This window comes from Lytechinus variegatus, chromosome 4 (assembly GCF_018143015.1).
Source record: "Lytechinus variegatus isolate NC3 chromosome 4, Lvar_3.0, whole genome shotgun sequence".
Classification (NCBI taxonomy): Eukaryota; Metazoa; Echinodermata; class Echinoidea; order Temnopleuroida; family Toxopneustidae; genus Lytechinus; species Lytechinus variegatus.
The window spans coordinates 19,146,798-19,207,144 of record NC_054743.1 but is presented as its reverse complement, the minus strand read 5'-3'; the positions used below and the strand labels follow the sequence as shown (position 1 = coordinate 19,207,144).

General features: G+C 36.6%; 3 protein-coding genes across 3 annotated transcripts; all 3 read right to left on the bottom strand.

The window, feature by feature from the left end:
- Positions 1–20,907: 20,907 nt before the first annotated feature.
- On the bottom strand, positions 20,908–22,768 carry LOC121413567. The gene has a single exon (XM_041606428.1). The coding sequence runs from the start codon at positions 22,336–22,338 to the stop codon at positions 21,106–21,108; it is 1,233 nt and encodes a 410-aa protein (XP_041462362.1). The 5' UTR covers positions 22,339–22,768; the 3' UTR covers positions 20,908–21,105.
- Positions 22,769–43,441: 20,673 nt separating this feature from the next.
- LOC121412859 lies at positions 43,442–44,653 on the bottom strand. The gene is made up of 2 exons (XM_041605621.1): positions 44,621–44,653; positions 43,442–44,398 (listed from the first exon to the last, which is right to left on the bottom strand). The coding sequence occupies exons 1-2, from the start codon at positions 44,651–44,653 to the stop codon at positions 43,442–43,444; spliced, it is 990 nt and encodes a 329-aa protein (XP_041461555.1).
- Positions 44,654–47,020: 2,367 nt separating this feature from the next.
- Positions 47,021–50,980, bottom strand: LOC121412858 (serine/threonine-protein phosphatase 6 regulatory ankyrin repeat subunit A-like). The gene has a single exon (XM_041605620.1). The coding sequence runs from the start codon at positions 50,978–50,980 to the stop codon at positions 47,021–47,023; it is 3,960 nt and encodes a 1,319-aa protein (XP_041461554.1).
- Between the last annotated feature and the right edge of the window lie 9,367 nt (positions 50,981–60,347).

Sequence of the window (60,347 nt, the reverse complement as noted above, 5' to 3'; positions counted from 1 at the left end):
AAGAAATGTTTGATAAGATTGCATAGGCTTCATTTCAGATAAAGTTATTTCTCGGGTCTGCATCGGACTCCTTAGGAATTAGACGGAAGTATTGTCCCAATTTTTAGGCTTCTTCAAGTTCAGCCGAATGTTCAGGTCTTTAGGCGTAGTATGTTGGTATACTTATGTGAATTTGTATGGTAATTTTGTCATGGTGTATTTATTATTAATACTGCCCACCTTTGGTATAGGAAGCAGCTCACGCATCAGTCAGATTTGAGTTATGGTTTTTAAATATCTGTTGTGTGCTGCCCGTTCAGGCAGAAATTGTGAAGAAATGATCGTTTTGGGGAAAGATATTGAAGAAAATATTATTTAGTTTAATTGCATTGATGTATATGTTAATGACGAACACGCATTGGTCATTTACAACGAGTGATACTTTCGTACCTTGCTTCCCTTTGCCAGAGTATGGCCATATTAGTGAATTTCGTTTGGTGAAACAAATTTCTTTCTGAATTCAATTTCCTTTATTAAAGTTCCTTTAAGGGGCTCAATATTTTCAGTGGGATGAAAATTGGATACCTATAGTTGGCTTGAATACCAGCAGTAGTTGATCTTGGCAAAGTGTGATTAGGGGGGGGGGGGGGGTACAAGTACTTTTGCATTTATATTTTCCAGGGAAGTTGTATTTGTTGAATCTATATGATACTCTATAATGAATGGTGTATGAAGTAGTTGGAGGGTGATGGTATACTTTTCATGGTTAATTTCAGAATCTAGGCAGAGCCTAGGCTGATAGAAGAGCGTAACACGAATCCAAATTCGAGGGTGTTTGACCTGGTCGCACACCAATCCTAACAACGATCGTCGTGCATAAGTGGGCCGTAAGGGAATTTTATCCTCCTGTCCTATTTTGGCCAGTGGGCAGGCGGTTTTCGCCCTTACTCGTTTTTGGAGGAGTGTTGACGCCTTGTGTGTTGTTGAAAAACAAGCAGTTGAAGTTCTGGGGGCATGATTTCAGTAAGAGGCGCATTATTAAAGTACCTCCTTTTTTCCTTTCCATGCCAGGGCAGGCATGTGGATTTTAATCAATTATGTTATGTTATTATGTAAGTTGCAGGTCCCCACTCGTTACCTAGGTGAGGGGGACCTATTTGTACATACAAATGTTTGAGAACGCTGTTAAACTGAAATAATTGTGTCATGCTTAAAGTTTAATCTTAGCCTGACCTGATCTTAAAGGCGGGCAGGCTGGTCTATAGTCATGGGCATTCATATATCTCTATATGCTATATTTATGTCATCTGTAATCCACCGATAGCTCATAATTAATAGCTGTGCTGGGATTCCGGTCCGGCTAGCAGGGAACCAGTGGGAAAACAGCCATGAATTTTAAACATTGAAGAACTTACGAGGGGGGCCTTCTAGCCGGGGTTTAACCCCTCTCCGAGGAGCTTATTAAACAAGGGTATCGGTTGGTTACAGACATTATCGGTATATGTATATGTGATGATATTCATACACTGTACACAAAAAGCAGAATTGGTAAAGATGCACATTCATCTCTATTTTCATTAAAGCCACGACAAATCGCAATTCACTTGTTCTTGTTGTTTTGTTAGCCGTGAATAAAATGCTGATATGTAGATCATAAAATGGACATTTTACAGACCACTTAAATTTGTAAATGAAAAAAAAATAATGAAAGCTCGATGTCCGAGCTAAAATATGTTTTGTATATTGACTTCAAAATTTGCTCCATATCAGCCTATTGAGCAAGATATGAATCTCATCGAACAGGCAATTTTGGCGCGAAGCGTAAGCAAGAATTTTATATAATAACATGAAAGATTTGTTTTTAATTGCAAGTCGTCCCCTTATATTATTTCATTCACTCGTCTTCCTTCTCTTATATTTTCCTCTTCTCTTTTTTTTCTTCTTCTGTCTTTCTTCTTCTTTTCCTTTATTCTTTTCTTCTTTCTCCCTTTTCTTTTCTGTTTTTTGCTCTGCCAATTTTTTTCAGGGGGGTGGCACCTGGGGGCACACCAAATCTCAGGGGGCACGTGCTCCCCAGGTCCCCCCCCCCCCGTAGCTACGCCACTGAGTAAAACCACAAACACCTTCTTGCCAGACAGCCACAAGTTGCCAACTTTGTCTATTAGCCAAGATAATTTCAGCCTTGGTAACTCTGGTATCCGAATCTTGGTAACTCTGGTATCAGAATCTATGCAATAATGGAAAACTTGTCTCAAGTGAATAATAAAAAGAAAAATTTATGAGCTAATTGTTTTCCTTGCTGTGTAAAAAAATAAGAGTAAGATGTCACGATAAATTTATGCTGTACCAGTTTTTAAAGCTTAGATTCAAATATTTAGAAAAAAAATCATGCTTAAATGTTTGATTGATTCGTAGAATAGTATGTACAAATTATTTTTAGTCTTGGTAATCTTTTATCTTTGTCATCTTTCTAACATTCTTTTTATAAACACATCAGAATTATCAGATTCATGGAACGAAAGGAAAACATATATTTTGCATTGTAAAAATATAGAGCTGACAAAACGATTGTCATTGGTGTGATCAAATTCACATTTGCACCACTAATCACTATGTAGATTTTTTAATACATGTATATCGCGCCAAGGACGCCGGGGGGCAGGGGGCACTCGCCCCCAAATAAAATTTTTGGGGGCAAAACGAGATTTTGCCCCCCCCCCCCATGTACCCCCCTGAAAGTAGAAAAATGATAAATTATTCAAGGAAAAAAGTAAACGAAGGAACTTTTCTGCCTGAAAATTGTCATTTCCATTGTCAAAATAAAAAAAATTGGCCCCTGACGGGGCTAATACATTATCATAGTAAGCCTCGCGTCTTTTGACGAACAGTTCCTCTGTGAAACATACATTTGATAAGCCCCTTTTCCATCTTATTACAGTGTGAAAACGTTTAAATTTTAATGAATACATTTCAGACTAAAGCGAATGGCCAATTGATAGTGGTCCACCAATTATAAGGTTTATAACTCTATGATGCTGTGTCGTCTAACAAACGCGCGGTCGCCCAGAAACGCTCAGACCGGACCCGATATCACTAACGCGCGTGAACACTAGTTACTCGAGCAACATATGGAATCTATGTGATTGGTGATTGATTGATTGATTGATTGATTGGTGGTGATTTTTTACCTGATTGCTAAGAAAGCATGAATGCTTGTAAGCAAGAAACCAGAGGACCGACGGCTTAAGGTCCTCTCCGAAGGACCTGGTACTGAGGATTAATGCCTTACCAAAAGGCACTGTCTAGCGCGCCAAGTGGGAATCGAACCGGGTCACCGGAATACGAATGCCCCGCTCTACCGACTGAGCTATCGCGCCTCCATATGTCATAGCTGTCAAGCCCAGAAACCATAACATCTCGAGAAACTTGTTTCAAATATTTTTTAATACAGTGATAACAAGCCAGTGCCCTAAAGAAAATATCAAGGTCATTTCAACTCAATATAGACATGTTATCAGAAAATTACACACAAAATAATTATGTGTAGAGGATTATAATTTATAATTTGTGAAAACGGTGAATCCCACTCGAAAGCAACTTTGAGATAATGTTTAGACATGAAAAAATAAAATCATCTGTGAAAGTGTCTTCTTGACCGGACTCATATTATCCGAGATATGAATAAAAATGTAAATAACGAATATAAAAGAAAAAAAATTAGCGTTACAGTACTGCTCTACTATAAAAAAATAGCCCCGTTTTTTCCTCTATTCCTTTTCATTGGCATGATTGGAAGGCGTTTTGTCTGATACTATTTCAGCTCATATGATATAGCACTTATATGTATTTTAGATTCCAAAACTTCTTCCCATTACCTGTTACTAATCAAATCGAGATGGCAGCTATGTTCTCTGGTTCATCCCAGCTTTTGTTATTCATGGACGTTTGCAAAAATAAAAAAAGAAAAACAATCCGGGAGTGGGTGGGGCTGCAAGACCTAAATTTTCGAAGAAACTTAAGAGCGAGGGGGTTTGTGATGGGGGAGCTTTTGCATTTTCTAGAATAAAATTGAAGGATTTCGTTCACACTTTTGGTGAATTTTGTGAATTTTGCCCTCTCGATCGGCGGCCCCCGGCTGCGTACGGTCATGTTTGTCATAAGTCTTTAAAAGGCCTATATTACATTGGTTTGAAACAATTTCGTTTGCAATAAGGCTCGTTGGAAGGCTGCTGGAACTGGCACCCTGATCATGAAGAAACACCATTCTGGGTCAGAAGGGAGGAAGCAGAAGGAGCAAAAAACTCCAAGACTGTTTAATTCTCAAGAAATTTATTGCTCTTAGAAATGCAACCTTTATACTCCATTTTTACACAAAGTCCTTACCGGGGGGGGGTCCCTCAGCCTCTCCCACTCGATCGTTTCGGTATCTCACGCTGTCAAAAATTTGTGCCACCTTCGGGATTTTGCCCCCCAAAACTGAAAGTGTTCCGGCGCGCCTGTATCGCGCTATCTTATTATTCGCTATTATGCTAAAAGTACACCGTCTCGAATCATTCTTATTGCTTGCTGTAAAAGAAAATGAACAAGTTTGATATTAATTACTTGTACTTACTTTTCATTGATCAAACATAAATACAGAAATATCGTCTCTCCACAATAATCCAATGTTGTATATAGTTCTTTTTGATTGATATTCTAGTCAATCAAGACAAGGTCTCGTTCGACTGTTCGGTTGATCTGACATAAGAACAAAGATAATATCAAAATATGCAACAATTAATTTGGGTAGCAGAGACGGCAATCATGGCAGTATAACCGAGTCCTGAAAAGGTTGTTACGTCTTGGCGCCAGCAGAACAACACACTGATCACCAGAGAATCTGGGCACTATTCAAGGCAACGCCTCTTAATGTCACGTGACTTTTTTAAGATTGCATCATAATCAGGGTATTTTCATACCACAGGGATTTGATTCCACCTGACTAATCAAATAACTAATCTGGCAATACAGTTTATGATTATTTTTCCATAACTGGACCCCGTAGCACAAAGCTTAGCAATTTATCTTGGTGGCTTTTGTACGATGGATCATATATAAGAATCACCGCAATCAATGGTAGAAATCAGCTCCACAATCAATCGATAAACTTTGTGATGCTGAGCCCCGGAGTTTATATTCCATGAGCATTGTGAGTCAAAGTTCTTTGAAACAATTAGTACTTACAATGCTCTAGACCAATGGGAATCGTTCGCCTCATCTCATATTTAAGTTCTTATCGCTTATCATTACCATGAACCGTAGCGATGTAAATATTTGTTAGATCATTTTCCATTTCGTTTTATGATTATCATAACATGTGCGGTGCCTATGAACCACAATAAACTCTACCATTTTATTCATTTCATTTTTTTTCATATCAAAGGTTCCCTCCCTAAAGCCAATAAGCAATGTCCAAACGCGATGGGTTTTTATTACTCGATGAAGAAACAATGGACATTAAGGTGTGAAAGATTAAGCATTGATTGTGGGTGAGATTGAATGTGGAGATCATATCTGAACACCAACATAATCATAAAAGAACATATCCATGAAAAAAGAAAACAAAATGTACTAAATCAATCCATTATACCCTTGCATACATGCCGTGTATAAATCTTTCATTCTGTTTTGGTTACGGATTTTGAATTCTGTTGTCAGGAATATATCTATTGTCACCATGACAAAAATTTAATTGTAAAAATAACAGAGAATTTAATGGAAAAATATTGCCGAATATTTGATAATGATCCATCAAAGAATGAAGAATTTTAATGATTTTGTGTGTGTCGTCATATGCGAACAGCATTCGTACATTAGCGAATGGTAAAACATCAATGAAGTGTCCTTTTGTGAGAAAATTTACATTGTTGGTTACTGCCCTTTGTATATAAATAGACCCGATCGTGAAAGGAGAACACAAATAAGTCATCAGGAAAAGTTTGAACAATGAAATTCAAGCATTTTATGTTGCATAAAACATGGGGCAGCTGCTCGTTTATGACGTCACAAGTCCAAAATTTGAAATTCTAATAACTCTCTTAATCTTTAATGGATTTTCCTCAAACCTTCACCAATTTTTTTTCTGCAATTTTTAAAACAAACTCTTCTTCAGGGTGAACTTCCTGTTAAATGCGTGATGTTTTGCTTCATTTTTGTAGTATTTTTTTCTCCACGAAGTGCATGCATGATATATATGGATGTATTGTATCATGTTCTTTAATTTCAAGTTCTCAAACTGAAATGACTAAAATGAGAAGTGTTCCAAAATGTAAGTATCATACATTGTAATGTAAAGAATTCTTAAAGAACACTTAGTCGTGTTTAATGTGTTAAATAGATTATTCAATATTCATCACGTACAAAACTACGATATGCGTGTAAGTTATCTCTATTAACTGCTGATCGTGATAAATTTGATATCTTCTGTTTGTCATATTTCTTTAATATCTTCCGAATTATGTTTACGCTAATGCACTAAGGTTTATTTCATCGAACTTGTTTCATTTGTTTATTAAGAGGGTCTATCTTCGAGCCATAAGGGCAAATCTCACGATATCTCTGATTATGGTAGGCCTAATGCTCTCTGAAGGTATGTAATACAAATACTAAGAAGATATGAAAATGATATTTGGATCAAATTTAAGATTATGTGTTTGCGTTACCTCACATATTATACATTATGTTTACTTTGCTGTAAATGATTGACGCCTGGAACAAAGTGATATACACAAGTCTATCGACCTGTCAAAATGACCCCCTCCTCATCCTCATTTCTGTTCTCATATTCCTTACATGGATTATCTAGTCCCTATTTCAGTCCCTGATTCCATGGAGCTACTTGCCTCTTATTCACCAACTGTGCTCCTAGTATTTCCAAACATCATAATTATCCTCGTTATTACTGATGTTTTATGATTCATTATAATCTATCGATCTCCAATTGACATTGATATAGTACAAATATAAAGAAATCATCGTTTCATGAAGAATGATCAGTTGAAAAAAAGACGTCGAGCCATACATAAAATAAACCATTCAAACTGTAAGACACTGACAGTGTCCTTTTTGAGAATACAGATATACATAATTATATTCATTTCAATATGACCTAAATTTAATTATTTGGACTTCATTTATTCCAATACCACTAGCCCTCACATGAAGGTAGTCTTATCTATTTGAATTTGACTTGTTGCATATATGTAGATAATCAAATCATACAATTGATATCAAATTAATCTAAAAAATCAGATTTCACCAACAAGTCCCAAATAATTTTGTTTTCTAGTAAACATGATATGATGATGATGGTGGGTTCTTGTATAGCGCCGGTATCCGCCTCAGCTGGGCGCTCATGGCGCTTGCTCAAAAATAGGAAATATCTCACAAATTTCAATGTCTTCAAACAGTGCTTAGGATCATCATTCAGTTCAAGTACTGTCCTAGTAATGCTACAATCATGACAATGGAGTTATTCTTGCAATAATGTTGGAGTGGGGAACAATTCAATTTTTTAGAAATACCTCCGAGTTCATCATGCGTCCCGGGGGGGGGGGGCACTCGAACAGAAAAGTTCACAGTCCTATAAGAACTTTTCATCAACTTCTCTTCATTCCATCATCCAGACCTAATACTCCTACCTTATCTTTAACATCGTGCAAAATTTCATAGATCATATTATGAAATTCGATAGGTTGATAATTTTCTTTAGCAATGTATGAACCATTTCATCCCTTATTCATTCAAATCGAATTTCTCATATTCGTCTTCACATGTACATGTACATTGTTAAAATAATTTAAACAACGATATTTACTATTTGAATCGCACAGTATAGTTGTTTAAACATTTTAAAATTGTTCGAAGTCTTAAACAACACCTTAAATTTAAATATTTAATCAACAATTCAGCATGTTTGTTAAATATTTTAAACACTTGTTTAAACTATTAAAACAACTACTTTGTGATTCAAATAGTAAACAACGTTGTTTAAATTACTTTTAACAGTGTAGAACATATGATATTTTATGTGTGTAGGGGGTCTTGTATTCTTCCAAATATGGATCATCGTAATTGATATGCATTTCAGATGAAACATAAATTTAAGAGAAGGCGGGAAAGACTCAATTAGACAAAAAAATCAACCCTCCCACCCCCTCCCCCTCAAATACATACACAGTTCACTCCCCAGCTCGGTAGAGACGTTTCAGTTCATTGCAAAATATCATTCTCTCTCTCACACACACACACACACACCCACTGTAACGCTCGCATTCAGTTTCTATTCACTCTCTATTATCTCTCTCGCTATTTTTACTTCTTCCAGTACCCCCAAAGTTAACTGGAGCAACAGCATTGATCAGGTTTCTCGGGTAACTAATAAAGTCCCCATAAAGTCCGAAAAATTGACTCCCTCTTGGTCATCTCGTTCTTGATTAGAAAAAAATGTATTATTGTTCTTATTTGATTTCCATTTTCTGTTGCTTTGCACACTATCACACTCACTAGTTCTCCGCCTTTTTTAAAATCATTTTTGTTCAATCTCACTATCTCTCTCTTTTAAATCTCCCTTATGTCAAGCTGTCTAATCCGCAATCCCTGTCACTCATATAAAATCGTTTTGTTTGTTTCTCTTCCTCTTGAGACAATCGGGTTAAATAAATAGTTGCAATGTTCAGGTTTGTCTCCAAATTCTATTACATACATTAAAGATGCATGATCGTGAAGAAAAGGTGTGCGTCTTGAAGCTGTCGACTGATATTAAAAGGACAAGTCCACCCCAACAAAAGTTGATTTGAATAAAAAGAGAGAAATTCAACAAGAATAACACTGAAAATTTCATCAAAATCGGATGTAAAATAAGAAAGTTATGACATTTTAAAGTTTCGCTTCATTTCACAAAACAGTTATGTGCACATCTCGGTCGGTATGCAAATGAGGGAACTGATGACATCACTCACTCACTATTTCTTTGTATTTTATTATATTAAATATGAAATATTTTGATTTTCATTGTCATGTGAATTGAAGTTTCATTCCTCCCTGAACAACTGGAATTTCATTATCTCAACATTTTGTGCTTCAGGCATGTGGTCATAATCATCAAATTCGTAAAAATTGAAATATTGTATAATTCAAAAATAAATAAATAAATAAATAAATAAATAGTGAATGAGTGACATCATCGTCTATCTCATTTGGATGTAACTGGTCCGTTTTATAACTATTTCGTTAGAAATAATCGAAACTTTGAAATGTCGTAACTTTTGTTATTTTACATCCGATTTTGTTGAAATTTTCAGCATTGTGCTTGTATGACATTTCTCTATTCAAATCAACATTTTTCTGAGATGGACTTGACCTTTAAACGGACATTATTTTTCACTATGAAAGCCCAACAACACCACACTTGGCCATTTCAACGTACATGTAGAACTCGCCAATATGAAAACCACTTTAAATGAGAGTCATTCATAGTTATAAGCTGAGATATTTTAAGCCAAACATTATTCGTTATCCAATGATGCATTGAAGTCTTACATGTTCAACAAACAATAACACCTTGGTAAATAAAATCAAACAATACAAGAAAAGGAATTTTCCTTTACCTATTCATAAATTTAAGCGTATTAGGAATTTTCATGATACCGCGTCATCTTATAAAAAGAAATGTTAAAATGTGTTGACTTAACGTTTGGATACATATTTTAATGTTGTACGATCACAACCAATGGTTATTACGTCTATGAAAGATGGATTCCATCTTGCATAAAGATTCCTTTTCCATCTATACTAGCATACGTTTATACACAGTCTCATGAATTCCGGTTTATTTTACATTAACCATGTTAACCTTTCAAACGTTATCTGGGAATTTAAAACACATTAAATTGTGTTGTCCTAATGAAAATACGAGAAAAACAAAATAACATGCCGTGACTTTGTTTTTAATTTATTGAATAATGATCGTCAGAAGTAAATAAACTGCAAAGGCCCAAACCAATAAACTCGACTATAAATAACGTTTAAAAAATATTGTTCTTGCTTTTCATATATATACGTCATGTCCTGTTAACCCAATGCATTCTACAGACCAGGCGCGGATCTATATATGGGGGCTTGGCCTCGGCCCCCTTCGGCTAAAAAAAAGGAGAGAGGGAAAGAAAGAGGAAAAGAGGGGAAGAGGGGAAAGAAAAGAAGAAAGGAAGAAGGGAAGAAAAAAAGAGAGGAAAAGGGGGAAAGGAAAAGGAAAAGAGAGAGAGGAGAGGGGGAAAGAAGAGGGGAAAAGAGAGAGGAAGAGGGGGAAGGAAGAAGAGGGAAAAAGAGAGGAAAGGGGGGAAGAAAAGAAGAAAAAGGTAAGAGGGGGAAGGAAGGGAAGGAAAAGAGAGAGGAAAAGGGGAAAGAAAGAGAAGAAAAGAGAGGAAAGGAAAAGGAGAAAAAAGAGAGAGGGAAAGGAAGAGAAGAAAAAGAGAGAGAGGAAAAAGAGGAAAGAAAAGGAGGAAGAGAATAAAAGAAAGGGAGAGGGAGGAAAGAATGAGAAAGAGGAAGAGGGAAAAAAGAAAGAGAGAAAGGGGAAAGAGGAGAAGAAAAGTGGAGAGGAAGAGGGGAAGGATGATAAGAAAAAAAGAGGAAGAGGAGGAAAGAAAATGATGTTTGAACCAAAAGGGCGCTGAAATGATGTTCGACGGAATGTCAAAATGCTGTTCCAACTGGGGCAGAATTTATGTTTGAACGGGGGGGGGGGCGAATTGATGTTCGACTAGGGGCACCAAATTGATGTTGGAACTAGGGGGCGCCAAATTGATACTCGAGCTAGGGGGTTTGTTGCACCCACAAATGTAATAACGCTTACAAATGTAATAACACTTTCCCCACAAATGTAATAACGCCCACAAATGTAATAACACTTTCCCCACAAATGTAATGATTTCGCACACAAATGTAATAATGCACTTTACCCACAAATGTAATAATTATTGATCGCCCACAAATGTAATAATGACTTTACACACAAATGTAATAAATTTGAAGGGATTTTTGGCGAATCCCTTCTAAACTAAAATCCTATAGTAATGCGTTCATATAGCACAAAGTGCAAAGTCTTTGTTGGAGATAAGTCCAAAGTCTTTTTCCAGACCAGGTTGTTTCAAAAACTATTATATAAGTCCAAAGTCTTTTTTCCAGACCCGGTTGTTTAAAAAATTATTATCTAAGTCCAAAGTCTTTTTTCCAGACCCGGTTGTTTAAAAAATTATGATATAAGTCCAAAGTCTTTTTCCAGACCCGGTTATTTCAAAAATTATAATATAAGTCCAAACTAAGATACGATAATGATATTCCAGTGGAATAAAAATGAGAATCGAGCGTAGTCTTTTCTCCAGACCCAGTTAATTAAGACTGGTAGAATTAATGTCTTTGTTGTTGTTTCAACTTATATGGCTTATATTGTGAATATATGCGATAAGAGTAAATCGAGAATCAAGCGTAGTCTTTTCTCCAGACCTGGTTACTTAAAACTAATAACTAAAACCCTAATGTCTTTATATAGCACAAAAGTGCAGTCTTTTTTTCCAGAGCCGGTTAATTAAAAAATTACAATTTAAGTCTAAACTGAGATACGATAACCATGATAACGATATTCCAGTGGAATAAAAATGAGAATCGAGCTTAGTCTTTTCTCCAGACCCAATTAATTAAGACTGGTGGAATTACTGTCTTTGTTGTTGTTTCAACTTACACGGCTTATATTGTGGATATATGCGCTAAGAGTAAATTGAGAATCAAGCGTAGTCTTTTCTCCAGACCTGGTTACTTAAAAATAAAAACTAAACCCCATAGTAATGCGTTCATATAGCACAAAAGTGCAAAGTCTTTTTTCCAGACCCGGTTAATTCAAAAATTGAAATATAAGTCCAAAGTCTTTTTTTCCAAACCCAGTTCTTAAACAAATTATTCAATATTTCCAAAGTCTTTTTTCAGACCCGGGTATTTCAAAAATTATAATATAAGTCCAAACTAAGATACGATAATGATATTCCAGTGGAATAAAAATGAGAATCGAGCTTAGTCTTTTTTCCAGACCCAGTTAATGAAGACTGGTGGAATTAATGTCTGTAGTTGTTTCAACTTATTTGGTGTTTGCGCTTAGAGTAAATTGAGAATCAAGCGTAATCTTGACCTGGTTACTTAAAACTAAAAACTAAACCCTATAGTAAGCGTTCATGTAGCACAAAAATGCAAAGTCTTTTCTCTCGACCCGGTTACTTAAAACTAAACCCTATATTAATGCATTCATATAGCGCAAAAACATTTCTCGGGTTATTTAAAACATTCATCAAATCTTTTTAAAAAGACCACACAATATTTTGATGTTGAATAACATGAAAATAAAGTGTTGACATTCATCCAGTCCAGATTATTTCAAAATAAGAAATGATTGAAAAAAAAGTTCCTTCACTCTTGGTAATGCTGAATTCCATGAAAATATAGTCTTTCCTCCAAACCCAGTTATTCAAAATTATGAATTATATGTACATTTTCAAAACAGTATAAAGACCCCATAATCTTATTAATGCTGGATAACATGGACATATACATGTAGCGTAGTCTTTCAGCCCGACCCAGTTTTATTTTTCAAAATTACGCTAATAGTAATAATAAAAAAATCAAAATCTAAGACCAAACGACCCTTCAACCTAAGAAATGTTTTAAAAAGAAGTTTAGAGCGTTGTCTTTAGTCCAGACCTAATCATTAAAACAAATACGCAAAAAAATCTTCTAACATAAGACCCTATCATATTCTTATTTTGTGGAATAACGCGAGTTTTAAAACGTACTCTTTTCTCCAGACCCGGCTATTTAAAAAATTAATTTATAAAACTTCAAATCTAAGACCAATCTTCCAAAGTTACACCCAGTAAAGAAATATGTCTTTACCCCACACCCATTTTTTTTTTTAATAATACTAAGACCCCAACAAAATATTGCAATAATGCATGGGTAAAGCAAACATCCTTCCTCCAGACTTGGTTATTATTTGAAAAAAATGAAATAGTTTTTACAAATATTCTAAAACGAAGACCCAGTAATCTGATTACTGTAGAATAACACAAAGACTAATTGTCGAAGATCGACTTTCCTCCAGGCACAATTATTTCAAGAATAAAAAATCAATAAAACCCAACCCCCAACAACGAATCTAAAAACCAACAATCCTCCAAATTAAGACCATGCATGTAGAAAAGCACATGTTTAGAGCGTTGTCTTTATTCCAGACCCAGTCATTTAAAAATGATTTAAACAATCTTAAAAACATAAGACTTTGTCATATTCTTATTCTTGTGGAATAAGACGAGTATTATGCTTAGTCTTCAAGACCCGGTTATTTAAAAGATAAACAAATATTGAAAAAAAAATCAAAGCTAAGACCAATCTTAAAAATTAAAGTTAGTATAAATGCTTGGGCTTAGAGTAATTTCTTTACCCCTCACCCAGTGAGGGGTACAAATTAAGCGAAACATTAATCTTAAAACTTAGACCCCAACATCTTCCAAACTATAAAGCCCTCGTGATAACACATACTTAATTTGACCAGACCAGCTTATTAAAAAAAACAGAACAACAAAACAAATATTTAAAAATTAAAACCCTCTTCCAGCCTAAGATCCTGTAATTTATAATGTATTTATTCACGGCTAACAAAACAACAAGAACAAGTGAATTGCGATTTGTCGTGGCTTTAATGAAAATAGAGATGAATGTGCATCTTTACCAATTCTGCTTTTTGTGTACAGTGTATGAATATCATCACATATACATATACCGATAATGTCTGTAACCAACCGATACCCTTGTTTAATAAGCTCCTCGGAGAGGGGTTAAACCCCCGGCTAGAAGGCCCCCCTCGTAAGTTCTTCAATGTTTAAAATTCATGGCTGTTTTCCCACTGGTTCCCTGCTAGCCGGACCGGAATCCCAGCACAGCTATTAATTATGAGCTATCGGTGGATTACAGATGACATAAATATAGCATATAGAGATATATGAATGCCCATGACTATAGACCAGCCTGCCCGCCTTTAAGATCAGGTCAGGCTAAGATTAAACTTTAAGCATGACACAATTATTTCAGTTTAACAGCGTTCTCAAACATTTGTATGTACAAATAGGTCCCCCTCACCTAGGTAACGAGTGGGGACCTGCAACTTACATAATAACATAACATAATTGATTAAAATCCACATGCCTGCCCTGGCATGGAAAGGAAAAAAGGAGGTACTTTAATAATGCGCCTCTTACTGAAATCATGCCCCCAGAACTTCAACTGCTTGTTTTTCAACAACACACAAGGCGTCAACACTCCTCCCAAAAACGAGTAAGGGCGAAAACCCGCCTGCCCACTGGCCAAAATAGGACAGGAGGATAAAATTCCCTTACGGCCCACTTATGCACGACGATCGTTGTTAGGATTGGTGTGCGACCAGGTCAAACACCCTCGAATTTGGATTCGTGTTACGCTCTTCTATCAGCCTAGGCTCTGCCTAGATTCTGAAATTAACCATGAAAAGTATACCATCACCCTCCAACTACTTCATACACCATTCATTATAGAGTATCATATAGATTCAACAAATACAACTTCCCTGGAAAATATAAATGCAAAAGTACTTGTACCCCCCCCCCCCCTAATCACACTTTGCCAAGATCAACTACTGCTGGTATTCAAGCCAACTATAGGTATCCAATTTTCATCCCACTGAAAATATTGAGCCCCTTAAAGGAACTTTAATAAAGGAAATTGAATTCAGAAAGAAATTTGTTTCACCAAACGAAATTCACTAATATGGCCATACTCTGGCAAAGGGAAGCAAGGTACGAAAGTATCACTCGTTGTAAATGACCAATGTGTGTTCGTCATTAACATATACATCAATGCAATTAAACTAAATAATATTTTCTTCAATATCTTTCCCCAAAACGATCATTTCTTCACAATTTCTGCCTGAACGGGCAGCACACAACAGATATTTAAAAACCATAACTCAAATCTGACTGATGCGTGAGCTGCTTCCTATACCAAAGGTGGGCAGTATTAATAATAAATACACCATGACAAAATTACCATACAAATTCACATAAGTATACCAACATACTACGCCTAAAGACCTGAACATGCGGCTGAACATGAAGAAGACTAAAAATTGGGACAATACTTCCGTCTAATTCCTAAGGAGTCCGATGCAGACCCGAGAAATAACTTTATCTGAAATGAAGCCTATGCAATCTTATCAAACATTTCTTCATATATAATGCTCATGGTAGAGGAAAATAAAACATACATAGAAATTATGAATTCATAAACATTTCTTCTCAAATGACCTGAGAAAATTATAATTTCAATCCCCAGATTTTTTCTATAACCATCCATAACTTGGATTTTTATGACAACTCACATGAACGTTTGAGGCATAACCTGCTTCATAGTAATTTCGAATTGACTTCTTCCTTGCAAACAAAAACTAAATAAACAAAATAACATTAAGAATGCACAAGGACAATAAATACACAACCATATCCATAATATGCAAGAATCCCCCCACGATATATATGTCAACATCCCCCTTAATTATAACTAGAGGATGGTAATGGGGAGGAGGTGGGAATTTTGTAAGCACGCTTTACACATGCACCGTCATCTCTCTTCATTGAAAGCCAAAACGAAAATGAAGCATTCCCCGCACTTTTATCCGCGCATAGCTCAACCGCGGCAAATGTCTGGCATTGTGCCCAAATTCTTTGGCGCGGGCGCCCAAAAAGCGCTGCCCCGCCCTTTACGGGTCGGGTCACGAGCCCTTTCTCGGGCAACCACGCCCCCTTTCAAAATCAAAACAAACTAAAATGTGTATTTTGCTAGCCCGCTAATAAATCATTTTAAATCGTCAAGCCGTCTTTAAAATCCATTATTCACGGCTAACAAAACAACAAGAACAAGTGAATTGCGATTTGTCGTGGCTTTAATGAAAATAGAGATGAATGTGCATCTTTACCAATTCTGCTTTTTGTGTACAGTGTATGAATATCATCACATATACATATACCGATAATGTCTGTAACCAACCGATACCCTTGTTTAATAAGCTCCTCGGAGAGGGGTTAAACCCCCGGCTAGAAGGCCCCCCTCGTAAGTTCTTCAATGTTTAAAATTCATGGCTGTTTTCCCACTGGTTCCCTGCTAGCCGGACCGGAATCCCAGCACAGCTATTAATTATGAGCTATCGGTGGATTACAGATGACATAAATATAGCATATAGAGATATATGAATGCCCATGACTATAGACCAGCCTGCCCGCCTTTAAGATCAGGTCAGGCTAAGATTAAACTTTAAGCATGACACAATTATTTCAGTTTAACAGCGTTCTCAAACATTTGTATGTACAAATAGGTCCCCCTCACCTAGGTAACGAGTGGGGACCTGCAACTTACATAATAACATAACATAATTGATTAAAATCCACATGCCTGCCCTGGCATGACCAGAAATACCCAATTATTCTTGGAAAATACGTGTTTCAGGTGGCCTAATTGCCAAATTACCGCCAAACGAGAATATATAATTTATTTATATATGATCGACCGCCAACAAACACGTCAAAATTTTACTCGTATCTACCAAGATATTCAATAAATCTTAGCAACCATTACAGGATCATTCTACTAGTATTCACCAACGTTATTATCCTTAGTGCTTTTACCAGGGGGGGGGGGGTACCAGGGAACATTGCTCATTCCTCCATTACAATGTATATCTAGGTTATCCATAACTGACCCCAACATGATTTAATGCATGCATACATTGAACGTAAATGCATGAGCAGCTAAATAACAACAAATGATACATTATGAAAACATAGACACACTGGTGAAACCGGCTCCAGACCAGCCAAAACCCTTATTCATACTATCGGATCGGACGGTCTGGAGTCGGTCACGCCGGAGCGACTAAGGTAAAATGTATAAATACATACTCAACGAAGATATGAAAGACCAACTTTTAACTCACTGATAAATCTGTCCAACCCTTCATCGGCCAGATGTAGGCCATCAGTTCTGTACAGCGAAATGTCATTATGGGATATTGATGGATGCGGTATGGCTTTACCATGAAATCTTGCAGCTAAAGCCTTGGCGTACCTATTGGCCGCCCTTCTCTTTAAGTCCAATTTACCTTGATCTCCTGTACAGCCAGCGGGGTACCAAACCCTCTCCAAAATGTCCGACCACACTATTTGAAATTTGTCCTTATTGGCGTCAAAAAGTCTATACGTCAAACTAGCCAGCTTCTTCTTGGACAGTGCCTCAATGTCATTCGTTCCTACATGCAATACTACTACTGAAGGCTTTGGTTCACTCCGACCCATCTTATCTAACCAATCGCTTACCCCTTCAATTCGTAGCCCCCTTTTCCCCAACCAGCGGACCGACGTTCCAAGTCCAAGGTCAGCCTCGCCGGTGTTCTTCGCCCTGCGATGTGCCCAAAACACTATCGAGTCCCCTATGATCCACACCACAGGTCCTGTAATAGAAAACAAGAAAAGAGGGCTGGGCAGAATTTTGAAGTATGAAAATTTCCCCCTGAAAGGTCTGCTACCCTTCACCACCCCTTCATCACGGGGTTTTCCCCTCCAAGATACAATGTATGTAATCACATTTTTGACCCCTCCCCTTAATCCTGAAAGCATTGATATTAAACACGTCATTATACCGTTGTAACATTCTCTCTAAAAAGCAGAATGCTCGTAATTGTGTGATATCATTAAACCCTCACTTACTCATTCAATATTAAGCCCAGAGTTATTTTGATGATACATGTATATTGATATCAACATGTACAGGGGGGGGGGGGGGGTCGTTATGATCAATCTGATGTTCCAAACACCTTCCAATCAATATAGTACTATCCCTTTCTTCCTTTTGTATAATGTAATAATGTATAATGTATAAACACATTCCAACCAATATATAATAATGTATAATGTATAATGTCTGAGCACATTCCAATCAATTTATAATAATGTATAATGTATAATGTAAAATGTATAAGGTATAATGTATAATGTAAAATGTATAAGGTATAATGTATAATGTATAACGTATAAACACATTCCCATCAATATAGTACCATCTCTTTCTTCATTTTGTATAAAGAATGTAATAATGTATAATGTATAATGTATAATATATGATGCATAATGTATAATGTATAATGTATACTGTAACAAGGGCTCCTTTGTAAACAGGCCTCTTGGCACTGAACATACCACCCTGCTTCTGAATAGGGCTGAATAAAATAAAACAATACCATGTAAGCAGATATATTGAGAATTATACACCCAAATATCCAACAACCCATCGGCCACGGCTTTGATTAAAGCACATGTCCTCGTGTAAAGTAAACGCGTTGTGACATTATTGGAAGATAACTTACACCTGATTTTGGTCAAAATGTCAAATAACCTAAAATCATCATTTCATATATATTTTCGTTCTTTTTTTTTTTTTTTTTTTTTTATTTTTTTACTTAACCATGTCGAGTCTTATATATCTCCGATGTGCACTCGAAACCCAACGCCCCATGCGTTGGATTTCTTCATCCGAGCAACCGGCCATGGCAGCGGTCGTCGCCGCCCCAATACGAAAGGAATGCGATGAAAACATTGCCGCCGGCATATCCCCGTATGTCAAACATCGTTTTATCATGTTTCCAAATTCACGCCTAGTTAGCGGGAGAGCACCATATGAACAAAAGAAGGCTCCACCATTCTTTGGGCGGATTTCTAAATAACGAATAACCGCCATCACAGGGCAGCTAACTGTCCCCAACTCTGGTATCGAAATGGTGCACCCATTTCCCCGCTGGTCAGTCTTTGACTTCCTTAGGAATAATTCCACCCTGCGATGCGGTGCATCGCCAGTGACCCTAACATCTGTGTGCTGCAGAATAGACTCACATCTATGCCTGGACTCTACTGTCAACTCACTAACTCTCAACAAACCATAAAATGCCACTGAAAAAGCAGCAGAGTACATCAAAACATCGTAATGACTACCACAAACATGCCTCAAGTAGGCGAGCATTCTATTTAACACAGACAATGTGATTGGATGCCTAGCATCTCTTCTCAAAGTACTTCGCCTACACCCTTCAATTAACCTTGTAATCACAAAACTTTTGGTCACATCCTTTAGCCCAGATGAACTCATATAAAATGCCAACCCAGATATGTATGTTTGAATAGTAGACCCTGCATATCCCATAAAGGATAAATAAGAAATGAACTGCGCCACCCATTCTACATTAGGGGGTAGCTGGGGGTCGTATCCGTACACTTTACAAAATTTCACGTATGCCCCCAAGGCAATAGAGTAAGTTGTGTGTGTTCGAGCTGCCCTAGAAGCCATCAGCAGTCGACTTCTCTCGATAGCCAGCTCTTCCAAAGACGGACTGGAACCTCCACGCCCTCCCGGGCGGCCCCCGGTGCTAACGCATGGAACCTCGGCATCTGAAATCGAGATAGTGCATCAGCTATACCATTATCACATCCATGTACATGCCTAGCCCTCAACACTATATTATTGCTTAAACATATAATCACCACCTTCCTCACCAAAACCATAATATCAGGGCATAGCGCCGACTGCTTGTTAAGTACTGCCACCACGGCCTGATTATCACAATTAAACAATATATTCTTGTCCTTTAGCTCCATGCCCCAAATCTCCAAGCCTACCCAAATAGGGAATAGCTCTAAAAAAGCTATAGACCTCCTATCGGCCTGGAAATCAGCAGGCCACCTGGATTGAGCCCACCTGCCTCCAAAGAAAATTCCAAAACCAATGCCAGCCGCCGCATCAGTGAAAAACTGAATTTCCTCGCTTCCAAACCAGCCTGGAGCCCGGAAGAAAACTTGACCATTAAAATGTGCCAAGAACTCCAACCAAACCCGCAAGTCAGCCTTAGCCCCTCTCGTCAACCTAACCATGTGAAAAGGACGCTTAACGCTCTTAGTTAAGTCAATGAGCCGTCTCATGAATGCTCGCCCTGGAGCAATTGCCTTACATACAAAGTTTAGACTACCTACAATCGACTGAATGTCTCTTAGGGAAATTTTTTGTTTCTGTACCGCCCAATTTAATTTCCCTACTAATTTCTCAATTTTGTCCTCCGGTACCCGAACCTGCTGAGAAACGCTATCTATTACCAGCCCAAGATATGACAACTGTGTGGTCGGGCCTTCCGTTTTTTCTCGCGCTATGGGCACCCCAAATCGTTCGCAAATTGCTTCAAAACAATGCATTGCCCGCCTGCAATCCTCCGAGGCAGGGCCGCCTGCAAAAAAGAAATCATCCAAATAATGGACAATATTTTGCGACTTCGCAACTTTTCTCGCGCAAAACTCTAAAAAAGTACTAAAACATTCAAAAGTGGAACAAGAAACTGCGCAGCCCATCGGCAAACAACGATCAAAATAGTAACGACCATCTATATACATCCCAAGCAACTCAAAATCTTTTGGGTGAACAGGCAAGAGCCTGAAAGCTGACTTAATGTCAGTCTTTCCCATAAGGGCACCCCGCCCCAATTGCGTCACAATATCTACCGCCGAATCAAAGGACGAATATGTTACTGTACACTGCCCCTCCGGTATGCCATCATTAACTGAATTTCCCCTGGGTGCCGATAAATGTTGAATCATACGGAACTCCCCTGGGGCCTTTTTGGGCACCAACCCCACTGGTGAACACCTCATATTCTCGAAGGGAGGAACAACAAAAGGCCCAACTATCCTACCTAAGTCTATTTCATCCCTCAATTTCTTTTTCAACGCATCCATGTGTTCGAATGCTGATTTCAGGTTTTTAACAACCAATGGGACCCTGTCCCCTTCAAAATGTAATGAAAAACCAAACTTAAAACCATTATACAAGCACTGAGCATGCTCCTGATTAGGATAAGTAGCTAACATGGGCACCAAACGTGCTAACTTAATAGGGGTCGGAGCAATAGACGACACCGCACTAGCCGTAGACCTATTTACTGCCAGCGGGACTGGAACCGGCCCGCCCTTGGCTACACTGCTTAGCCCCATGACCTGCCGCCTGGCAGCGGGAACACTTGTGCTCATAGATGCAAGCTTTGCCTCGCATGCACTTGCCTCTATTAAAGGCAAAGCACACGCCTCGGCTGGGTGTGCCATTGGCTCCGGGTCCCTTTCCTCCGAAGGGAAAAGATTTTCTCGCGCCGTACTCCCCTCTGTAGAACTGATGGCGAGGGGCATGGGGTAAATTGTGGCGCTGCCGCGGACCATTAGAGGCCACCAGCATCAACCACAACTCGGCGTCGACGCTCGCCCAGGATCGCCCGGGTAAACGCGCCTGCTTGCTCCTAAACTGAGTGTCATAGTCACGCCAGCCATAACCTGCAAACGCACGGGCTGCATGCCTTATCAAATCCATATATTTCATGAGCTCCCTGCTCCTTTCAATGTGCTTCTCAGCGTAAATTGAGGCAAATACTAGAAACACCGAAGTCCACTGCTCTACCGACATGATTTTCTTAGCCTTTGATTGAGGTTGAAGTTGCAAACCAAGACCAGATCCCGATTGACACAAACTCAAAGTGGTGTCACCTACACTCAAGGCCCCAAACTCATCACGTGCATTATTATGCTTAAGGAGCACTCCCAAATCTATATATTCACTTGCCCAAATTTTTTCCTTCAGTGAGATAGCCACTTCCACACCTAGTGGGTCGCATGCGCTAATAAATGGTTCCGGTGCCCCCAACACGGCAGAAAGCCTAGGCGCCTGGGGCTCAGATCTCTCAACACCGACCTCCACTAGATCTAGGCCTAGATCTTCGGCTACCCCTGCCGACCGCGCCGGCACTGAAACTGCTGGCTGAGCCTGCCCCGAGCTACCGGTATCCGACTCCTGTGCTACTATCTCATGCCAAGCAATAGATCTGCCCACGGGCGCCTGGCCTTCCCGCCCCACTAGATCTAGATCTAGCTCTGCCATTTTATCACTAACTTTAGACCTAGGCCTACCACTTTTTTCATCAACATCGACAACTTGAGACTGAGAGGGATTTAACTCACCGCTCCTTCCTGGCCCGTTGTTGCCGCCTCCCAGCCCCAGATCCACACTTGCGGGGGTTGACGTCGCCCGTGGACCTCTCGGCCGACCCGGCCTCCTCTTCGGTGTGTCATCTCCCTTCCTCGCACCTGCGGTCGTTATTTTCTTGGCCTTAACCTTTGGCATGATCAACTCGCGAAACTAGAGTTAGACTCGAAGCTCCGTCACTCAGGCCAAGTCCAATGAATCCTGGATGCAATCACCTCCAAAGTTCAATCAAGCGAACCGCCAAGAAAAAATTCAATCCTGAAGTTGCAAACTGAATCTTTTAGGTCCACAAATCGGCACAGCTAACTTAGTCTTAGTTCTACGGCAACAATTCCTGAGGCTGAAGTCTGAAGACAGTAAAAAACTGAAATCAGCGTCTGTATAATCCAATAAAAGTATGAATCCTTTGTGTAGATATCCGGTATAGGTAGCTAGACAAATGTCGAAATATCTGCCACCTAGGCCTAGTGTCCAATTCTAGTTGCCAGTGCCGAAAGAAAATTTTCAAAAAATTTTGTAAGCACGCTTTACACATGCACCGTCATCTCTCTTCATTGAAAGCCAAAACGAAAATGAAGCATTCCCCGCACTTTTATCCGCGCATAGCTCAACCGCGGCAAATGTCTGGCATTGTGCCCAAATTCTTTGGCGCGGGCGCCCAAAAAGCGCTGCCCCGCCCTTTACGGGTCGGGTCACGAGCCCTTTCTCGGGCAACCACGCCCCCTTTCAAAATCAAAACAAACTAAAATGTGTATTTTGCCAGCCCGCTAATAAATCATTTTAAATCGTCAAGCCGTCTTTAAAATCCATTAAACATTCACTTTTTCTTCTAGGCAAAGAAATTTATAATTAATAAAAACCATCAAAACTTAGAGCCCGGGAGCATTTCATGAAATGAAGTTTAATCCGACAAGTCTCATTTTATCCGACACTAACCGTGGAAGCACTGCATCTTAGCGAATCAACAACAAGGTCGGACATAAATGTTGATGAAATACTCCCACAATCATCTTATTCATGTTGAACAGGCACGAAAATAAGATTGAGTCTTAGTTATGAAGATTTCATTTATCTTATATTTGAAAATGACAAGGTCTGGAATAAAGAAAACTCTCTAAACTTTTATTTATTGAAGGTTATTAGTTTGAATGATAGTTGGGTTTTAGATTCTGTTGTTCTTTTTTAAAGTAATTTTTGTTATTTTGAAATAATTGGGTCTGGAGAAAGACTACACCATATGTCCATGCTATTAAATGTTGATAAGCTTACAGGGTCTTTGTTTTGTTGTTGTTTTGTTTTTTATGATTTTTATAACTGGGTCTGGAGGAAAGACCACGCTATATTTCCATGTTACTCAACATAAATAGGATCGTGGGTCTTTGTTTGCTTTTATTTTTTTATTGTTACTAATTTATTACTATTATTCATCATGTGTTATCCGAAAGATCTGGGTCTGGATGAAAGAATACTATATTTCCATGTTATCAAACATTATAAGAGGGTTGGGTTACTTTTTGCCTGATTCCACCAGTTTCAAATAACTGGGTCTGGAGAAAAGACTATGCTCGATTCTCATTTTAATTCCACTAGAATATTATTATCGTATGTTAGTTTGGACCTATATCATAATTTTTGAAATAAACAGGTCTGGAAAAAAGACTTTGGACTTATATAATAACTTTTGAAACAACTGGGACTGGAAAAAAGACTTTGGACTGATATTGTAATTTTTTTAATTAACCGGGTCTGGAAAAAAGACTTTAGAGTTATATGATAATTTTTGAAACAACCGGGTATGGAAAAAAAGACTTTGGACTGATATTATAATTTTTTAATTAACTGGGTCTGGAAAAAAAGACTTTGAACTGATATTATAATTTGTTAATCAAATGGGTCTGGAAAAAAAGACTTTGGACTGATATTATGATTTTTCAATCAACCGGGTCTGGAAAAAAAAATACTTTGGACTTATACAATATTTTTTAACAACTGGGTCTGGAAAAAAGACTTTGGACTCATATAACGCCCCACATTCACTCTCTCGCTAAGACCATCGCATATAGACCAAATCGCAAATATTCACGACGATATTGGCGACGAAATTCACGACGTCACCAATTTTGTCGTGAATTTAGTCGTCAATTTGATATTCACGACGAACTTGGCGACGAAACTCACGACATCTTGAATTTTGTCGTGAATAATTCGCGACGAAATTCGCGACATCGTGAATTTCGTCGCGAATTATTCACGACAAAATTCACGATGTCGTGAATATTCAAATTGGCGACGTCGTGAATAATTCGCGACGAAATTGGCGACGTCGTGTATTTCGTTGCCTATTTCGTCGTGAATATTCGCGATTTGGTCTATATGCGATTTTCCTTCAGGGCCACCATACTCAAAGCACTGTGTCAACACTCATTAAAGAGTCAATGTGCGAGTTTCTCTTCTGATTTATCACTCGAAAAATAATCACCCCAATCCTCTCTGATATGATGGTTGTAAAACTCAAAATTATTTCGTTCAAAGTATGTTCAAAGTGAACAAGTCCCATTCAAATAAGTTGATGTATAAAATGAATAGAGCAAAATTACACTTTACTCCAACTTTAGATAGATCAATGTCGGAATGTAAAACAAGATAGTTTTGACATTCTATTTTTTTTACATAGATCACTTATATACACATCATGATCTTTATCCAAAATATGGGACTCAATGAAGTTCGCCTACTCACTGTTTATGTTCTATTCCAAAATAAAATATTACAGTATAATAGGCCTTTTAATAAACTCCTCAAATACCATAAAGGCTGTTATATGTTACATGTGGAATCAGTTTTCCATATTGATGATTTTTAGAGAAACCAAAAATTGATGTATCAAATAAATTGTGAGTGAGTGAGTTTGTGACATATAATCACTCACGTGGAGGAGCCGTGGTGTAGTGGTTCTCACTCTCGCTTTATAAACAGAAGGTCGTGTATTCGAATCCCACCACGGTCTGGCGTCCTTTGGCAAGGTGTTAATCCACACTTTGCCACTCTCGACCCAGGTGCTAAATGGGTACCTGGTAGGATGTGAAAGTTATTGTAGCGTGTCCACACTGCAAAACCTCCGGTGTGGATTTAACACCAGCCCGGAATCTATATATATATGAAAATATATATAAAAGGTTAGACACGTCGTTCCGTTGTATTAAGCGCTTTATAAAAGCGGATTGTTCGTACTATTATTAATAGGCCTCCTCATTTCAAATCGCAAGATATATACCATGTATATATTGCATTATCGTGCTAACGTGTAAAGGAATGGAAATGGAAAATGTCATAAATTTCTCATTGAATTCTGATTTAGTATTAGTTTTCAGTGTTATATAATTATGTGATTTATCTAAATACACTGCAGAAACTCTGGTGTTGATTTAACACCAGCCTGGAATCTATATATTTCCACACCAGAGTAGTGTCGTTTCGTTCTAACACCAGAGAGGTGTTTATACAACACTAAATAGTATCAAAACAGCATCGGTTTGATTCCAAACTGGTGTTGTTTCAGTACTTCTCTGGTGTTGACATATATAGATTCCGGGCTGCAGGTGTTAAATCTACACCGGAGTTGTTGCAGTGTATATTCTAATAATTTTTGCTGCGGTACCATAAAGAAGAATACCCTATTTTTTTATAATCGCTAGACTATTATTAGTTAATTCACCTTTTGAACTTTCGCCTCGTTTCTGCATACGTCCCCAGACTGGCGATTACTCGTCGTAGATGGGGTAGTATCGGCCGTGCTGTAGTTCATGGAAATGCGTTAAGTTTTACCATTCAGATCAATCTGTATTCATTCGCAGAAAATGTATTCATTTTTCTGAGGGGTCCACAATTTGAATACAGAGCTTCAGAATCGACATTTACATATTGTTTTTTATATAATGTTTTAAGATTTAAATGTTCATAATCTATATTATTTAATATTTCTTTCTTATTTCAAATCGTTTACAAATTTATTCCATGTATTTTGTTGCAAATGAGAAATTAAATATGATCCAAACAAATTCCATGAAGGCGATCGATCTTTTCAGGATCATAGGAATGCATGTGTGTAAATAGGACTAGATGCTGTTTCACGAAAGGTACAACACTATATTGTTACCTGTCAGCTCAGACAACATCAGGTACATCCTTGAATTTGGTGAGCATCTTTTATCTTTTTATAGATTCCCGAGTTTATATGTAAATATAAAACAATAGTATATTTTTTGTATTAGTAGTTTTGTCAAGTATAAAAAACTCCTCTACTCAAATACTGTCCTAATTATAAATGAAAGTTTTATTTAGGTCAGCTAGGCATTGATCACGTGAGTTTTACTGACAATACTGACGTTCCTATCAATATCAAAATGATGAAAACTCATAATAGCCATGATAGCATACAAACATAGGACATTGATGATGACTTATGATTACCCATGTTCAGTTGTGTTTTTTACGAAAAAAGTGCAAATGGCGAGTGTTTACTTTTTTTGGTTCGCTCATCAGATTTTTTTTGCCGCCCCCTCCCCATCCTCCCAATTAGGTGTGCGAGGACTTTTTGTCTCAAATTAGTTATTGTAAATAATGCACAATAAAACATTTTGTTCGAGAAATTTTCCACCAATGTAGATAAGCTGCAAACATTCACTACGTGGTTTGTTCGTGTCCATGACAAGCCTGCAAGGCCAGGCTAGGGGCTAACTACTTACAATATCAGGTGATTGTTTTTCTTACTTTTATCAAAAGGAAATAGGGTGAATATTTGGCAACTTACTGAATGCTTGAGGAATGTTTTTGAGCAAGACAATAATTATGACTGCATCAAAAGTCTTCCTCTTCGAAGGCAAAATTCTAAAATCCCTATAGTGGGCTTTGGTCACATTCCACTTCCAACATCGCACACTTTAAGTCACCTTTCCAATTTTGTCAGAAGCTTTTGACGCCCTCGCCTCTTTTTAAAGCTTAGTAGACACACCTCATTTACATGTACTCTGACAAAGCATATTTGGTCTCAAATTTTCTTGAATTTACCAGAATTGCCTCTGAACAAGAACAATTTTGTTTTCACATTTAACACTGATAAATCTCTCACTCTTGTAACTCATTGTTTTAGGCTATGATTTGATTTTTTTTTTACCTGTACTTTAAGTCTGATAACTATGAAATCGATAATGAATGTGATAAACTGGTCGTGTTTTCGGTTACACGGGACAAAAAGGCGTCCCGGGAAGGGTTTGTCGGGACGCCGGGACAAAGGAGCAAAATACGGGACAATCCCGGGAAATACGGGACGTCTGGTCACCCTGTTCCCAAGGCTCGTAATTCCGAAGGTTCTTTATTCCGAAGGTTCGTAATTCCGAAACACGTAAATTGCCTATACCTCGATGTTCGTTAATCCGAAAACGAAAAAGGGTTCGTTAATCCGAACATTTGTGGCGTTATTCCGACGGTTCGTTATTCCGAAGGTTCGATAATCCGAAAACGAAATAAGGTTCGTTGTTCCGAAGGTTCGATAATCCGAAAACGAAATAGGGTTCGTTGTTCCGAAGGTTCGTTAATCCGAAAACGAAATAAGGTTCGTTTTTCCGAAGGTTCGTTAATCCGAAAACGAAATAAGGTTCGTTTTTCCGAAGGTTCGTTAATCCGAAAACGAAATAAGGTTCGTTAATCCGAAAACAAAATAAGGTTCGTTAATCCGAAAAATGAAAACCGGGAAAGCAGAGGCAGAGGCAAGGGGGGGGGGGGGGGTGGTGGACACTTGCCGTTCAATTGTTATGAGGATGGGAAGGAAAGGGCGGCCAAACGAATTTTCGTTTGGGGGTATAGCCAAAAAATGAAACTCATACGTCAAAATGGGCACTTTGGTGATATTTTCACCTTAAGATTATAAAAAAAAAATGAAATTACTTCTTATTATGGCAAAATGTATATTTAGCCTTTATTTTTCAGGAAAGAGTATAATGAGTGAGCGGCTTGGTGAAAAACCCAAAGGTGAAGTTATAAAACTAGTTTTGGGGGTCAATTATTCTTTAAATGGCATTATTGCGAGCGTGAATCACAAGCTAAAACTTTAGGGAATTTCAATCAAAATGGAAATAAGTTTTTGAAAATCCGAGCAGATTTCTGCTGTCACAGTACATCTAACTAAAGAATTAACACGAGCGCAAAACGCGAGCTTAAACATACTGACCAGAAAAGGAATCTTAAAGAAAGAATTTAGTGACCTCTTTAAGAAACATATTTAACCAATCGAATAACTAAGAGTGCGAAGCGCAAGCTGAAAATTTGCAATATTCCAGCCTGAAAACTTTACTTTAGAAAAAGTATTTTATTTCGAAAACATGAAAAACAGCATATTTATTTTTGAAAAAAGATCTTTCCCATTTTTGGAAAAATATGCATTTCCCTGTTTTTTATTTCATTTTTGGGGTGCACGTGCGCCCTGCCTCCCTCCCGGCGGATCCAACTTTTGTCAAATGGGGGGGGGGCAATTTTTGTTCAGCCATATTTTCCTCAATCGGCAGCTTAAAGTTGATTTTTGTTTGTTTTTTGAAAGGGTAGTCCTAACAGTCAATAATTAGCTTTATACTTATAAAATAAAGTAAATATGTAATAACATGATAAACCCTTTTTTAATAATAACTAGAAGCGCAAACAGAAACTTTAATTATAAGCTCTGACCTGATCTAAAGGGGACATTTTAAGAACTTTTTGCAGTTAGCCATGAAGACGATGCGTGTTTCAACCAGTGGCGGCGGAACGTATTTTCCTTTCGGGGGGGAGCCAAAAAAGGGGCCAATAGGGGCATTTTGGTGCAAACGGATATTTTCGCCATAAGATTATCATCTGTGTAAAGAGGTTGTGTGTTTTGTAGTAATTAAGTTGAGCAAAAATTTTTAAGTAATCTCTGATTGGTAAGTTATATATTTACGTTTCATTTCTGCGAGCGTAGCGAGCAAGCGGTTTGAGGGGAAATGTAAAATTCGCCTATTTGGTCAATTACTGTTAAAAGGGCATCCTTGTGACATGTTGCCAGCGAATCACGTGTTCAAACTTTTGGAAATTTCATGTAGGCCTAAAATTATAAAAATTATATTATTTACCCAGGCCGGAAGCCACTTCAGTTCTGAAAACTGTTCTCCCAGCTATTATCATTATTATCCGTGTTTGTTACCAAAATGAATAATTTTCATTTTCGGAAATACGAATCTTATGGCGGATTAATGAACCTTATTTCGTTTTCGGATTAACGAACCTTCGGAATTACGAACCTTATTTCGTTTTCGGATTAACGAACCTTCGGAATTACGAACCTTATTTCGTTTTCGGATTGACGAACCTTCGGAATTACGAACCTTATTTCGTTTTCGGATTGACGAACCTTCGGAATTACGAACCTTCGGAAATACGAACCTTCGGAAATACGAACCTTCGGAATAACCGAACCTTCGGAATTACGAAGCTTCGGTATTACGAATGTATGCGGTGTTTTCATATATAACATGTGTAAGGAGATATATTGCCAAGGATGGGAAACCGATTCATAAGTGATTTTACAAATTTACTATTGTATGAAAATCACTATCGAAAGAAATGTAACAAATTAATCACTTTCACAACTAAATGAAGGAGAAACGGAAATTATAGGATTGATAAATCACGATTCTTAGTTTCTATCAAAACACTTATTCTTGATCAACTTCTAGGAAGTTTATTCTCATTTGACATTTCTTCACATTCAAATCATATGAACCATCATTTCTTCTTCATTTCGAGTACACACATTTAGAATCATTGTGATTTTTCTATCAGTGCTGATAGTAATATTTTGCATTGTCCTTGTTAAATTTTGCAATATGCATCGGATATCTAAAGATTTTGTCTCAACAGGAACACTTCTAGCTTTCTCTGTTCTTCAGATTATCTTGCAAGTTTCAAACGGCGCTCATGATGTTGAGTTTGTTACCCAACCAGCTGATATCAGTGTTAAAGAGGATGGAACTGCGTCTTTCAACTGCACACTGTCATCAAACATCCACTTTTTGGACGCAAGTTCGCACTGGGAAAATATTCTCACTGAGCTTATCTATCATGATAACATGCACAATGTTTCAACGACTTTTCGCAGTGATACCAAGTCCATTTCTTCACACCTTACTATTCATCATGTTCGTAGAAATATTAGCAGATTGTACAGATGTTGGATCATCGTACAATTCGCAGATCATTCTCAAACCGTAGTTTCATCTGAATTTGCCAACCTAGAAGTATTATATTTTCTCAAGAACAATGAGCTAGTTTGCAGTGGACCTTCAGGTTCGATACTTCAAGAGTATGACCAAGTGACCATCAAGTGCCATGGTGTCCAGACCACCCCCAGATCTAAACTTAAGTGGTTACAACCCCTTGCCATGTCTTCCCCCGGAATTGCCAAATCTGGATCAGTGTTAGTCCGAAACATCACTGTTACTTCATCTCTCCACAAAAAAATCCTGTATTGTATTGCTGAAAACGAAGCCTTTCGTGGAGAAAAAGTAAATTGTTCTCTTGGGCCATATTCTGTAATCCATTCTCCTGTCATAAAAGTCATTCCTCGTCATATTGAGACGACATGGCCGTTAGTAACCGAAATTACCTTTCAATGTATTGCCAACGCATACCCTGAGGTTTACAGCTATAGCTGGATCTGCCATCCGAAAGAACTATTTTTCCAATGCACATCCAGTTCACCCAATATCACAATTTTCTTGGATGATATTCGCTCAGAGGATACTCTAAATGTTATATGCGAGGCAACAAACTACTTTGCAACCTCACAGTCCAACTCCACTGTGAATGTGAGGTACTTGGCAGGTCCAACGCTAGAAAGCTGCAAATCTAATTCGACCTATCTGCCAGGGATAAAGGACATTGGCTTCCCAACCCTTCTCTACAATCATGGCAATGAAACATTCGATACATTTAAGTGCATTGTTGAAGTTGGCAGTATACCTCACGATGTTACATTTCAATGGTACCTGGATGGTCATCTCTTCGCTCAACACAGAGGAGATTACGATGTTATCAAATCCTCTAATGGCTACAGTCATCTACTTGTTTACAATGTCATGACATTTGCAAAGCGGAGAATTATCGCTTGTAATATCAAGAACATGAAATCACATATTTTATCTTTTAATCAGTTAGCTGCATGCACAATCCTCGACCATCCAGTTGATAAGGGAGACCCAGGCATGCCAGGCACAATCAATGCTGATTCTCAGCAAGAAGAGCGCCATGAAGAGAGTGAATCTTTCTCTACCAATCTAAATGAATATTCTGCACGTTCTAATAAGAGCTTGGTAATTGTTTCCATTTCAGTTGGAAATTTGTCTCTTGCTAGTGGTTATCTTCATGATAGTGGCATATCGAAGAAGGGTCCGTGGAACCCCGAGAACCTTGGGATTGGGAACATCTTCATCTGCACAAGGCGTAACGCTAACAGAACCTGAAGTTATCACGTCAAGTACGGGTGAGACAATTGAATTCAACCAAGATGAGACCCCGTTCTACGAAGTTCCTAATGCCGATTTACTCAGACCTACATCAACCAAGAACAAATCAAGTTTACAAGTTATTAGACCAGGCGGAAGGCAAGCAAGCACTGAGCAATTTCTTGGAGCAGAAGAATGGGAACGAGGAGAACAGGGACATGATGGAAAATCGACATGGGGAGGAGGAAAGGGACAAAGAGAAGAAAGAGGAGTCAGAGGATGGAGAGAAGAAAGAGGGGAGTCATCATCAGAGAGCACAGCCGAATCATACTCCAGTAACGGAAATCAAGATATATATTTTCTATCCGATTACTCAAGTGATGATTTCCAAGGTGTTCGAGTACAGTCCGCTTCATACTATTGATAATCTACTTCAGTCCAACGCAATGATATGAGATGAAGGCAGAATAGCAAAGAAGTTCCAGGCCATTTTGTATTTAACCCATGGAGTGAACATGTACCTACATGTATGTCTTTTGTAAGTTTGCTTATAAGTACTGTATGAGTAACCGAAAATTATGATTTTGCACATTAAAAAATTCTTGTGAGGTTATGTCTTATTAAAAATTTCATGTATATTACATAATTGTTATCTCAGCCGGGTTAATATCGGGAAGGGGAGTGGCACCAACCCCCTCCCTCCAGGATCTTTTTGTTATGAAATCTTTGCGAAGGGAAGTTTCCGAAAGTTAATTGGTGACCTTTGGCTTCTTTACCTCCCCCCAACCCGTAACCTTGGATTTCGCCCATAATTTCTTAAAGGTCAAGTCCACCTCAGAAAAAATGTTGATTTGAATCAATAGAGAAAAATCGAACAAGCACAATGCTGAAAATGTCATCAAAATCGGATGTAAAATAAGAAAGTTATGACATTTCAAAGTTTCGCTTATTTTTAACAAAATAGTTTTCTGAACGAGCCAGTTACATCCAAATGAGAGAGTTGATGATGTCACTTACTCACTATTCCTTTTGTGTTTTATTGTTTGAATTATACAATATTTCAATTTTTACGAATTTGACGATTAAGTCCTCCTTGCCTGAAGTACAAAATGTTAAAATAATGGAATTCCACGTGTTCAGGGAGGAATGAAACTTCGTTTCTCATGACAATGACGAGAGATAAAAATATTTCATATTTCATATAATAAAATACAAAAGAAATAGTGAGTGAGTGATGTCATCAGTTTCTCTTTTGCATACCGACCGAGATGGGCATATAACTGTTTTGTGAAATGAAGCAAAACTTTAAAATGCCATAACTTTCTTATTTTACATCCGATTTTGATGAAATTTTCAGTGTTATGCTTGTTGAATTTTTTCTCTTTTTATTAAAATCAATTTGTCGTTGGGGTGGACTTGTCCTTTAAAAAAAGATATCGGACTCAGTAGCGGACCGTGACCCGGAGGAGACAAAGCATGGGGGGGCACTACATTGTATGTGAACAATGCTGTGCCCCTCCCCCCCCCCCCAATCTTTGTCTCCTCCGGGTCACGGTCCGCCACTGATCGGACTGTAGCAAGCAGGTGATTCTGATGGTGATGATGATAAACATATTTGTATAGCACCATATAACGTAAAAAACAAATCAAATGAACCAAGTCCACAATATATCGCATATCTGCCATTTCACCTGTCATCTGGTTCGGCTATCCTCTGTACCATTTAAACTTCCCCTTTCCACTAAAATCCATCTTCTGACGCAGCTAATGATTCTCTAATTGAAATTCCTTTATGATGACTAATATCAATAACAACAATGCTAATGATGTTTTTAGTAATATTATTAATGTTTATACTACTACTATTACTACTACTCCTACTACTACCACTATTACTACTACTACTAATAATAATAATAATAATAATAATGATAATTATAATAATAATGATAATGATGATAATGACATTAATAATAATGATAATAAAAACAATACTGGTAATAATAGTTATAAAAGTTATAATGATAATAATAATAATAGTAAGTTTATGAACCAAAATTTTGAGGGGGGTATTGCAGATAACGCAAATGTTCTAAAAAAGATGCGAGTAAATAAATCGACCTTTGTGATACAGAAGCGAATTTTGGATAGAATGTGACATAATACCAAGACAATGTTGAACTCGCTCCATTTCTAATCTCGTTTCTTTATCTATAGTAAATCTTCACGCGGTTAAATAATGATAAAAGTAATAAAAATAAAGATGATGATGATAATAATGACAATAATAGTGATGATTATTGTTATTATAATTATTATTATTATCATTATCATCATTAATTGTAGTGGTAGCAATACAAACTCACGCAACCCCATGCTCATTGTCTGATGATAATAATGATTTTCTTTTGCGAAAAATCATTTAATTTTTTCAAGAACTAATAATCATCAAAACCTCAAAAAGTGCCGAATTAAAACCTACATAAGACAATTTTAAATTAATAATTTGAAATCTTTATTTCTATGCCTACTCAGTATGTACCTGTCGTTTAGCAGCAAACTAGAACAGATTAAAGTTTAAATTGTTTTCCGACTTCTAGCAAGATGAATCCCTGCTGGAAAGAATAAAGTGTCACACACTGTGAGAACGGTTTATTTCCCATTCGTCTAATGCCAATTCATCTAATTGCCAACTCGTCTTCTATCATTTGGTCTTCCATCAGTTTGTCCACTCACCACACGGTCTACTTTCATTTAGTCTAATGCCATTCCGTCTAATAACCAGTTGGTTCAATGGCCATTCAGTCCATATATCATTTGGTTTACTGTACTTGTAATTGGACTAGCTGTTGAATTATGCAAAATGAATGAAAATTAAATGGATATTATAGACTAACTGGTAATGAGACGAAATAGTGATTAGACAAAGCAATGATTGAACCAAATGTTTAATGGACCAAATGGTGTGTCCGCATAGTGATCTACTCTGTAAATGCAAAGGACATAATCTGGTCCCCAATCACCTTAGTCTCAGAGTGAGATGAGGGTCCAGTCGTGTTTGAGTGAGATTTCGGTCTTTTTAAAGTGAGTTTTCACCTCTATAGGAGTGAAAATGTGCATATGTTTTTTCACTTTCACTCCCAAAATTCTCTCTTTAAAAATTGAAATCTCACTCCGTCAGGACTGGTACCTCATCTTACTCTGAGAGGGGCGTAATTAGGGACCAGATTAGTTCCTTCTCAATTCATCTCTTTTCTTTCTCTACTTCATTCTTTCGTTCACCCTCCCTTCCAATTCTTCATATTTTTTCACAAGTCTAACACTACGCATGGGCTTCTTGGTTGATATTTATTTGTCAATTGTCCCTTATTTCACTCTGTGAAATCTGGTCACCCTGGTTAGACGAAGGAATGCATTAGAATAAATAAAAGTAGACTATGTGGTGAGTGGACTAGTTGGGAGTAGACGAATTGGCAATTTACCGTGAGAACAGTGTGTGAAATAGTGATCTACACTGTAAATGCAAAGGAGCTAATATGGTCCCTAATCACGCTAGTCTCAGAGTGACATGAGGGACCAGTCGTGTTGGAGTGAGATTTCGGTCTTTCAAGAGTGAGTTTTCACCTTTCTAGGAGTGAAAGTGTGCATGTGTTTTTCCCTTTCACTCCCAAAAGAGGTGAAAATTCACTCTTTAAAGACGGAAATATCCCTCCATCAGGATGGTACCTCATCTCACTCTAAGAGGAGCGTGATGAGGTACCAGATAAGCTCCTTTGAATTTACAGAGTGTATGAAAATATAATTAAAACTGTTTAAATACTATGCTTAAATTTTCACACTTTGGACACCTCGACCGTATGACTTTTTTACAGCAAGTTCCTACGGTCGACCTTGTGATTCAAATTCAACAGTGTGAAGGTGATTTCACATTGTTTTCCACACTGTGAACACACAGTGGTATGCACTGTAGGGCACTTTATTCTTTTGAGAAGAATAAAATTTCAGTTAGAATTGAAAAAAATGTACTAATGAATATATAATTGATTAAAGACGAACATGACACATATTTTTAATTATCATCTTTATATGATTTTAATAAGCATTGTCAGGAAGTAACCTTTGTAAATTATATTTATATATTCAATGTAAAAAATACATTTCATGACTACCACATTGGTATGCATAATTATAAAAAAATGCAATTTTAGAATAGATGAAAGATTCTAACTTAAAATAGAACATAAAATTGCTTTTAGCGTCAATTGTTGTTAGAATCAATTCAATAATTTGGACAAATCACCCTTATTACAAACTGAATATTTCACATATATTCTTACCAGAGAATGTTCAATGTACAAGACGATTCCATTCAAATGCATGAAATACACTCTGCTTACTTTCGTTTTTAAAACTCCTTGAACAAGTATTTATTAATAAACAACTAATTCTGTCGAATGATAATACGTATGTTATATTATTTTTTCATGCAAAGTAAGACTAATAAACCACTTTTATGTATATACTTGTATTGTACAATGAATGTAAGACGCGTTGTAGGAAAGAGCAATGACAATAATCGGTAACACAAGAATAGGGGCATGTGTTCCACTACAAAGTATCAAATATTGAACGAAATTCAAACGCAAAACGTAAATATAAGCTATGAGCTTCATTAGAAACAAGTGAACTATTATATAAAATTTCAATTTATGTTGTATTATTATAATTTAACGCTGGATGATTTTTCCCCTATAAAGGCTTTAGATAAGTTTTACTACATGCGTTTTGTCTTGTTTGTATTCTTTATTGAGAAATTACATATTAAGTGTAAGAAATTGAACCAACAATCGTTTTTATACCGATTTATATATATTTTACATTATATGATTTTACTAAGCATGACCAGGAAGGAAAACACCGTCGTTTTGTTAATGGTAGTAAGAAAATGACATGTAAGTATCATAAATATATATATACATATACAAAGAAAGATTTTATGATGACATACTTTTGTAAGCATGAATATGAGAATTTCATAACGTAAATATATTATGATTACAAAATTAATGACAAAAAGGTTTTATTATAATATCATTTTATAAACATGAGGACATATACGAATATCTACCCTAACAAATAACAATAGTATCTAATTTGTATGCAGGATTAGGGAATAACGTATATATGCAAAGTGATGCCAATGAACGAACTTATCTTTACACATTACAATGCCACTTTTGCACATGCCTCGATTTGTTTTATAAACATTAAGACCAATATTTAGTTTTGGTTATGCCCCGAAACTGCATGTCACTATTCCATTTCATTACAAAGTTATATTAATGCAGGTACCCCAAACGATTGGTGTGTGAAGAAAATAGATTAAGATGAGTTTTTGTAATGGGATAAATTGACCGGATTTTATGTTAGAATATATTTTTTATCGAAGCACGATAACAAAAATATATATCTGCGTATTTTCCGGTTGTTTATAATTAAACTCTCTCTAAAGTATGGACTGGGCTGAAATGTCAGGATATAATATTTGCCCGTAACTTTCTAATATCCAATTTGTACATTTGTAAAGTACATGTTTAAAGAGTTGTTTTTTATCTAAAGATACCGAAAGAGGACGCAAGATGCCAAAGAGGCCGAGTGGTCTAAGGCGCCTGGCTATACATGAAAAGCCCGGAGTTCAATTCCCGGCCGCGCCACCTATGCCGTGAGCAAGGTATTTAATCTGCAATGCTCTTTTATCCAAATAAATTGAAATGCTATATAACTGGGTGTGCACTTGGTTAAAAAAAATGGACATGTCATGAATTGTAATGGTTTAAGAAAACATCCAATGAGCACTACATTTTTTTGTAAGTTTCGAATGGTGCATGATAGTCAAATATAATTATTTAACTTTTTACCAATTGAAAGCATTAGACAGAACTATCACATTGGCTGTCACCCGCTTACTACAGAAACTTAAAAAAGTGTGTAGGCAATGAAATATACAAATTAAAAAAATACAACTTCTGTGAAAAAAAATGAATGTACGTAAGATTTACAATTAGTTGAACTATGTGCTTGTTAAAACTTATTTATATTCTCTTTTTCCAAAAAAACTAAACAAAAACTAAATTGTTTTTAATGAAAAAAATTCAATAATTTTGAATTGACATCAAAAGATGCTATACTGTGAAAATGATTATAACTAAAAAAACAGAAGGTTCTGGTTTTGTTAGGATATACATTATTTGTTAGCTAAGTAAATCCAGTGAAATAATATTAGATATATACCAAGTCACATAAAAATGCACTAGAATATGAACATTCGTAGCCATATAATGAGAGGTTGCAATTGATATATGCAGATCATTTCTTCTTATTTAAGAAAAAAGTGTTCAAAACAATAGGCATGAACGAAATAACTACTCTTCTTAAACATGTAAGACACGTTGGCTTAGAAAAGGAAGTATATGGCCATAAGCTTAGGCATGAATATAGTTTAATTTACTCTGCATAATAGTTGCTATAGAAACCTTAAGAGTATACAATAAAATTTTTCTTTCTATTTTACAGCAGGAAAATCTCAAGTTTAATCTTTAAAGAAAGAAAATAGAAGAAATATGTAATAACAAGTATTGTAATGTAAACTCAAGCGCGTTCTTTGTATTTGTTTATATTGTAGATAGATATCAAAATATTCCACACTATTCAGTGAAGCCTGTTATAGGTTCAGAAACCATTTTTCCTGTAAGAAATGAAAGCAAACAACTATAACAAAAAGACTACACATTATTAGCAAGCATACTGGGTAAAGAATAGGAAACGTAACTTCATTCGTAATGTTTTCTTTTTTTGTAGTCAAACCAAAAAAAAATAGCAGTATATACACAAACATAAACTAATCACATGACTGCAATTTCAATTAAAAATCGATTGAAAATATTATATAGCATTCTGAATCTTGTTTTTTTTTCTCATTCGAAGTTATATCACTTATATTTACATAAATATTAAACTCCACACAAATTTTTAATTTATTTAGATTATTTCCAAATATCTACATGATAGCTTGTACATGCTTGCATGAGTATTTTCACATTCTCGAAAAAATATATTTATCATGCTCATAAAATGGACATCTGTTAAGTCATACATATATACACAAACCTTTATTTTTAACTGTCTGTAAAATGATAATACATCTAGTTACCATGGTTACTGGGATTTATGTATAGACTTTCCCTGTGTTGGCTTATAACACGATAAACATTATAATAATGTATAGGAATCCACAGGCGGGGTCACAGAAGGGAGGGGGCTGGATCGACCGCTTCTAATGATTATTCAAGTAGAGAAAACAGAAAGAAGAGAATAGGGAAAGAGGAAGACATGCGAAGAAATAATAATCACGAAATTGCCGACAATGAAGACAAAAGCTTGATTTGTGTTTATTTTGTGATTTGTCTTATATATTTAGTTGTGGGATGATTGGTTTAACGATTTATTTTCTATTTTAAATGACATACTAGCATTTTAAATAAAGTTGCCCCCCCCCAATTTCCTCCTTGTTTTGTATTGTACTCTGTTTAGATAAGTTTCTTTCATGTACTTATTGTTTATGTCACGCTGCACCCATCACAAGCTGTGATTTCCTAGTTGCTACCTCCATTGTTTTGTTCAAGTTTATAAAATGTAGTGTTGCTTTTATCATTGGAAAATAAATGTACTTCATTCATTCCTCTATTATTCAAATGAGAAAAAATTGGGTCACCTTAATTGACCTATCAAGTTTGTTTGCTTATATGCAAACTTGTATTGGGATAAATGATGATGAAATAGTGAATCGCATTTTGTACCTTTATCACATGTCATATGCAAGTAAACAGAAAATAGTACCTAAATTCCATCCATGTTGGTTCGGAAATTATCTCGGCATAAAATTTTGTTTCCATTAAACATGAATTGTATTTCCAGTGTTAAGAAATCATTATTATAAATGAAGGACTACATTTTTGGTAAGTTTTGAATGGTGCATCACCTTCGAAAAAATTCAACTTTTTTTCCAATTGAAAGCATTAGACAAAACTATCCCATTACTGTCAAGCACTTACTACCATGACTACAGAAACTTAAAAAATGTGTAGACAATGAAATATACAAATGAAAAAATACAACTTCTGTGACATAAAATGAATGTACGTAAGATTTATAACTAGTTGAACTGTGTTAAAATATTTTTATATTCGCTTTTTACTAAGCAAAAACAAAACTAAACAAAAACTTAATTGTTTTTAATGAAACACTTACTATAATTTGGAATTGACAACACAAGTTTCTATACAGTGCGTCCCAGAATAAACGAAACCGAGATTTAGCGATCATTTATCATAACTTAATCATAAATAGAATAGACAAATGACCTACCAATTTAAAGCTTAGAATCTCCTCTTTCATCTGATATTACTTAGGTTATTTCTTATTCACGCATGAGTGAGCAAAAACAATTTGAAGAAAGGATACCAAAAACTCATTTGGCGGGGGTTATATGGGTTTCAAAAAGAAAACCACATTTCTGAAAAGTTCAATATCTGCTCTTTAATTTGGTACCAAAATTACAAAAAAATGGTCAAGAAATAAAAAAGTTCTGTTCATTTGAAATAAGGCTTGTATTTCCATAATTTCATGAGATAAACGTGTTTTCACCGGTTTCCCACAGAAGCTTTCGCATGGGGAACAAAAGATTTAATGCTTGGCTGATCGTCAACAAAACAGAGTGTCGAGAGAGTTTGAAAGCCATCCTGGAGAACCTCTTCATTTTTATGAAATTATTGAAATTCAAGCCTTATTTCAAATGACCAGAACTTTGTTATTTCGTGACCATTTTCTGTAATTTAGGTATCAAATTAAAGAGAAGATATTGAACTTTTCAAAAATGTGGTTTTCTTTTTGAAACCCAGATACCCCCCGCCAAATGAGTTTTTGATATCCTTTCTTCAAATTGCATTTGCTCACTCATGCGTGAATGAGAAATAATGTAAGTAATATCAGATGAAAGAGGAGATTCTAAGCTTTAAATTGATAGGTCATTTGTCTATTTTATTTATGATTAAGTAATGATAAATGATCGCTAAATCTCGGTTTCGTTTTTTCTGGGACGCACTGTACTATGTAAATGATATATAATTATAAAAAACAGAAGTTTATATTTTTTAAGGATATATATTATTATTTAGCTAAGTAAACCCAATGAAATGATATTAGATATATACCACTCAGATAAAAATGCACTAGAATATAAACTTTCGTAGCCATATAATATAAGGTTACACTTGATATGCTGATCATTTCTTTTTATTAAAAAATGTCTTAAAAACACTAGGTATGAACGAAATAATTTTTCTTCTTGAACATTTTAGACACGTTCGCTTATAAAAGGAATCATATGACCAGAACCTTAGGCATGAATACAGAATAATTTACTCTGCATAATAGTTGGCACAGAAACCTTAAGAGTATACAAAAAAATCCCTTCTATTTTACAACAGGAAAATTACAAGTTTAATCTTAAAAAGAAAATAGAAGAAATATATAATAACGCGTTCTATGTATTTGTTTATTTATTGCTGAATTATTCCACACTCTTCAGTCAAGCCTGTCATAGGTTCAGAAATAATAATTTTTCCTGTAAGAAATGAAAGCAAACAACTATAAAATAAAAAACAATATATTATTAGCAAGCATATACTGAGTAAAAATATGAAACGTAACTTCATTCGTACAAACTTTTTTTTTCATTTTGAGAAAATGTAGTAAACCCCCCCAAAAAAAAAATTGAGCAGTATATACATAAACATACCACATGACCTAAATTTCAATTAAAAAATCGATTGAAAAATATGATATAGCATTCTGAATCTTGTTTTTTTCTTATTCGAAGGTCTATCACTTATATTTATATGAATATTAAACTCCACACAAATTTTCAATTTATTTAGATTATTTCTTAATATTTACATGATTGCTTGTACATGCTTGCATGAGTATTATCACATTCTCGAAAAAAAATATTATTTCTGCTCATAAAATAGACATCTGTTAAGTCATGTATATACAAACCGTTATTTGTAACTTGTATCTGTAAAATGATAATACATCTAGTTACCATGGTTACTGGGATTTATGTATAGACTTTCCATGTGTTGGTTTATAACACGATAAACATAAGATATAAGAATTCACAGGCGGGGTCGCAGAAGGAGGGGGCTGGATCGACAGCTTCTAATAATTATTCAAGTAGAGAAAACAGAAAGAAGAGAAGGGGGAAAGAGGAAGACATGCGAAGAAAGAAAAATCACGAAATTGCCGACAATGAAGACAAAAGCTTGATTTGTGTGTTTATTTTGTGATTTGCCTTATATAATTAGTTGTGGGATGTTTGGTTTACCGATTTATTTTCTATTTCAAATGACATACTAGTATTTCAAATAAAGTTGCTCTGCCCCCCCCCCCATTTTTCTTCCAACACATACTGGGTAAAGAATTTGAAACGTAACTTCATTCGAACAATTTTTTTTAAACATGTAGTCAAACCCCCAAAAAATTAGCAGTATATACAGAAACATAAACTTATCACTTGACTGCAATTTCATTCAAGAAATCGATTGAAAAAATATGATATAGCATTCTGAATCTAGTTTTTTTTCTCATTCGAAGTTCTATCACTTATGTATTTATATAAATATTTAACTCCACACAAATTTTCAATTTATTTAGATTATTATTTCAATATTTACATGATAGCTTTTACATGTTTGCATGATCATTATCACATTCTCGAAAAAAAATTGCTCATTAAATGGACATCATTAATATACAAAGCGTTATTTTTAACTTGTGTCTGTAAAATAATACATCTAGTTACCATGGTTACTGGGATTTATGAATATACTTTCCCTGGGTAATCTTACAACACGATGAAAATTACAATTAGATATAACAAACTGAATTAAATATGGAATACCGTTCACAGGCGGGGTCGAAGGAGGGGGGGGGCTGGATCGACAGCTCCTTATGATAATTCAAGTAGAGAAAGCAGAAAGAATAGAAGGGAAAGGAGGAAGAAAGTTGACGAAAGGAAAAATAACGAAATTGCCGACAATGAAGAGAAATGCGTGATTTGTGTGTCTACATATACCTCTATTATTCAACTGAGGAAAAAAAGTTACCATGGGGTCACCTTGCCTTATCAGGTTTGTTTGCGTAAATGAAAAATTTTAAAGCACTATATATTATGATAAAATACTGAATCGTATTTTGTACCTATAACGCATGTCATATGCAAGTAAACAGAAAATAATACCTAAATTCCATCCATGTTGGTTTAGAAATAATCTCGGCATATAATTTTTGTATCTATTGAAATGAATTGTAATTCAAGTGTTCAAAAACCATTATAGTAAATGAAGGGAATTAATATATTCACATCCATTTTAAAGCTTTAAAGTTTACTTAAAGGTGTGGATGACTGAAATCGACTTGTTCCTAATTAGAGTGTAGGCGTTTTATTTGATTCAGTCTTGATATTACTAACATTAAATTTTAAGATTGTATGTTTTCCAAAGTAAGATCCTAAATAGATTTTAATGGTTGTTTTAAAGTTACTTTTGAAAACATTTACATTAGATGTGAAATACAAATATTTAGTTCCCTTGTGAAATAATGGAGGTGCAAATTTAGTAGACAAAGTGAAGGACGTGAATCAACGGGTATAATAAGTATTTGAGAAGTGGAGGCTGTTGCCTACCAGCCCCGGAATCGACATCGAATTCTATTTCGGCCATTTGACTGGTTTCAAGATTGGAGTAAGTAGGCCTACTAATGATGCTATCGGTAAGGGATTCAGGTATGTTCTGTGTTGTAGTGGGTTTACCAGGCACGCGAGGTGGCCACTGGAAGTCATTGCACTTTGCACCACTGACGTTTGACGTCACTTCATGTGAACAGCAAGAGAAAGCAGTGTCATGAAGAAGACAAAACGTACCACAGGTTTCCCGCCCTATATCTGAGATGTCATCAAGGACATTAAGCTTTTCGTCATTTTGGTAACATGATAGTGAGGTTCCTACACTTCCAGTGGTGGCTCGACATCGTACTTCTCCATAAGCGCAGTTGTCATTTAAAGTAATGAAGCAATTTGCTGATCCAGGTGGAACAGTTACAGCGACCTCCTTCTTAATAACTTCATGTCTTATGTCTCCTAGCTTGTACCAGATTGCAGTGAATATGTATCTATCCTGGTCTACAGTATCAACATCATCTATGAATAGATTTACGCAGGGAGCTGTGTCTAAGCCTGTGACAGATGTCGTAAATCTTGAAGACTGCGTTGAGCTTTTGAACCCATCTATCACATGTATTCCATTGACGCAAAATGGCCGATTTTGCGATTCGAACCGAACTGTAAAATATGGGGTGCCTTGGGATGTATCATTAGTGGACCAAGGCAAATGGAATGGGACTACACCCTGACTACCTGCTTGCAGGGTCACCTCTTCGGTAAGGTCGCTGCCTGCTACGTGAACTGGACATTCTGCAAGAATGATGGCGAAAGCTAACAGCGCCTGCAGGAGAGTTTCAACGATCAGCAGAGCTGAAGGGGGTCGACCTTTCCATGTTTTTCGAAATTTCGACTAGAGAATAACATAATAAAAAAACAAAATAGTGTTTAGAAGCATTCCCTTGAAGATCATTTAAAATCATCATCATATACATGTATGAACATTATTATTTGCAAGACACAAGAATAGTTTAACAAGCCTGAAAGTCTCTAAAGTTTATATGTTAATACAAAAGAATCATACACTTAAAAAAAAACTTAATGCAGCCAAGTCTCGGAACACCTGTCATCTTACTGCACTGTATCGATGTATTATGTAAAGTTGCATTGTGTAGTTACTGAAAATTAGTATTTGGTGTATGTAACCATACAAATTTATTGTAATAAATATGTTTTCCCTTTTTTTTGACAGATCTGATCTGTAAAAGTGTTGAAAAATTATATAAAAAAGTCTTTCCTGTTATAATACTTTAAATAATGATTCGGATATATCTTTCTGCAAAATCTGTTTTCTATTTTTCTTCTGTAAAATCTTTTGTTTTTTTCTAACAGTGTAGGGAATGCAAGAGAGACAAAAATAAATTCAATGTCAAATTTCAAAGTGCCAACATACATGTACATGAGAATTGATATTCCTATACCAGTTAGTTGCACACAATATTCACAGTAAAATGTTTTCACTACGTCATCGATTACAAATATCAGGCTTTTATTGTTTACGTAATCATGAATTTGTTCTGATGAGAAGGAAAATGGTTACTGTAAGATAATTACAATATCGTTATTTTTCGTTGAGACAAATGTGTCTAATCAAAGTTTGCTAGTAAGGAGTGGATAACCTACCAAGAATTTCAATCCAGCGTTGCCAGAAGTTGCTTCTATGTAGGACAGGTGTTTTTTGTAGTAGACAGCTTGATGACCAGTTGATGAAGGTTTTGATCTTAGGGTTCTAAGTTAGAAATGTATAAGTATAAACTGGTAAAAGGAAATTATTCAGATGAACATTAAAAAGCCCCAAATAATTTAGCTATCAATAGTAAAATGAATGAAAGTGTGGATAATTTAAAGGAGAATGAAACTATTGGAACAACATAACTTGTGTAAAAACAGAAAAATCAAAGAAACAGATCAACGAAAGTCACAGATAAATCGGACAAATAATGAGAAAGTTATGAGCATCTGAATATTGCAATCACTAATGTTATGAAGATAGCAAATTGGCAATGCGACAAAGATGTGTGATGTCACTTGTAAACAACTCTCCCCATTACTTTAGTATATATTTCACTGGAATTGCCTCTTTTATCACATCTATCCATAGATCATGTGTTCTTTCTACATGAGGGCATGTAATACATACTTTTTAAGAATACATCATGGATAAAGAGTTTGTATCATCATAAGAAAAAGCAAAAAGAGACATTTTGAGGGTATTTTTAATTGTCCACCAAAGGGAAAGTTTACCATAAACAGAAACAGAACAGAAACAAAAAGGCATACGTCGGAGAGTGTATCAATACTGTATGGAATTCTGTGCTTATTTTGCTAATTTCTCAGCAATTACGCATTTTCTCCAGAGCCATTTGACACCTATTCTTATTTTATTTACTCATTCACTTTGGTGTTCATTTTATTGGATTCTGTTCGAACTCATTCATTCTGCAAAGTGAAAAGGGCGCAGTAAACCTCTACATATATGTATATTATAAATATTAATCAAAATTTACATTATACAAATTAAATGAGAACCAGTCCTTATCGGAAGAGTCTATACTTTCAATGCTCAGTAAGATGTTCTAAGGGTTTACACAGTTTACATTTTGTTCCTAGTGGAGATTTTAGTGGAGTTTTGTTCTAATGTAATTACTACAGAAATATTACCTGTTTGACTCTGACGAAGCTCCATGAATGACACGATCATTTCTTGCAGTGATCAGACTTGGAGGGTTCTGTGAAAGAAAATAAATAATGTAAGCATTTTACGAAGATATGAACAGAAAAGAGTCATGACCAGAAAGTTGTGTAAATTTCAAGAAAAATAATTAAGATTACGACATGAATTGGGATAAGTATCCCACATTTACATTTATTAAGTTGAAAATAGTATTTTTCATTATTGGATTTATTTACTTGTTACGACTACCAGTAAAACACAGTCTCTCGTAAATTCAAATATGATTTCATTTAATAACACACATAAAAAGTGATTACTAGTTTCAAAATGATTTTTTGTTATCCAAGCCTATACCCTAAACGAATATGACCTGCCATCCAGAAGCCAATATAAAGACATGGTGAATATTCTCTGTAAATAGTCAAAATATAAATTTGTCTCCGAAGAGAAAAATTGAGCTCATCTCAATGAATATTTGTTATCTCACATGGTGTCAACATTTGAAGATAAAAAGCAAGATTCAAAACTTTCTTTTACACCATTTTTTACGCTTTGTTTTCACCAATATTGCACATTGTGCACAACTAATGTTAGAGTCAATCTTGTTTTCTCCATATTTTTTAAACATTGTTTTCTCCATATCTTTTAAGCTCTCATTGAATGAATGAGACGTGACATTAAATAGTTGTATGAATAAATGTTAAAAAGTTAGATACCAATTTGAAGCCTAGAATAGGCCTTATCAAGGTGAATAGAAATTTCAAACCCAATTTCGGCGGCTCATATTTGGTTTTGGGGTTGCTAGTCACATATTGATTCTAAAAAATAACGATAACTACTCACTCTGGTTTGTCTAATCTCTTTAGTTGGGAGATGCCATCTCGACCATGGGTCTTCTGAATCCTGCTCAGTGGTCATAGAGTTGTTCAGGGTTTGTAGAAATGGTGGAGCAAATCCGCTGTATTGCCATTTCTGAGGTCCGAGCGAGACAGGGCGGCTTATATCATTGGCTCGGTTGTATTGTTTCCTAGTCATGCTGTTTTGTACTGCGTCAATGTCATCCTGGGATGAACCATGTTCAGATTTCTCAGGAAATTTCGATTGGGCACCATAGAAAGGATTTGGCTCCAGATTGGCGCGACCCTCAACTTTATGAGCCACAGTGCTCGACGAGAGTTCAGCACACATCTCCTCTTTTATGCCAGCTTGGATGAAAGCATTGTCATCATAGATATTATGAACGTGTAGTTTGGATTGTTCTGCAAGTGTTGCAGATTCTGCTTGGATTGCAGTCCGATGACCTTTATGTTGTTGATTTCGTGACGCAATTTGAGCAAAGGTGTCAGTACTCAATATTCCTTGTATTCGACGAGTAGAATGAGCTGTGTTTGGCGACGCCTGTATCGAAGTTATACCATCCATATCCTTCATGAGTGTACCACGCACTGACAGATACTTGACTATCTGTAGGTGGCCTTCTTGTTGAGCGGCTTGAAGTGGTGTCCATCCATCTTGATCTTGATGATTTACATCAGCATTGTTGAGAAGTAAAAATTCTACCACATCGATGTTACCGTTGTAACATGCTGCATGGAGCGGAGACTTGCCGCTTTCAGTCCCTTTGTTTACACTAAATCCTTTGGAAATGAGGAATTTCACTAGGTCGATATGGTCGTATTGTGTTGCGATGTAAAGTGGAGACATACCATCATAACTTAGGTAGTTGGCTCCTTTAGCAATGAGAAATTTAACAACTTTCAATTGCCCTTCAATGATTGCTGTGTTCAGTGGTGTCAGTCCATTTCTGTCTGTCTTGTTTACATCAGAGCCTTGCTGAATGAAATACTCAATGATTTCAATGTTACCGATACGGGAAGCAGCGTGGAGAGCAATCATCCCTTCGTCATCTACCTCATTGACGTCAGCATCATTGGATACCAAGAATTGGACGATATCTAGATGACCTGCTTGTGTTGCAATATAGAGTGGGGTCATTCCTGCATACCTGTTCTGCTTGGCTCCTTTATCTATGAGATATTTGACCGCTTCTAGATGACCATATTGGATAGCAGCACTAAATGGTGTCCAACCTTTAGAATCAGCCTTGTTCACATCACACCCTTGTTGAATGAGATATTCCATGATCTTCATATTACCGCTGAGAACAGCTCCATGTAAAGGGATCCACCCAATATCATCTTCTTCATTCACCTCAGCACCAATGGAAATGAAGAATGTCACGATATCTAAATGACCGTATTCAGCTGCAGCAAAGAGTGGGGTCATTCCATCATATTTGTTCTGCTTGGCTCCTTTATCTATGAGATATTTGACAGCTTCTATGTGGCCTTTTTTAATAGCAGCATTCAATGGCGTCCAACCCATTGGATCGGCCTTGTTCACATTGGAGCCTTGTTGAATGAGGTACTCCATGACTTCAATGTTACCATTAATAGCAGCTGCATGTAGAGGAATACGCCCGTTATCATCTTCTTCATTCACATCAGCGCCATTGGAAATGAAGAATTTCACGATATCTAAGTGACCGAATTGAGCTGCAGCATAGAGTGGGGTCATTCCATCATACCTGTTCTGCTTGGCTCCTTTATCTATGAGATATTTGACAGCTTCTAGATGACCGTATTGAATGGCAGCATTGAATGGTGTCCAACCCGTTTTACTAGCCTTGTTCTTATCTGATCCTTGTTGAATGAGATACTCCATGATCTTCATATTACCACTGATAGCAGCACCGTGAAGAGGAATCCTCCCATTATCGTCAACTTCATTCACATCAGCTCCATTGGAAATAAAGTATTTCACGATATCTAAATGACCGAATTGAGCTGCAGCATAGAGTGGGGACATTCCACCATATCTATTCTTATTTGCTCCCATTTCCATGAGATATTTGACAGCTTCTAGATGCCCTTTCTCAACAGCAGCATTGAATGGTGTCCATCCCTTTGAATCACCTTTGTTCACATCTGACTCTTGTTGAATGAGATACTCAATGATCTTAATATTACCACTGCAAGCAGCTCCGTGAAAAGGAATCCTCCCATTATCATCTTCTTCATTCACATCAGCTCCATTGGAAATGAAGTATTCCACGATATCTAAATGACCGAATTGAGCTGCAGCATAGAGTGGGGTCATTCCATCATACATGTTCTGCTTGGCTCCCTTTTCTATGAGATATTTGACAGCTTCTAGATGACCTTCTTGAATAGCAGCATTGAATGGTGTCCATCCCGTTAGATCAGCCTTGTTCACATCAGAACCTTGTTGGATGAGATACTCCATGATCTTCATATTACCACTGATAGCAGCACCGTGAAGAGGAATCATCCCATTATCATTTTCTTCATTCACATCAGCTCCGTTTGAGATGAAGAATTCCACGATATCTATATGACCAATTTCAGCTGCAAAATAGAGAGGGGTTATTCCATCATATCTGTTCTGCCTGGCTCCTTTTTCTATGAGATATTTGACAACTTCTAGATGGCTTTCTTGAATAGCAGCATTGAATGGTGTCCATCCCGTTTGATCAGCTTTGTTCACATCAGAACCTTGTTGGATGAGATACTCCATGATCTTCATATTACCACTGATAGCAGCACCGTGAAGAGGAATCATCCCATCATCATCTTCTTCATTCACATCAGCACCGTTTGAGATGAAGAATTCCACGATATCTATATGACCAAATTCAGCTGCAAAATAGAGAGGGGTTATTCCATCATATCTGTTCTGCCTGGCTCCTTTTTCTATGAGATATTTGACAACTTCTAGATGGCTTTCTTGAATAGCAGCATTGAATGGTGTCCATCCCGTTTGATCAGCTTTGTTCACATCAGAACCTTGTTGGATGAGATACTCCATGATCTTCATATTACCACTGATAGCAGCACCGTGAAGAGGAATATTCCCACTTTCTTTCTCTTCATTCACATCACCTCCGTTTGAAATGAAGAAATCCACGATATCTAAATGACCGAATTTAGCTGCAGCATAGAGAGGGGTCATTCCATCATATCTGTTCTGCCTGGCTCCTTTTTCTATGAGATATTTGACAACTTCTAGATGGCTTTCTTGAATAGCAGCATTGAATGGTGTCCATCCCGTTTGATCAGCTTTGTTCACATCAGAACCTTGTTGGATGAGATACTCCATGATCTTCATATTACCACTGATAGCAGCACCGTGAAGAGGAATATTCCCACTTTCATTCTCTTCATTCACATCACCTCCGTTTGAAATGAAGAAATCCACGATATCTAAATTACCGAATTTAGCTGCAGCATAGAGAGGGGTCATTCCATTATATCTGTTCTGCTTGGCTCCTTTATCTATGAGATATTTGACAGCTTCTAGATGACCGTATTGAATAGCAGCATTGAATGGTGTCCAACCCTTTGGATTAGCCTTGTTCACATCAGACCCTTCTTGGGTGAGATACTCCATGATCTTCATATTACCACTGATAGCAGCACCGTAAAGAGGAATCCTCCCATTATCATGTTCTTCATTCACATCAGCTCCATTGGAAATAAAGAATTTCACGATATCTAGATGACCGAATTGAGCTGCAGCATAGAGTGGGGTCATTCCATCATATCTGTTCTGATTGGCTCCTTTATCTATGAGATATTTGACAGCTTCTAGATGCCCGAATTGAATGGCAGCATTGAATGGCGTCACACCCTTTGGATCACATTTGTTCACATCAGAACCTTGTTGAATGAGATACTCCATGATCTTCATATTACCACTGATAGCAGCACCGTGAAGAGGAATCCTCCCATTATCATCTTCTTCATTCACATCAGCTCCATTGGAAATGAAGAATTTCACGATATCTAAATGACCGAATTGAGCTGCAGCATAGAGTGGGGTCATTCCATCATATCTGTTCTGCTTGGCTCCTTTCTCTATGAGATATTTGACAGCTTCTAGATGCCCGAATTGAATGGCAGCATTGAATGGCGTCACACCCTTTGGATCACATTTGTTCACATCAGAACCTTGTTGGATGAGATACTCCATGATCTTCATATTACCACTGATAGCAGCACCGTGAAGAGGAATCCTCCCATTATCATTTTCTTCATTCACATCAGCTCCATTGGAAATGAAGAATTTCATAATATCTAGATGCCCGAATTGAGCTGCAGCATAGAGTGGGGTCATTCCATCATATCTGTTGTGCTTGGCTCCTTTTTCTATGAGATATTTGACAACTTCTAGATGGCTTTCTTGAATAGCAGCATTGAATGGTGTCCATCCCGTTTGATCAGATTTGTTCACATCAGAACCTTGTTGGATGAGATACTCCATGATCTTCATATTACCGCTGATAGCAGCACCGTGAAGAGGAATATTCCCACTTTCATTCTCTTCATTCACATCAGCACCGTTTGAGATGAAGAATTCCACGATATCTATATGACCAAATTCAGCTGCAAAATAGAGAGGGGTCATTCCATTATATCTGTTCTGCTTGGCTCCTTTATCTATGAGATATTTGACAACTTCTAGATGGCTTTCTTGAATAGCAGCATTGAATGGTGTCCAACCCTTTGGATCAGCCTTGTTCACATCAGACCCTTCTTGAGTGAGATACTCCATGATCTTCATATTACCGCTGATAGCAGCACCGTGAAGAGGAATATTCCCACTTTCATTCTCTTCATTCACATCACCTCCGTTTGAAATGAAGAAATCCACGATATCTAAATGACCGAATTTAGCTGCAGCATAGAGAGGGGTCATTCCATCATATCTGTTCTGCCTGGCTCCTTTTTCTATGAGATATTTGACAACTTCTAGATGGCTTTCTTGAATAGCAGCATTGAATGGTGTCCATCCCGTTTGATCAGCTTTGTTTACATCAGAACCTTGTTGGATGAGATACTCCATGATCTTCATATTACCACTGATAGCAGCACCGTGAAGAGGAATATTCCCACTTCCATTCTCTTCATTCACATCACCTCCGTTTGAAATGAAGAAATCCACGATATCTAAATGACCGAATTGAGCTGCAGCATAGAGTGGGGTCATTCCATCATATCTGTTCTGCTTGGCTCCTTTATCTATGAGATATTTGACAGCTTCTAGATGACCTTCTTGAATAGCAGCATTGAATGGTGTCCAACCCTTTGGATCAGCCTTGTTCACATCAGACCCTTCTTGAGTGAGATACTCCATGATCTTCATATTACCACTGATAGCAGCACCGTGAAGAGGAATCCTCCCATTATCATCTTCTTCATTCACATCAGCTCCATTGGAAATAAAGAATTTCACGATATCTAAATGACCGAATTGAGCTGCAGCATAGAGTGGGGTCATTCCATCATATCTGTTCTGATTGGCTCCTTTATCTATGAGATATTTGACAGCTTCTAGATGCCCGAATTGAATGGCAGCATTGAATGGCGTCACACCCTTTGGATCACATTTGTTCACATCAGAACCTTGTTGGATGAGATACTCCATGATCTTCATATTACCACTGATAGCAGCACCGTGAAGAGGAATCATCCCATTATCATCTTCTTCATTCACATCAGCTCCATTGGAAATAAAGAATTTCACGATATCTAAATGACCGAATTGAGCTGCAGCATAGAGTGGGGTCATTCCATCATATCTGTTCTGATTGGCTCCTTTATCTATGAGATATTTGACAGCTTCTAGATGCCCGAATTGAATGGCAGCATTGAATGGCGTCACACCCTTTGGATCACCTTTGTTCACATCAGAACCTTGTTGGATGAGATACTCCATGATCTTCATATTACCACTGATAGCAGCACCGTGAAGAGGAATCATCCCATTATCATCTTCTTCATTCACATCAGCACCATTAGAAATGAAGAATTTCACGATATCTAAATGACCGAATTGAGCTGCAGCATAGAGTGGGGTCATTCCATCATCTCTGTTCTGCTTGGCTCCTTTATCTATGAGATATTTGACAGCTTCTAGATGCCCGAATTGAATGGCAGCATTGAATGGCGTCACACCCTTTGGATCACATTTGTTCACATCAGAACCTTGTTGGATGAGATACTCCATGATCTTCATATTACCACTGATAGCAGCACCGTGAAGAGGAATCATCCCATTATCATCTTCTTCATTCACATCAGCTCCATTGGAAATGAAGAATTTCACGATATCTAAATGACCGAATTGAGCTGCAGCATAGAGTGGGGTCATTCCATCATATCTGTTCTGCTTGGCTCCTTTATCTATGAGATATTTGACAGCTTCTAGATGACCGTATTGAATGGCAGCATTGAATGGCGTCACACCCTTTTGATCACATTTGTTCACATCAGAACCTTGTTGAATGATATACTCCATGATCTTCATATTACCACTGATAGCAGCACCGTGAAGAGGAATCCTCCCATTATCATCTTCTTCATTCACATCAGCTCCATTGGAAATAAAGAATTTCACGATATCTAAATGACCGAATTGAGCTGCAGCATAGAGTGGGGTCATTCCATCATATCTGTTGTGCTTGGCTCCTTTATCCATGAGATATTTGACAGCTTCTAGATGACCGTAGTCAATGGCAGCATTGAATGGCGTCACACCCTTTGGATCACATTTGTTCACATCAGAACCTTCTTGGATGAGATACTCCATGATCTTCATATTACCACTGATAGCAGCACCGTGAAGAGGAATCCTCCAATTATCATCTTCTTCATTCACGTCAGCGCCATTGGAAATGAAGAATTTTACAATATCGAAATGACAGTATTCAGCTGCAGCATAGAGAGGGGTCATTCCATCATATCTGTTCTGCTTGGCTCCTTTATCCATGAGATATTTGACAGCTTCTAGATGGGCGTTTTGAATGGCAGCATTGAATGGTGTAAAACCCGTGTTATCTTTCTTGTCCACATCAACCCCTTCTGCAATAAGACTGTCTATGATATTGAAATACCCTTCTAGTGCTGCTTTATGAAGGGGTGTCTGACCCATGTCACATTCGACACTTGGATCCGCTCCATGTTGGATGAGGAAATCAACGATATCTGCATGTCCTTTATGAGCTGCTGCATGAAGAGGCCGAAGCCCTCTCTTGATCGGTTTATCCAGGTTGGCTCCTTTTGAAATGAGATCATCAACTTCATTGAGTTTACCTTCTAAGGCTGCCTTGTACAGTGGTGTGCATCCTTCATCATCTACTTTGTCTATGTCAGGATAGAGTGGGAGTTCGTGTGTAGGCCCATCAGCATCACCTGGGGATGTTACACCGAGGAGTGTTTTGTATACTGTATCCCATTCTTCCAAACCATCATTCATGTCGGTGTCTAAGATCTTTGTGATGTCTAATGTTTGCAACCTGCATTCCTTTAGTTGGGTACACATATCATCTGATTTCGAAGAGTTGGTTGTGAAAGATGCAGGTGTGCTGTTTAACATCTCTTTCTGTCTGTAAGAATTGTTGGACAATACAATATCGCCCCCATCTGTATTATCTTGTTGTGGTGACGTTTGTTCAGTAATGGAAACTACAGAGGTATTTTGTGATGACATGTTCTCTTTTGGAGTGATCAACGAGGTGTCCGTTGCGCCCATCCTGTAAGAAACAGATATTATTCTCGGTCTAGTTCAAGTGAGGTGAAAATGTAGAATTCCTTATACAGTATGCTAATTGAACGAATTATACTTCATTATGCACGATAGGTCACTTTGAAAATGAGATTTTCAGTGACTGATAAGGAAATAAGCTAGTCACTTGACTAAGTCGTTTGTAATGTAATAGAAGTGGTAATAACATGTATTTGTGAAATATTGTTAATGGTATCCCAATAGTTAAAAGCGTGAAGTGGTGTTTGAATAAAAATCACAAATAACACGTTTTTCGCCACAGAGAGATGATTATGAGCATTATGCTATATGAATAACGACTTAATTTTTCAGTATTTGGTATTCGTAGTTCTATAGATTATTTTCTCTCTTCTTTCTTAGGGGGGGGGGCGGCTCATTGTCAGAATAAAGGACGTAGTATATTTATCATAAAATGTGTTTTTTTGTGATATGGTTAAAGATTACAACTGAAACATCAAAATTTATACAAGTTGGGTCATTGAAAAAAGATGCCTGAAGCAGCTTGTCACGCATGCATTTCGCAATTCATTATAAAAGAAGCGCTGACTTTGAAAATAAATAAGTTCAATAATTATTCACAAAAACGCCATGATAATGAAATAAAATACTACATATAGGTTCATTGACCCTGATTGACGTTTACCTCGATCATGTGACTGAACCCTTGTGCAAGAAGATCAGTGGTATTTACCCCTATCTTCATAATTCATGAAATGTATTCTTGCAGTTTAAAAGTTGTGATGGCATTTTAACAATATCCCCAACATGGTCAAAACTCATTGACCTTAAATGACCTCTGACTTTTTTCATGTGACCTAAAACTCATGAAACACGGGCAGTGATACTCATACTTTTTATACCTAGTTTCTTGAACTAGGTTCATATACTCTTAAAGTCATGATGGAATTCAAAGAATACCTTGGTTAAACTTGTTGCTTACTCCCACCTAGTCAAGTTCATTGACCCTTAAATGTCTTCTAACCATTGACAAAATGACCTTCAACTTTGACCATGTGGTCAGAAACACATCCAGAATAACGTGTATGTCCAAGTTTAATCACCTAGTTCCATATACTTCAGAAGCTATAATGACATTTGAAAACGTTACATTGGTTGAGACTTCGATGTTTTTTCCCAAACTTGGTCTTGGCCCATTTGACCTTGATCATGTAACCTGAAACTCAGGGAGATTTTTCAGTGTCACTCGTTGGCCCCTTATTTATACTAAATTCGATAAAATAGGTCCATATACTTTTTAGGTTACGATGTCATTTAAAACAAGTGGATTGCGTCAGGCTCTCTCCCCTGCATTACACGATTCAATATAGCAGCAGTGCCGACTTTGAAAAACAACTATTGATTAAATATTCACAATAAACACATTTCATGTGGTAATAAAATGATGTAATCATTCATCCTAAATGTCATTTGACCTTGAATATATGACATCACTTGTGCTATAAGATCAGTGATACTTGATTACTCCATGTCCAAGTTTACATGAACTAGATCCATATACTTTCAAAGTTAAGATATTTCAAAAGCTTAACCTCGGTTAAGATTTTGTTGTTGAACCCAAATGACCTTTGACCTTGATAATGCGACCTGAAACTCGCCCCCCCCCCCCACTCCGGGGTCTGAAGGACCGCATGTTCCCAAAATGTTCGGTAAAGGGGATTCACGGGACAAGTCCGGCCCGCGAATTGTAAAAAAGGGGGTATATTTGTATTTTCACCCGGAGATTTCTTTAAAAAGGGGGTGTTTTTTATCTCTCTCTTTGGACTCCTCAGAAATTTTTAAAGTGGGTTATAAAATATCTTGAATAACATGTTAATTTCACTGAGGTCATTCAAGAGACTTCCAGAATGTGATTACCCAGAAAGAAGGAGAACGTTCTTTTCAAAGAAATTACTAGAAGGATCTAGAATAGTTGTAATTAGAATAAAGCTGGCAGATTCTTCAAGGACATCATCATATCATACCAGATCACTTCATCAGATCAGATCACATCAGATCAGAACTCAGAGTTTCACGCCAGACTTTATGTCACAGCAGAGTTTATTTCGACATGGAATATTTATCTTCTGTGGAATTATTTGCACACCATCAATGAACTGTTTGCAGTTATTTTGAGAGAGGAATTCTAGTCAGTTCTCATCGAGATCATCAACCTTTTTAATGAATGCTTTTCAACCAATGGATTGCTGAAATTGACTGTTAATCATCATCAACATCGTCTTCACGGACATTTCAACTCGTTACATTAACTCTTATTATTCATCGTGCTTAAACATCAGTTTCATCATCGCCATCATTGTGAATTTTAGCCAGCCAACTTGGAATTTTATCAGGATACTATCATTTGGAATACCGTAATTGCCAGAACTTATTTAAAGAGATGTAAGACCAATATATATATTCATTTACGCTTTACTAGTTTTTGAGTGTTATATTTCCTGTAATAAAAAAGAAAAAGGAAATTCAAATTAAAATGTTACTTGTTATTTCTTGCAGTATCGTAACAGTATGCAGATATGACTAAAATTTAAGTGTCAATTTCAATTATGGTTACACATTACTTGAAGGTCAAATTCCACATGATTTTATGTTCATGAGAGAATAAATTGTAACACCCAAAAGTTGAGAAACTGTGCATTAGCTAAATACATCGCAGAGACCGTTATCAAAATCAAGCTAACAAATCGTAATTTGTGTCTAAATGATATATTGCGGTGTCAATCCGCACCTGCCCCCGTAATGGTCATTAGACCAATAGGATATTAGACCAACTTTCAATTGAACCAAATGGGTACTGGACCAGTTATCATGTGGATCAACCATCAATTGAACCAACTGGCTATCAAATGAATTTATTTGCTGTTGGACGAAGTGACTTTGGCCCAACGGGCTGTTGGACCACCCCAAAAACAAACTGATTTGAATAAAAGGAGAAAAACACAACAAGAATAACACTGAAAATTTCATCAAAATCGGATGCAAAATAAGAAAGTTTTTACATTTTAAAGTTTCGCTTAATTTCATAAAACTGTTATATGGATATCCTGGTCTTTATGCAAATGAGGGGACTGACGAAGTCATCCACTCACTGTTTCTGTTGTATTTTATTGTATGGAATAGGAAATATTCTAATTTTCTCCTCATTGTCAAGTGAAACACTGATTAATTCTTCTCTAAACATGTTGAATTAGTATGTGGTTCAGTCAAGTTGGTCCTTATGTTGTAAAATCTGTAAAAAATGAAATATTGTATAATTCAAACAATAAAAACAAAAGAAATAGTGAGTGAGGGACATCATCGACTGTCTCATTTGCATGTCACTGAGTTGTGCATATCACTGTTTTGTGAAAGATAATAATAATAATAAAATCAAATTTAAACTTCAGGTATAGGTGCACTATCGGCATAATTTGGTAACAAGTTTCATTTATCACAATGCGCAGTTGCAAAAATGTGCCGTGACAGTTATTCAACAAAAAATCCCAAACGAGGCTAAAGTTAATTGACCCTATTAACCTTTAACGTTGGTCATGTGACCTCAAGCTCATGCAGGGCGTTTAGTGATACATCATTATTTTAATTACTAAATTTCCTTAACTAGGTCCTTATCTTTTTTAAGTTAAGATGACATTTCAAAAACTAGACCTTAGGTTGAAGATTGAAATGTTGACGACGCCTATATTCTCGCTCTGCTATGCAGGCGAGACAAAAACTTAACCTAAGATAAGACTACAACGTCGCCACTGCCGGTGTCTGGAAAGCGGCGCCTATAGTTTCGCTTAGCTTTGCAGATGAGATAAAAAGGGGCGAGAATTTCAGAATTCGAATTTCGTTACTATAACATATTAGATAAAAGATGATTATTAAAGTTTTTGTTTTGACAAATAATGCAATGGCTCAGAGTCCTTATTAAATATATACTCCAATCAACCATCAAACTCATATAAAAGCAAATAATGATTTGATAACGGTTGTCCTTAGAATAAGTAAGATTTGAATAATGAATAAATACTAGTAAAATATTCAAACGATAGGTTTTAGAAAATTGGATTGGGACTAAATGATTGCTGGGGAATCTAGATACTGTAACGCGTCCTACTATTAAAGGGAAAGAGCGGGTGTAAACTATTAAATATACTTTTTGGTAGACATGGCAACAATGTGGATGTAAGCTTTATTCATATGAGGATATGGTGAACATGATGGTCCTAATCTATTATGCCTTTGTTATTGTAAACATTGGATTTGATCTATTTATTGATGGTTTGTTTTTATTTGATCAATCTTTAGTGTTTAAATTAACAATCTTTATTGTTTAATTATCTACAGTCATACGGTCAAACAATACCAGGCTCGTTTTCTCACCTTCGTTTAACGTTTTTTTTTAACAATACAATATTTTAGTTTTTCCATTATCATTACTGCAACGTAATGGGCTATTTTAACAAACAAGATAAATATTTATAAAAAAATGATTTAATTCTATTTCCTTTAATTGCTAAAATACTGTGTGTTTTGCTATATGACTAAGCCATACTTTGTTAATGCCCATTAGATGTATTCAGATGATAATAATAATGATAACAACAATAGCCAATTTTTATATGGCGCTTTTCCCAGAATGGCTCAAAGCGCTTTATAGCATATTATTACCCCGGTCATTGGATTCATTTCAATCCCGCACGAAAAGTGCACAATTTCCACTCCACGGGAGCATTCATCACAGCCTCAATAGGGGTGCTGGCAAATTCAAACATACAATATCTTGAAATGTTGATAATGTTGAAAATGATAATGTTGATAATGAAATGTTGATAATGATAATCATAAATGGAATAATACTCACAATTTCTGATCCTGAATTCCTCTAGCACCCTCATAGTCTAAAAGAAAGTTTTTCGTACCCCCTGCATGTCCAGTCTCGTGTTCCATCAGCCAAGACTCTGCCTTGTGCTTAATTAAAAAAAATGAATGCCTTAACTATTTTTGGAGCAATATACATGCGGATGTATTCAATTATAAGAATAAAATACTAAAGTATGTTAATTTCATACCTAATCACAATCTGGACATAATTATATGCATTAGTTTTATGTAGCCTGTGTAATATACAGGTGTCCTTTATCATGTTTGTAATTGGCTTTATTTTTTTTTGTATTCGTATGTTTCATTTGGTCAATGAGGTTGGAAAACAAACAGAATCTAACAAATTAAACACAATTTATATCCCTGTTTAATTCAATTCAATTCATTCATTTGGCAAAACAGCACAATCAAGATGTTACAATGTAAGAAGAAGTAGATCAATATTAACAAGCAATGACCTCATATAGGGATTTTCCCTATAAATCGTCAGGGGAAGACCTGGAAAATGATTAAAAATATACTTCATGTCACTATATAATAAATTTTTCGCTAGCGCTTCGCGCTCGCATAGCCTGTTCAATGAGATACATATCTTGCT

Bases quoted from the DNA above. Each gene is read 5' to 3' on its own strand.
- LOC121412858 (XM_041605620.1), bottom strand. From the start codon at position 50,980: ATGGAGTATCTCATTCAACAAGGTTCTGATGTGAACAAATGTGATCCA.
- LOC121412859 (XM_041605621.1), bottom strand. From the start codon at position 44,653: ATGCAACTTTACATAATACATCGATACAGTGCA. The intron at 44,399-44,620 runs GTAAGATGACAG...GTTATTCTCTAG, and splicing joins TAATACATCGATACAGTGCA to TCGAAATTTCGAAAAACATG.
- LOC121413567 (XM_041606428.1), bottom strand. From the start codon at position 22,338: ATGCCAAAGGTTAAGGCCAAGAAAATAACGACCGCAGGTGCGAGGAAG.